The sequence below is a fragment of the Solanum lycopersicum genome, chromosome 3, assembly GCF_036512215.1.
Source record: "Solanum lycopersicum chromosome 3, SLM_r2.1".
Classification (NCBI taxonomy): Eukaryota; Viridiplantae; Streptophyta; class Magnoliopsida; order Solanales; family Solanaceae; genus Solanum; species Solanum lycopersicum.
This window is the reverse complement of record NC_090802.1, coordinates 60,994,052-61,066,140: the sequence shown is the minus strand read 5'-3', so window position 1 is coordinate 61,066,140 and position 72,089 is coordinate 60,994,052. Positions and strand designations below refer to the sequence as shown.

General features: G+C 28.8%; 5 protein-coding genes across 5 annotated transcripts; 3 read left to right on the top strand and 2 right to left on the bottom strand.

The window, feature by feature from the left end:
* Positions 1-4,929: 4,929 nt before the first annotated feature.
* On the bottom strand, positions 4,930-7,020 carry LOC101247419 (uncharacterized). The gene is made up of 6 exons (XM_004236062.4): positions 6,644-7,020; positions 6,328-6,573; positions 6,160-6,241; positions 5,672-5,886; positions 5,428-5,589; positions 4,930-5,198 (listed from the first exon to the last, which is right to left on the bottom strand). Exons 1-5 carry the CDS (start codon positions 6,877-6,879, stop codon positions 5,469-5,471), a joined length of 900 nt encoding a protein of 299 aa, XP_004236110.1. The 5' UTR covers positions 6,880-7,020; the 3' UTR covers positions 4,930-5,198; positions 5,428-5,468.
* A 4,242-nt stretch (positions 7,021-11,262) lies between these two features.
* On the top strand, positions 11,263-13,542 carry LOC101247712 (polygalacturonase 1 beta-like protein 3). Its single transcript, XM_004236063.5, has 2 exons — positions 11,263-11,416; positions 11,596-13,542. Exons 1-2 carry the CDS (start codon positions 11,342-11,344, stop codon positions 13,429-13,431), a joined length of 1,911 nt encoding a protein of 636 aa, XP_004236111.2. The 5' UTR covers positions 11,263-11,341; the 3' UTR covers positions 13,432-13,542.
* A 7,106-nt stretch (positions 13,543-20,648) lies between these two features.
* On the bottom strand, positions 20,649-24,313 carry LOC138337037 (uncharacterized). The gene is made up of 2 exons (XM_069295286.1): positions 24,181-24,313; positions 20,649-21,460 (listed from the first exon to the last, which is right to left on the bottom strand). The coding sequence occupies exon 2, from the start codon at positions 21,456-21,458 to the stop codon at positions 20,649-20,651; it is 810 nt and encodes a 269-aa protein (XP_069151387.1). The 5' UTR covers positions 21,459-21,460; positions 24,181-24,313.
* A 7,644-nt stretch (positions 24,314-31,957) lies between these two features.
* On the top strand, positions 31,958-35,916 carry LOC101248004 (transcription factor bHLH162-like). Its single transcript, XM_004236064.5, has 3 exons — positions 31,958-32,253; positions 32,693-33,034; positions 35,682-35,916. The coding sequence occupies exons 1-3, from the start codon at positions 32,110-32,112 to the stop codon at positions 35,748-35,750; spliced, it is 555 nt and encodes a 184-aa protein (XP_004236112.2). The 5' UTR covers positions 31,958-32,109; the 3' UTR covers positions 35,751-35,916.
* Positions 35,917-68,714: 32,798 nt separating this feature from the next.
* On the top strand, positions 68,715-69,805 carry LOC101248286 (transcription factor bHLH162-like). Its single transcript, XM_010320613.4, has 3 exons — positions 68,715-68,922; positions 69,056-69,400; positions 69,559-69,805. Exons 1-3 carry the CDS (start codon positions 68,794-68,796, stop codon positions 69,625-69,627), a joined length of 543 nt encoding a protein of 180 aa, XP_010318915.1. The 5' UTR covers positions 68,715-68,793; the 3' UTR covers positions 69,628-69,805.
* Positions 69,806-72,089: the final 2,284 nt, after the last annotated feature.

Sequence of the window (72,089 nt, the reverse complement as noted above, 5' to 3'; positions counted from 1 at the left end):
TCAGTGGCTGCAATTTGAAAATAAAACAGCAAATTATAATGATATTGAAATATAAAAACTAAATAAAACAACTAATAACTTACTGATACACGGTTTCAGTTTTCAGAAATTCATAGTACATGAAAAACATGTGATACATGTCTACTACATGTATCAGTGAATTAACTAAAACATTATAACATGTGATACATATCTAATACATGTATCAGAAACATCGCCTAAACAATATACACATTGATTCTATATGTATCATCAAGTACAGTGGATGAAACATTTATTAAACTTAGTGAATGATACATTATAACAATTTTCAAAACATCTATCAGTTCATCTGCTTGCCTCCAAGAACAAGAAGATTACCAAATTCATCTGCTTTTTGATTGTTCGTTTAATCTTTCCTCTGATTGGAATTTGTTTCTTCGGTAACTGAACTTGGGGGTTTAGGGTTTTTATTTTTGGGAGTTGTTAAGCATGTGGGTTTACGTTGAAGTTGCAATGGCGGAGTAAGTAATCTTTAAGAGAAGGAAGATGATTATGGGAAAAAAAAACTGAAACTTGATGGAGTAAGAACAAAACGGGAGAAGTTAAGAGAAGTTGTTCTGATTTTTGAAATTTCAAAATTTTTGAATTTTGAAATTCAAAATTTCAAAATTGGGTCTTTTATTTAAAATTAATTAAAATTAATAATTCAAAATCAAAAAACTGATTTAAAAGGTTGATTGTTTAAATGGAGAAAATTCAAAATCCAAAAACTGATTTAAAAGAACAAAACGGGAGAAGTTAAGAGAAGTTGTTCTGATTTTTGAAATTTCAAAATTTTTGAATTTTGAAATTCAAAATTTCAAAATTGGGTCTTTTATTTAAAATTAATTAAAATTAATAATTCAAAATCAAAAAACTGATTTAAAAGGTTGAGTGTTTAAATGGAGAAAATTCAAAATCCAAAAAACTGATTTAAAAGGTTGAGTGTTTTAATGGAGAAAAAATAGGCATTAAAATGGATAATTGTGTATTATAGGAGAGAGAATGTAATGTATCTATAAACTTACACTAAAATTAAAAAAAAGGGAATTATGTAATATTTTTTTAAAAAAAGGAAAAATTAGAAAATATAAAACTTATAGTTATGTATTTATTCCTATTTTATCACTATTTTGAAATGTAATCGAAAAATAATTATTTATTAATACAAAGTTGAAATAGCGATAACAAATAATCCTTACATACACGAACAACAATTTCATGTGTAGAGATTTTTGAACTATAGCACAATATGTTGATTTCAAAAGTTTCGAACCCTATTAGTCACTTTCGGAGTTTTTTCGTGTTTTAAGCACAAACAATTTGTCCAAATATTTTTTCTTTTTAAAAAAGTGGTTTAATATTAATAGTTTTAAATTAAAAATAGTAATTAATGTTTTATGTTGGTTTTAGACTGTTATTTTGTATAATTCTTCCGGAGGGTGTATATGATCGGATTAGTTTAGATTTTTTAAATATCAAATTAAATTATTTGTGTAAAGATTTTAAATTTATAAAACAAATCAAACTAATAAAATTTAGATTTTTTCGGATTTTTCAAATACCAAATCAAACCATCATGTCGAATTTTTAAATTTATAAATCAAACCAAACTAATAAACTTCAGATTTTTCAGATTTTTGAATATTTTCGGTAAAGTTTGCATACAAACATATAATTAACTTGTGTTCCAATATTTCTTTAGTCCAACCAAAATACAATTATCTAAGGTGTTTCTTAAAAAAATTACACAAAATATGAGATGAGTATTGATGACACAAAAATATTCAATAAAAAATAATAATAAAATCATTATATAAAATAAATATGGAAAAATAACTTAAATACACAACTATAAGTTTAGTATTCTCTAATTTTCTATTCTTTTTTTAAATATTACATAATTCCCTCTTTTTTTTTTAATTTTAGTAGAAGTTTAGAGATACATAATATTCTCTCTCCCATAACACACACTTCCCCAATATTATGCCTATTTTTTCTCTACTAAAACACTCAATCTTCTGAATCATTTTTTGAATTTTGAATTATTAATTTTAATTAAAAACGTTTCATAACATTTAATATGAAATTTTGAATTTCAAAATTCAAAAAATTTGAAATTTCTGAAAATTGGACCATTGTTCTCTGATTCTTTTTCTTCTTCTTACTCCATCATCCGTCTATAGTTCTTCTTCTTCTTAATCGATCACCTGTTCTTATTTTCTTCTTGTTCATTGCTATATTACATCAGCCGTTTCTAGGTCTTCTTTTTCTTCTTACTCCATCATACGTTCTTTTTTTTTTTTATATATATATATATATTATTCATTGTTCTATTATGGATTTATGATTCGGACGATGAAAATTGGATTTACATGATCCTATGAATGTTCGGAAGGATTCAAACAAAGATTTTGGCGAATCATCTAAATCAAAGGTTGACAAAATACACCAAAAAAAGAGAAAAGAAGCAGCAACCATTGTTGTTGAAATTAGTAAAAATTTTAGTAAAGGAACCCCATATGTATCATAAATTTTTGAAAATTGTTATCATGTATCAGACAATAAGTTTAATACATAAGTACTCAGTGTGTTATAGTGTGTTAGTCGATGCATTGATACATGAATTAGATGTGTATCATATGATTTCCTATGTATCAAGAGTTTTTGAAAATTGTTATCATGTATTAGTCAATAAGTTTAATAACTGCGCCATCAAGTGTGCTTGCTGATACATATCGACTCAATGTGTTATAGTGTGTAGACGATGCATTGATATATGAATTTGATGTGCATCATATAATTTTCTATGTATCACGAGTTTTTGAAAATTGTTATCATGTATCAGTCAATAAGTTTAGTAACTCATAAAAATGTCTTCAAACTAGATGATATAATCTTGAATTTTCAAAATTTGAAATTGTTATCCAATTACGTGCTGAATTAATGCTTATTAATGAGCTGTTACCGTAATTTAAGCTGATTTATATAACAAATTTAAATGCCCCCCTTGTAATCTTAACAGTTTTAAGTTACTGTGTATCATTTGCCATGTATCACAACATACTAATGTATCACGCCACAGCAATTTTAAGGGATTATTAGTAAATACTAAATTTATCGGGACAGAATGTAATTATTGTATTACACTATGGGATTCCTTAAATTTATACAATAAATATTGTAAAGTCATAATAAAAATAAGCATAATTTAAAAAAAGTTTAATAAGTATTAATTACATTACTAAATATTTAAGGAAAATTAAAACCATATTATGTATTTTAATTGTCTAAACTAATGTAAAACTAAAGAACAAATATTCAATATTATTGTCATTCTTAGGTTTGAATTGATTTTCATTTTGTATTAGTATTAATTTGGATTTTGATTTAAGTTTTATTATAATTATCAATATTTATAAACTAAAATCTTTAGTAGACCATTCCGAATTTTATGTTTTAAACTTGAAATAATATATTAAAAGATAAAAACTATTAAATAGTATTAAAAATATTTTAAAATGATATCAAAGTAAATATTTTTATGTATAAAATAAAATTTAAAATTACATAATGTGCGATTTGATTCTATTTTCAAATTTATTTTTTACAATCCTAATTTCTTTCTAGGTTTTTGTATGATCTCTATATAACATGGTGAATCTTTTTTATGCTTTTAAAAATATATCGATTGATCGAACAACCTCCGAGAGCCCTTAATGAGACTAGTGAGAATACATGGATGCATTCATTGGAAATTTGAAATGAAGAATCTTGACTTAATATACCGCCTGATCAATTCATGTATCTGTAAGCATACACTTATATAGTTTTTTGTGTTGTACATTGGAAATTTGAAAAGAAGAATCTTGACTTGATATAGTTCGAATTTTCTTTGAGATTCAAATAAATTTATTGAAATATTTTGGATTGTCACATAAATTGGGACAATGAAAGTAGTACTTATCATATTTTCAATTGGTGGTGGAGGAGATCTCGGCGAGGGTGGTGGCATATATAAGTGGAGTTAATGATGGTCGAAAACAAAATTGATTTGGGTAAAAAATGAATTATATGATTGAGTGGGTTGAATTGGATTAAAATCGAGTAATTTAAGTAATTCTTGGGAAAAAAAGGAATAAAACCTAGTTTTTATTTTTATCCATTTTTTTAATTATTAAAATCCAAAGTTATCCCTTCTTTTTAACGAAAACACTTTATTTTTTCTATGGTCTATATTTATATCAAAACATTTTTTAATCTTGTGATCTTAAACATGTTAGGTGGAAGTTAAATTTAAAAATTGACAAAAACGAAAGAAACATTTTTTAATGTTTCAAAATGAACTAAACAAAGACAAAATATAATTTATTTTTTTGTTAAAACATACTTATAACAATTCTATTATCACTTAAAAAAAAAAAAGCCCCCTCAAATTATCCACTTTAAATTGTATATAATAACAAACTATTAATTCAAATTATATGTTATAAATATAGTTTGATTTAATTGTACCCCATAGCAATCGTTGCTATTTCGCCTCTCTCCCGATGAATCTCGCTTGCCACTCTCGTTCTTTCCCTTACCTCTCTCACTTTTTATAATACAAACGCAAATGTATAAAATGTGTTTGTGTTTGTGTTTGTATAAAGCGAGAGAAAATTGTATATATATATTTTTTCGTTCCCTTCTCTTCCCTCTGCTAGATCTCGCTCACTCACTCGCCTCTCTCACTTTATACAAAAAGCAAATCTATAAAATAGGTTTGTGTTTGTATAAATCAGGAGAAATTGTATGTATACATATATTTTCATTCCCCTCTTGTCACTCTCCGAGATCTCGCTCACTCAATTTATACAAACACAAATGTATATATTGTGTTTGTATAAAGTGAGATAAAAATGCATATACAAATACAAATGCTATTTTTGTGCTATAGACTCATGATTATACAAATACGATCTTCCTCCGCCCATTTTTTTTTGTCTTTCTCTCTTTCTCGCTATACACAAACACAAATTCTACAATCATGCCTCTAAAATTCAAAAACCATCTCAAGTACAATAAGACATTCAAATTGATACACTATTATGATCTAATGAATCTTATAACATTGGTTGAAGAAAAACTATACAGCTGCCTGGGCCCATCTTCAACAACAATGATAAGATATGATCCTGCAGAAATTCAAATATTAAGCATTTGTGATTGAAAATGATGATGATTTATCAATGTTTCAGTGGAAAATTCTACTATAGCGGCAACTCTACAAGGAACTTTTCAACTAAAGCTTCAGTTAGAGTTCACAGAATGGAAATGTCACAAAGACAATATCAAGATCAATGATATACATAAAACATGATGCCGAATCCATCAGTATATAGCTGACAAGTTGGCGTATCTCACCTGCATTCTTGTTGGTTAAATCGAAGCTTAGGATTATCATGTCATGTACAGCTAGGGGGGTTTAAGCACTTATAAACTGTGGATGCAGGTTGCTTATAGGTAGGTATGCTGCTAGCGTCAACAAATCTAACTTCACCTGGCCCAAAAGAAAGATCCCTGTGCCTGCAACATAGACAAGACCTACATGGTCAACAGTAAAGTGACCTAAATTGCAAGCAAAACTATAGTTGTTAAGGTCAATTGCCTTCGAAGATCAAGCCCTGTTAAACCAGCTTGCAGAACTGTCAAGTTATCAGAATCTGGTGAGACTATGATGACTGTGTCCTCAGAGTATTGAGTCTCAAGAATCGACATAACTTGTGTTACACGGACAAAGACATCCGAAACACTCTCATTGGGGGTTCCATCATCAGTAGGGGGTGGCTTTATGTTCGGAGAAAGGCTATCTGATTCATACACCTGCAGCATTATATCAGGAACTCAAGTGTTTCAATGATTTTCGAACAATTTAGCACACAAGAGCATCGTTAATTCAAGTGGAAATACTAGACCATAGGTCCCAAATATTTGAAAAATTCCACATATGATTGTCATTAGGATTGGAAGTTTATTTCAGCTGCAGATTTTATAAATCCTTTCCCACCACATAGGACTCAGAACACATTGTTTAACTTGTTAATTTAACACACGAATTCGACAGTTATGTGACTGAGTACGAAACCAGCATCTTACTTGAGATAAAGTATCCAAACTTTTTCCTTCATATGCCCCCAATCCACGAGCATCGAGAAAGCTATATTCAGGAACTATATGGCTGCAATCAGACTAGTTAACAAATGCAAAAAAAAAGCAATGAATATGAAGAAAACACACCAAGTTTTAGTGTCCCAATTATAATACCTTCGGTTAACACCATTAACAGCAGCGATAATCTCAGCAGCCTGATAAGCCCTCTGAGTGATTGAAGGCCAAATCCAACAATTTTCATCACAAGCCCTCATTTCCTTCAAATCAAACGCCGCCCTAACTGTCTGTTTCTTCCCCTTTTCAGACAAGCCATTATCTACCGATGTTTTGGCTACTGGGTTAGTATTAATCAGCCCCAGACTCTCATATTCCGATTCCCCTGCTCTCACTAAAAAGTACCTGCCAATCACCTCAACAAATTCACACCACAACTTTCGATCAGATAAAAGGGAAATCATTCAATAATTACCTGTTAGAGAGGCGAAAAGGGGGCATTTGAAAAAGCCCACGAGCATGGGACACTGGCAATGGAAAGGGGCTAAATGGATCACTAGCCAACAATGGAGTCATAATGATGGAAATTGAGGTGATAAGGTGACGGCGGGTGGTGGGTTTGAAGTGGAATTGGGAATGAGAGGGGATTAATGGTTGCTCAGAGGAATTCCATGGCGGAACAAGTGTGTTGGAGGCAAAAGCTTTTGACATTGTAGTTTAACTGATTTCTGATTTCATAACAAAATTTGAGAAACAAAGAGTATATGTAAATGACTTTATGATCGCTAACACCCACACAAGCAACAATTTCCTCCATATTTTTCTTTTATCCATAAGGGTTATGTGGAGTCACAAGTGACTCGTGGTTTGAGTACGTATTTTATTCAAATATTATTAAAAATATCTATATTTTAAAAATAATTAGTAAAATTATCAATATTTTATCAAATAAAATGTATCTAATATAATTAATTTTCTTTTCTTTTATTTCTAAAATCAGGCCCCACATTTTAGATTCTTACTATCAATTTCTTCCTTCTCTTTCTTGAGTTTTTCACCATTGTTCTCTTCTTTTCTTGTGAAAATCACCTCTTTTATTTTCATTCAATTTATTCAAGAAATCTCTCAATTCTTTCAAAATATTGTCCACCCAATGATAAAGGTACATACATTGTCGTATCTTTTGAGATTTTCCTCTATTATGTAAAGAAACTATCAGTGAAATATAAATAACTTTTTTTGATAGCCTGAAGATTCCAAAAAACTTGTTGAAGACCAAGAATAATTTCGTATGTTGAAAACCAAGAACAATTTCGTATTAGTTTGTTTCATATTTATAATTTTTTCTTAGTACTTTGAATCCTTTCTCAACTAATATTCAAATTAGTATGTATGGTGTTAATATTTGTATCTCAAAATCTCATGTTTTATAGTTTATGAATATTGTATTTGTTCTGAATTGAATCCATCCCAAATATATATAAACTACAAATGTATTTTATTTATATGAAGAACAACTTCCTATTAGTTTCTTTTTGTTTTTTTTTATATAAATCAGAATTTCGTATCCTTTCTCAATTAATATTTGTATTCATTCAAAATCATGTTGCATAGTTTATAAATTTGGTATTTGTTCCAAAATTGTATTCATTCTAAAGGTATGTCAACTAGTTATATATTTTATTTAAGATTCATTACAACAAATATGTATTTATTCCTTTTCAACTTTATATTTCATTCTCACTTTTTTATCATACTGTTTTTTTTGTATTTAATATATTACTAGACAAATTTTTTTAAATAAAACTAGAACAAATAGAAATACAAATAAAATACATATTGAAATAAATACGAAATACATGATTTTTGAAGAAAAAAATAAATAGACAGGGAAAAATTATGTGAATACAAATATGTTTCTTAAATAACTATAGATTCATTTGACATACCTATTCAAATGAATACAAACTAATAAAAAAATACAAACATAAAACTATAGTGAATATAAATAGAATACGGAACGAATACAAATTTTAAAAAGGTTAAAATTATGGAGAAAAAAAATAAAGTTTGAGTTTTCTTTGAAAATATAATTGATGAGAAAATTAAGTGATCCTTACCTTCTTTTTTTTTGAAATATACTCTTCCTTGATTTTCTCCCTTTTGTTATTAAATAATTTTATTCTTTAAATTAAAACATAAATAAGATACATAACAAACTAAAATTTTGACAATTTTACTAAATATTAAAAATATTGCTAATGACATTTAAAATATTGACATTTTGAAGAATTCCCCGTTAAATAACTATTTACTTAATAATTCTCCCAAAAAGGGACGTACAACTTGCAAAAATTTAAGAGAAACAAAGGTGATCTTTTGAAGTATGTGGGCTTTTAGCTAACTAAGCTAATATCTCTAATGGGCCAAAATATTAAAAGACTTCCAGACGTCCATTATTTTAGGCCCAAAAGAATCTTCCATGCTTTTCCCTTTTCAAATTCAAACATGTCATGACTAATCAGTGTCATAGGGAAAAAAAAAATGCAGAAAGAAATACTTTAAACAGACCAAAAAACAATTATAAGCAGTAAGATATTACGTCAGTGAATGTCTCTATGCTTGGGCGTATTTAAATTTTGTGATTTGTCTCATTCCCGATCAATATGAGCTTGAAACTTTCTTCGTAACTCTCCAAACTTTTTTCATATTTTTTTTATGTAAATGAAAAGAGCAAGTTGTCATTAACCTATTATTAAAGTATTCAGATGTCATCAAGCGTGGATCAATGAATTAAAGAACACCATACGGCCATCAGCTTCTAAGTAAGGGGCGAATCTAGAGTTTTTCGAAATTAATAATTTTTTATGCAGAATCATATTTATATTAAGGAATCTATTAAATACTATTTTTCAATGACAATATTCAAATTAATTTAGGTATAACTCAAAAAATAATTTGAAAAATGCAGAATAAAAGAAGTGAATTGAGGGGATATACAAATAAAAGATTATTTTTTTTTGTAGAAATAGAATCTACTAAAGCTTTATTGCCCTCCTTGATAATTGAAAAAAAGTAAAAAAAAAAAAATTAAATCTCCATAAATTCATAAAAATAGAAACATCATATTTAGTAGTCGTATAGTTTAAACACAAAGCTGGTAGCATATTTAGGATAAACAAAATTAAATATTTTTGTATTAATAATTAGTGGATGATTGCTCTTAAAGAACGATCCCTGATTAAAGAATACTGGCGCCCACTGTTCTTATAGGGAAATTAAACGACGATACAGCAAAGATTCCCAGTTCCATTGTGGTGTCACTGACACCCATTATATTATAACAAAAATATAAAATGAAAGATTCCACAATTGGTCAAAAACGAAGCATGTCTGAGATTGTTCCTTGTACTCTTGTTGAATCATATTGATATTATATTATCTCTATGTTTTTAATATGTTAAATTAAGTCCTACGTCTAACTCACATCTTAAAGGCTTAAAATGAGAAGGATTGTTTAAGTCTTATAAAGAGTCTATTCATCTCATTAATCTGAGTTTCAACATCGGGTGAGGGGTGAGATGAGCAATATTCTGATACCATGTTAAGTTAGGCGTTAAGCCTAACTCACACGCAAAAGCTAACTCAAAGAAAAAAAAATTGTACAAACTTTATAAAAAGTCCACTCATTGATCATCATTATAAACATTAGTCATTCTTTAACAATATTTAACTGATTTAGTTTTTAGATCATTAATTAATTCTATCTCTATGTAGTCAAGACTCTTATAAACTTGACTGTATTCTATTTAATCTCTCGATTACTTTATTTGGGCATAGCTAATTTTAGGGGTATGAAGTATCAAATGAGCGGGTTAAATATATATTTAGGAAAAGCCTAGATGTGTATGCATCCAATAGGAATCTGGTCAGTGGTGAGTTAGTAGTAGTACTGCACTGCTATGCCTGCAATTTGTCTTGTTTTCCGTGCACGAAACTAATGCTTTGATAACGTGGTCCACCAATATTATCTTCAACTTGTCAATTTGCTAAGTTTAGCTAAATTTTTCAATGAAAAATATCGAAAGCATGCTGTGGACAACCTTCAATTAACCTCTTTCAGGTCCACAGTTGTTTAAGTACTAGATAGATAGAGCAGATGTTGGAGTATAGTAATATGTTTTTATCGTATCACCAGACTGTATTTCTTCTTTTCAAAGATGCTACCTATTCTTTAGTTTGCATTTGGATGTTTTCGAACAAAGTAGTAAACATAGATTCGCGATTTAGCTTCCTTTTAAGGTACTTAATATTATCTGTATAGAAAAAATAATGGGCTCAGATGAATTCAGGCGAATTGTGAGATTCAATTGATCTAGTTCTTATTTATATTTATACTAAAAACATTCAAAATATATACACATAGATATAATGAATAAAATTACACTTATTATGAATTCTCGATTTGTTTATACATTCCTATCATGATATGAAAATTGTTAAACGTTACTTTAAGAAGAACTTTAAAGATTTGCTTAGGAAGAGTACTCAAGGTCCTTCTAAGTTCCTTTAAAGATTTGTTAGGATTATGAACAAAAAGGAAGCTGCTTTAATTTTTTTAAAAGTTCCTTATCTCATAATTTGTCAATATCTATGGTTTAGTTTTAACCATATTATGAGAGTTGATCCTTGTACAAAAAGTAAAGCAACTTCCCTTTTGTTCATAATTTGGCTACATGTGGTTCTAGCAGGGAGCCGTGACGTAATTATTAAAACTTATTGTCATGTGATCATGAAGTTATAGATTTGAGCCGTAAAAATAGCTTTCGGAGAAAATACATCACAATATAACCATGTGATCTGACCTTCATAATTTTTATTAATTTACTGAAATCCTCTATTTAGATCTGAGTCAGAAGTGGAGAGTATTATTTTCTTTTGTTAAAAGAATACGGACAATGAGAATCTCTGTCTCTTTGTTAGTAACTATGTTATTCAAATTAATATTATACGCCGAAAGTAAGAAAATAAAAGTAAAAAATGAACATTGGTTAAAAAAAGTACTGTCAGTAAAATAGGGAAGTACAGAAAAACACCTCATATCTTCTATTTATGTCGTTATCCTCCATAAGTTTATGACTCAAAACATAGAAGAAGGCCAATAGCCAAACAGATGAAAATGGACATGAGAAATGTCAAGCTCAACATTTCTATCCTCTTCATCTTCTTCTTGTCTTCTTCCTCCATTGTAAGTGTAACTAACAAGCTTAAGTTTTTTAAATTTATCATTCTCAATCGAAACGTAACGTATCGTGTTATTGATAAAGTTTGTATTTTAGCAAACTTGTGTATTTTTTTAACGATAAATTTGTGTCGCTAGCTGAATAGAGAATTGTCAACTTTTCTAATTTGTCATTATTTTTGTAGGATTATTCATTGGCGCAAACAAATGCACAGATTAGAAAGAATTCATTAATACCTAAAGAAAATCCATTTTCAGTAAAAGCTTCACTGGTTCGATATTGGAATAAGCAAATTTCCAATAAACTCCCTAAACCGGATTTCCTTTTTTCAAAAGCCTCGCCGCTATCCGCCGTGGACGCCGCCTTCTTCACAAATCTCGCCACCCAAAAGTCACTCTCCGGCCACATTTCCACCTTCTGCTCCTCTGCCAAATTGTTCTGTTTCTCCGAATCCAACCCATACCTTGACAAAACCCCTAGTACCGATGCAAAATTTGCCGTCTACAACAACAAAAAATTCGCTACCTATGGATCTGGACGGCTCGGCGGAGGAGACGATTTCAAAAATTATTCCGACGGTATAAACTTCGCTACCGGAGAATTTACCAAATACAGCCGGAGCTCCACTGGCCATCACGAGGATTTCACGAGTTACGCCGCGGATGGGAATGTAGCTACTGGAAATTTCACATCCTACGCCGCGGGAGCTACCGGCGGCGGAGGAACTTTCCAGAGCTACATGCCACGTGTTAATGTACCGGATCTTCGATTCGCTTCTTACGATTCCGATGGTAATAATCATAAGTTTTCGTTCAATAGCTATGTACGTGATACGAATTCCGGAAGGGAATTTTTTATCAGTTATGCGAAAAACGGAAATGGGGTTCCAGCTGAATTTACTAATTATGGTGATACATCAAATGTTATTGGATCATCGTTTAGTGGCTATGGCGAATCGGGCAATGCTGCTAACGATTCATTTAAGGCTTACTCGTCGAATTCTAACAACCCGAATAATAATTTCAAGAATTATGGTTCGGGTGGCAATAGTGGGATTGATAGTTTCGAAAGTTATAGGGATGCAGCAAATGCAGGTACTGACACATTTACGTCTTATGCAAGGGGTTCGAATACAGGCAAGGTGAATTTTTTAAATTACGGAAAATCGTTTAACGAAGGACACGATATTTTCAAAGGATATGGGAGTCAAGGAGCTAAATTTCCTTCTGTTGGGTTTAAGGTTTATGGTGTAAACAATTCATTCAAAGAGTACTCTCCAAAGGGTGTCAATTTTGCGGGTTACACAAAAAAAACCGGTTCATTGAAGACTAGTGGCAAAACTGTGAATAAATGGGTTGAAGAGGGTAAGTTTTTTCGGGAATCCATGTTGAAAGAAGGGACCGTGATGAAAATGCCTGACATTCGTGACAAAATGCCCGGAAGGTCATTTTTGCCCCGGACAATTTCGTCTAAATTACCGTTTTCTACCAAGGAGTTGAACGAGCTCCAGTCCATTTTCCGCGCACGGGAGAACTCCACCATGGAGCATGTAATCGGGAACACGCTCGCAGAGTGCGAGCGTGCTCCTAGCCCAGGAGAGAACAAGCAATGCGTGGCGTCTATTGAAGACATGATTGACTTTGCAGTCTCAATTTTAGGCCACAATGTGGTTGTGAGGACTACCGATAACGTAGCCGGGTCAATGGGAGAAATCATGATCGGAAAGGTCAAGGGAATCAACGGCGGAAGAGTGACGAAATCAGTGTCATGCCATCAAAGCCTGTACCCTTACCTACTGTATTACTGCCACTCTGTTCCAAAAGTGAGGGTCTACCAAGCAGACATTCTTAACGTAGACACAAAGGTTAAGATAAATCATGGTGTTGCCATTTGTCATGTTGACACGTCATCATGGAGTCCAGGTCACGGGGCATTCGTGGCATTAGGGTCGGGTCCGGGTCTTATTGAAGTATGCCATTGGATATTTGAAAATGATATGACTTGGGCCATGGCTGACTAGGCAATTGATTGAAATGACGTGGCTATTTACTAATCCAGTATTTATTTTATTGTAATTTTTAGTAGTTTATATGTTGCCACAACTTCAATATATAATTTTGTTGTGCCACAATTTGTTGACAAGGTTTCGTATTGAAGGCATTTAATGATGGATTTTGTCGTATCATATAATTCGTGGATATTACTCTCATTTACTTTTTTATAAAAAAACCTTTGACCCGACATGTAATTCTAGAACATATTCTATTTAGTTTATCACGAGTTTATGATATTAATAATTATACCTATAAGAATTAATCAACATAAATTTAAGATTTGAAATTTATGAATTTTCACTAATCTTAAATAAAGAAAAAAAGAAAACTTTATATATATGTGCTCAAGGTCAACTACACTACAACAAATATAGCTACAAAATTATTAGCTACGATATGAAGTTCGTCATTAATTGTTCATTTTTAGTGACACAATTTTCTTTTCGTACTTAAATATATGAGAAACATAGTTTTAGTGATGAAACGTAAAAATAGGTAGCAGTTTTGTCCATTAAAAGTTTTCCACCAAAAAATTAATTGGTCCCATACATTACTAGTGTTAGTCACGAATTTAAAGTTATTGATGACACATTATCTCGTCACTAATAATGTATCTAATTTATGACAAATTATATTCTGTCTTAAAATTTATTAATTTTTTTCACGAAAAAAATTCGTTTAAAAAAATATGTTGTTACAATATATAAGCTTAAGTGATTTCCTTTATTAAAGTTAAACCCGTTCCCAGTATCCTAGTCCCTAGATCCGCCTATGAAATTAACTCGAAAAAAGAAATGCATTCGGGATGGAGAGTGCAGACCTTAATTAATTAAAAATAGCAATATCATAGTTTGTAAGCAGAGGCATATCCATGATTTTGAGATGATGTGTGCACTATCACGTAAAAAAGGATCTAAGATATAATTTGATAGGTTTAAGTTTTAATATTTAGGTTCTTATCACTAAAAATAATTAAAATTTTAAAATTGTATGTCCAAAGATATTTTTACCAATCCAAACCATTTAGAGGGCATTGCCCAATTTTATAAAAGAAAAATAAAATAAAATAAATAAAAAATTCAAATTTCTAAAATCACTTTGAAAGGTGAACCAAATCATAATCATTCAGTATAATACTTTATCACATATCTATATCTAAATATTTTTTTTAAAATTATAATACTACTATATATAATTTCAGGAGGAGAGCATAGGTTCACGTGAACCTGATGATCCCATCTTGGATGCTCCACTATTTGTAAGTTATATTTCTTGCAACAAACTAAAAAGAAAACACAAGCAACCCATAAAAGAAAACATGAGTCGTACTAGTGTATTTTCATGATTTTGGAGTATAGTATGTTTGATATTCTTTTTAGGTAAAACATGATGGCTTTGATGATCGAATATATACGCACGCTTTTGGGCAAATGCTGTTTGTAGCAGTAAAAAGGGAAAGCATGCAAACATTGAGTAGACTCAAAGGAATCATAATGTGACGTGAACAAATAAACATGCATGGATTGCTTTTGTCGTCAAACAAGTACACTAATAATATGCATGATGAAACATAACTTCGTTCACTCAATTGTCATTGATGCTATAACTAGTGAGAAATCATGGATCATGATCTCATGTATGAATACCAATGGAAGAATTTTCTTATTATATAGTGATAGTTTTGCCTCTAACTATGAAATATAGTGATAGTTTATGTACACCTACTTATGATTTATCAAATGTAAAAATAGTTTGTTTCAGAATGTACCGGAATACCGTGTGGAAGACATGCATTGCGTTCCCAAAGACTGGTATCCTGAGGTCTAAGATAAACTTAAAATAAAAATAATAGTCTAGTCTAAGATAAGCTTAAAATAAAAATAGTGAAATAACAATCTAGTTTGATTCAAATCTAGGTCTCACAAGTAGATCCTCTTTCTACCAATAACACAATATATTTTTCATCGGTGCATTGTTAATCATATCCTTATTTTTTCTTAGTTTCTTAAAATAAATATACATATATATACATGATTCTTTCAAAGTTACCATGTGTACATACATCACTACCATATATACTATATTTACCTCTACTTTAAAACAATTACATATAGTATTACTTTTAATATTTATATCATATATTTTAAAAGATTTAATTAGATACATAAATCATTAAATATGATATTGGATAATTATATTAAATTTAAACTCCTTAATTAATGGTCCACACTCCTCATTATCAACTCGAATTTTTTATATTCACATCTCACATCAGTGTTCCCCATCCAAACGTCCACCAATCTTTTTTCTTCTTTCATCCTCGCAATACATATTGGGCCCATAGATATTTGCATGTTCAAATCAACACTATACACATATACATTTGTTTCTATTATATTATTATTTTCATGTATCTTGATTTTGTATCTACGCTAAAGTTCACAATGTTTTGACATTCAATTTTAAAAATCTTTACAAATTAGGTTTTATATTTTTTAATTTTGTTGTTTCTCAAATACTTTATTGGCTGGTTATTCTCGTTGTAGGGACTGACTTTCATTTGTTAATAGTCAAGCCGAGAATAGATCTGAGTGTATGAACTGCTCAATCATAAGGGAAATATTACGCTAAGATTTACTTAACGTCATATAACAAATACTTCATTAGCTATGCAACAATGTTGGATACACATCAGGTGTACATGTATCTAGTTAAGAGTTGATGCATCTGAGTTAAGATTATATGTATTTGTGAGAAAAAAATTTCAGTTCCTAACAAAAAAAGAATGTTGAATCTTAACTTTTTTTGGATCGATGATAAGATATATACTCATTTCATATATGGATATACATGATTTATATATATACTTATATGTATCCAAGAGACATGTTTTTGAATATAATGAATGAAATTGATATTTGGTATATCAAATTAATACTAGATACATATAAAAGATACATGAAGTGAAATTATATCATATAAATAGATACATATAACAAATGCACGAAATTAATATTAAATACTTTAATAATGCATACGAAATGTACTTGTATGATACTCATGCATCTAAGTGTTACTTTGTAGGATACATCATTTATTAATAATAGATACGTCAAATTAATAAATTTATTATTTAAGTGTAATAAAATGAAATTAATCAAATTACATGACCAAAATATGGTTGTTTTTGTTTTTTTATTAATAATAATATTAATGAATTTATTATTACAAAAAGTATCAAACTAAAAATAAATGAAATTAATTAAACATACTTACAATCCTTGATTTTTGCCTATATTAAGAATTTGATTAATTTAATTTTCACAATTAGTTGCCCATTTATTTTAAAATCATCAATTACTCATCTAATTAAGGAAATTAGTTACAACCAATTAATTTTAAAAATAAAATAGGTATCACGATTTTAAAATTCGACATATACATGTATCTAGTGGATTCAAAATCATGTATTCTAAGCTAGAAACATGGTAGAGAAAGTAATATTTACAGGGAAATTACATAATTATACTATAATAAAAAAATATTTACCTTTTATAGCAATGTCATTTGTTCATTTTTAATTCATTTATAATACAAATTCAATACATATTATAAAGAACAATTTATTATTCACATATAATACAAATTTTAATGATGAATAATATATTTATCACACATTTTAATACACCTATAATACAATGTGACAATTTTTTACCAAACAAAACATGATATATTTTAAAAAAACAATTATAATTCATATATATTGCAGATTTAACAAAAATATTGCTATAAATGGTAATAAACAACAAGTATCGCTAAAATCGGTAATTATTTTTGTAAATATATTAATTTATGTAATTTTTCCATGTTTAAAACTATCTAAAATCTTAGTAATTAGGACCTAAACTAGTGGGATTTATGTAGTTTAGCCAATTCTGAATTGGGAAATTTTTCAAAAAATGTCAATATTTTAGCATTTAAAAGGGCTTATTAGCAACACTTTCAATATTTAGTAAAAATGTCATATTTTAGTTTGTTATGTATCTTATTATGTTTTTATTATTTATTTTTATTTAAAGAATATAATTATTTAATAACAAAAGGGATAAAATTATAGGAGAGAATATTTCAAAAAAAGGTAAGCATCCTTAATTTTCTCATCAGTTACATTTTCAAATAAAATTTAATTTTTTTTCTCTCCAAAATTTTTACCTTTTTAAAATTATATTCCTTCCAAAATATATTCTATTTATATTTATTATAGTTTTTTTATAATTTATATTCGTTCCAATAAATATGCCAAATTTATCTATATAGTCATTTAAGAAATGTATTTACATTTTTATATATTTTTTTTCTTATATAGTTATTTTATTCTTTGAAATTCTTGTATGTATTCATTTCAATATGTATTTTATTTGTATTTCTATTTATTCTAGTTTTTATTTTGAATTTTGTACAATAATATATAAAATACAAAAAATTAGTATGATGAAAAAGTGAATGAAATATAAAATTGAAAAGAAATAATTGAATATTTGGTGTACTCATAAGTAGTTGACATACCTTTAGAATAAATACAAATTAAAAAAAATGTCAAATTCAGAAACAATGCAACATAATTTTTGAAATGGATACAACTATTAATCGTAAAAATATATATTAACTAAAACAGTATTAAAATTCAATATATACTTTCAAATTTATGAATACAAAAAACAATAAAACTATGAAATACAAAAATAAATACTAACTGTGGTACATTGACATAGCTATCACAAAAAAAAAAAAACAGAATACAAATTAAATTAAATAAATGAAATACGATTCCAAATCTATGGATACAAAATACAATAAAACAATAAAATACAAAAATACATACTGACTAAAACAACAACAAAATTCAATGTACACTTCCAAATTTATGAATACAAAAAAACATCAAAACTATGAAATATACACAATCAAACTCATATAATGTGTTACATTGACATAACTAACACAAAAAAAAAAAAATAGAACACAAAATACAATAAGTATATAAAATACAAAAATACTCTTCTCCAACAAATTGGTCTTCTTCAACTTCATGGTTATTAATTTGTGTGGGATTTTGCACATCGACATATTCAGGCATTTTTCCCCGTCGTATATCCTCCTTAGACTTAGAAGCGAAACCTATATTGTTGTTTAATTCTTGAGTGAAAAAAAAAATTAAATAATAAAAAATCGGAAGAGCTTTGATTATTTTGTCCAATACCTCTAGTTTCTCTCTTGAAAACGTCCATTGAAGAGAGAATTATGTTGTCTCAAATCCTAAAAAATGTTTTAAGAACAACAACAAAATTAAAAAATACTAAAATCAGTAAGTAAATAAATAAGGAATCTAAAAAAAATAAAATACCCAAATCAATGTTAATCTTCATATCAAATTTTGCAACGAAATTAAATGAGAATAATAGAAAATATTAATATATTGAATAGAAAATCTGTGGAATTGATTTGGAAGAATGTTAGATAGAGAAATTGAAAAGAAGAATACGAAAAGAGTGGAATTGATTTGGAAGAATGTTAGATAGAGAAATTGAAAAGAAGAATACGAAAAGAGAGAAAAATCTGGGGATTTGATTAGGAAGAAAATAAGAGAGAGAAATTAATAAGCTTAAGAAAAGAGAGAGAAAAATTAAAATGACATTAATATTTTTCCAATTACATAAATATAGGAAAATGTGTAATATATGAGAGAGAAAAAAAGGTGTAAATAATGAGAGAGAAAATATTAATAATATCAGAACAATTATTTATCCAAGGTTGTGACCGCAGCTTTGTAGATCGCCGTGGTCACGTCTACTTTGAGTCCTTCTTCTTTAACCCTCTGAATCTCTCGAGTGATTCGTTCGATCTTTCTTCGTAGTTCCTCCTCAGTGAGCTCCGTCTGGACGTTCTTGCCTTTGTCCATAGCGGTGATTCAACTTCCCTGGGATGATAGAGCGGTATTTAGGATTTGTGGTGGGAGATGGATTTTGCGTGAGAAACTAGAGACTCGGGAATTTTGGTCGGACATTTTAATAGTGGCTTCTGTATACTCTTTAGAGTTTTGGGCTTGGAGTGGGTTTACAATATCTTCATTCAAAGCAACGTAACACATAAGCATTTAAGTGCACATAGGTAACGCGTCCTAATCATGCATGGGGACCCTTTGTGCCAAGGGTAGGCCTAACGCATTCGAATGATGTACGTGTGAATTTAAACCAGTCAAGTGATTCCCCCCAAAAATAATACTTAACAATGAGTGAAACGTTTTAAAAGGAAAAAACAAACCCACGCAGGGGCTATTTAGAAAGTGCGATAACATTGGGCCCACGCAGGGGCTAAAGCAATGCGAATACAACAAGGAAAAACCCGCGTAGGGGCGATATCCACTATGCTGCTCCGGACGATCCCGCTCCGTCGTCGTTTTTCTGGTTTTTGTGCTGTTGGAACATGTACCTCAGCATCAACAGAAAGCCTTCGCCCAGACGCCCTTTGTCTTCCAGGCTCTCGTATCGCATCCTCTCAATTTTCTGCTGGATCCAATTGTCGAACTCTTCATACCCTTGCTTCAGTCTCTCGATCTCTCGAGTTGCCCTCTCGAGTGCGTCTTGATTCTCTACGAATTTGGCGTAGACCTCATTAGCTTCTTCTTTTAATTCTCGTAATTCGGCCTCTGCTTTGGCCTCTTTGTCTGTCACACTACGAAAGCTACGCGGAATTTGAAAGGAGATGTTTTGTATATCCCTCTTCAACCATGCTTTGTAGCCTTCGTCACATCCAGCGTTGAATCGGTCAGTGGCGATACTGTCTTTGCCCATGCGCTTGGCATTCTTCCATTCTCTGAGCATCTCTGTAGCGTCGTCCACCCTGTCGTCCCCGATGTCATATACATAAGCACCATAATACGCTTCTCTAGGCACAGTCTGCTTTCTTCCGAACTGTCGCAAGACTCGAAACGGCGCGTAAGGGCGGATCCCTCGGATACCGGGTAAAGGAAGCACGACACATCTTCGACTTTCTACGACAACTTCTTTGGATATGAAGCGGTCGAGCATCCATTGGAGGTCCTCTTCTCTCAACTCGGAGAAAATTTGGGCCCATCTCCCTCTCGTCTTCCGATTGTTCATGTTTGCCCAGAATAACAAGTCGTTCAAGTCCTTGAGGGTGTTCTTGTTGTCGAGAGTGTGCAGTTCTCGAGTTCCGGCACGCTTCGCCAAGTGGCTGAGAATCCACCATTGGAGGAGCAGATTACAGCCTCGAAGTACCGATGTCCCTCTTTGCACTTACCCAAAGCGCGATATATGTCTGACAATATGACCGGGGCTACGGAGTAGTACTTCATCGTTCCTTGATTCTCGTACCCTTTGAATAGCGTCTGGACGAGTGTTATGACTCTGGTGTTGATACTCAGGCTCGGGCCGTGCGGGAAGACCATTGTTCCCAACAAGGCTATGGCAAACGCCAATGGGCGGAGCTCGTTCCACTCCCTGTAGGAAATTCTAAATTCTCGATTATACGCGGCATAGAAACTCGCGTGTCCAAATCTAACGTACAGATCTCTGAACATTATGTGGGAATCTTGACACCAATAAGTGAAATCTTTTCTTAGTCCTAACCAATCAGAGATGTCCTCAACGGAAGGTTTGTTGGGGATAAACACGTCCTCTTGTTTTCGGGCTCTTCTTTCTAGGCCCGTTCCCACGGTGTCTATGCAATCCCTTATCTCTTCTAATGTAGGGGTGATTTCGGCCGTTCCAAAACGGAAGACCATTCTTTGGCTGTCCCAATACCCCGTGAGTACCTCTATCAACTCTGGCCAACCATTCATGTTGATTAGCTCGATCAAGGCCCCTACATACTTGTTGAGAGTCTGCCTATGATCTCCGTCTAAGTCGTTGTGCCACATTGTTAGTTGGGGTGGCGCTGAGATGACCATGTTGAATTTGGGGAAGCGGTCCATACCTGCAAAACAGAAACCCATTAAACTTTCCCCTACCCCCAAGTTGGTTTTCACACATACATTTTCGAATGTCAAATAACATGATGCGTCGTGAGGTCGAAGACCTTAGACGCGATTTTGGTGGTTTTCTACTAAAATGGACTTAATACGCCTTGGGTATTAAGTCATCCTAGGCTAATGCCTAATTTTGGTTTTAGTTTCGCTCTAACTTAGGCTTTTCTAGAATTGTTTTCAAATAGACGGTTACCCGAGTCGGACAAACATCGGGGTGGAGCTATCGAATAACGTCGGATGACCGCATTCCAACTATTTATTCGATACTCCCAAATGATTTCTTGAGGTATTTCTGAGAGAAGTCGCAGTAAGCCGCGTAACTTCCGTTTCCTAATGCAGTCTATTTGCCGTTTGGCGGAAGTTATGCCATGAAATGCAATTATTCGAAAACTAAAGTATTTAAGCAAGTGAACAATTATCACAATTAGTCAAACAAGTTAGTCTTAAGGTTACAATCCTCCAAATAGTCCCCAGCGGAGTCGCCATTTCTGTTTTAACGAAAAAGTGATTTTCGAAAAAAGAGTTTGTTTTATTTTAAAAGTATTTTTGACTTTTAGGAGTCGCCACTTAATTTTTAAGAAAAATCAAGAAAACTCATTTTCAAAACAACTTAAACAGGAAAAATCGTTTTGAAAATATTTTAGCGGGTTCGGGATTTATATTAGTGTCTTAGGAAGGTGTAAGGCACCTAAGACACTCCGCTTAATACGGTTTTCCGGTGATTAACTTATTTGACTATTTTATTAACTTTTGCAGTTGAACCTTCATTAAAATTTACTTAGCCAAACTTAGCAAATTTTGAAATATTTATTGTTTATCTTGTATGTTTACGAATCTATTCCAAAGTCAAATTTCTCTAGAATTTCATCCAAACAAGTTACAAGTTTTTCCACACTTATCATTTTAAAATTCCGTTAAGGTTAAACCTTTTAAACTTTTTACTCTAAGCAATTTTCAAGCTTAAACATCCATCTTTGATATTTCAGTTTTTAGTTTTAATCTTGATAAAATAAAAGGCGTTCGGCGGGGTTTGGAGTTTCTAATCCTAGACCATACGACATTCAAAACAAAAACAACATAAACAAATAATAAAGAGGGAGAGAGAGAGAGAGAGATTCGGGTCCAAGTTTCGGATGCTGTTCGCCTTGGCCGAAACTCGAACCCACCTGCTTTTTGGGCTTTTACCCATTTCTTTCTTTCGTACCTGTCCTAGTCTAAACATACAAGAATAAATACAAGGAAAGTAAAAATGACAAAGGCTTATGCCCATTACAAATGAAAATATAAAGAAAATAAACATAAAGGAAAAAGTCTTCTAATTTCGCCTTCCTCAAACTCCTTCAATCCTCAAGGATTTTCGAATCTGCACTTCTGTTTGGATAGATTGACTCGATGGAAAGGGTTTTGGGAGCCTTTACGGCTTTTTCAAAATGCAAGGATGAAGTGGAGTCCCAAAATGGACTCGAGAGGAAATTTTCCATGCAACAAAGTAGAAATGAATTAGCATACCAAACAGCAAAATAAATCAAGTGCATTTCAAATGAAAACATAATAAATCAGAAGAAACATACAACTTCGAAGAAAGCCAAACGGAGACCCAACTAAGGATAACCAAACTTAACAAGCTAGCTTAAGCAACAACAACTTAACAAATTTTATCAACAAGCGATTTTTTTGGCAAAGCCCGCGGTGAGCAAACATAGATTCGTTTAATTTCAAAGATACCAAAGCCATCAATGAATTAACAACTAGTGACATGGGTGATAACAAACAAAAGCTACCATACAAGAATCCAAAATGCTATAGTGCATGTATCCACAATGCTGCAACTCGCCATGCTGGATAAATATGTTTATTCAACAATTCAAGTAATAACACAAAAATAATTTGAATGCTTAAAGTTATGGACCTCAACATTTCAAACACCCCAGGCTACTAACCACACCGAACCTTCAAACTGACGTAAAAAAACAAACAAAAAAAAACTTTGACATAGAGGCATACAGATACCTATATAACAGCCAACAATTCATGGGAAGCCAGAATGGAGACGGCAAAACATATGCTATACTTTGTTTGAGAAGAAGTATAGCCAAGAGAAAAGTAACATGGAGTAAGGCAGCCATATACTCGGACTTCGCATTAATAAACAGTAATTTCGAAACCAAAAATCGATTCCACAACCCTTATATATGAGTGGGATAAATCAACGCTAAACTCCAACACAACACACTCAAGACGAGTACATGAAGACTACCCAACAACGATGCGAGAATCCCATTCAGATTTGCATATTCCAACTAAACACAACGACACTCAAAGCAAATGAATGCACATGATCGGTCTCCAGACAGAATTTAGCAGCGTCGAAACACACGAGAAGAAGAATGAGAGGATACGACACAAGACTTCTTATGTGTTACAGAAACAGAATAATACATCCGATCAACTTAGATAAACAAAAAATGGAGTTCTATATGTAAGCAAAAGAACAAACAGCTCCAACATATGCACAAATATCGATTCGATAGTACCAAAATCTCCAACAACACAACAAGTAACGTCGATTCAGTGGTGTCAATCCCACCGGCCACACATAACAGAGTTTTCACCCTCAAATCGTCACATTTGAAACCAAAAGAGAAGAAAATTTCGAAAAGGAATTTACCTTTTGGAGTGCAGCGGCACTGGTGACAAGCAGAGCAGGGGCTTTCCACGACGAGACAAGCGCCGCCGACTATCCACCCTCGAAGACGCGATGAATACCAGCGATAAAGAACCGGACTGCTAGTCGGATGTTCTTGAATATAAAAATCGTCTATATCTGATACCTATATCCTTATCTTCGACAAAATTCCCAAAGAAAACTCCCGACCTCAAGATCTAATCCTACTGTTTTCCAGCAGCCAACAGAAGAAGACCAGAATACTTCGCTAACAAATTTGTACTTAGTGATAAACTCTCCAAGTTTTCTAATAATTTTGAACTCCGAAAATTCCAACCCTCAACAACCTAACCCCTTTTCTTGAGGACGAAAAGGGTTTATACAGGGGGATATTAGGGGTTTTCGGAAGAGGGAGGGCGGGAACGTGACATTTGATTTCAAAATTTGAAATCTCCTTCATTAATGGTGCACCATCTCTTCTGAAAAAGTTCGTCCTTTGCGGAAACGGAAAAAGGGGAAGGGATGGCTAGCGCGTCTGCCATAGCCGAATACAGGTCTGCCACCGCCGAAAGCAGGTCTGCTGCGAGGCGTACTGGCGAGGAGAGAGGAGAGGAGAGAGATGCGTGAAGGAGACGCGGCTGCTGGGTTGTCGCGTCTGGTTCTTTCGTTTGTTCTGGGGATTTTGTGGGTTTCCGTTGGGATACACGCGTGAGGGAGAGAGGGATAGAGACGCGAGGGAAGAGGGAGAGAGCGTGGGGCGTCTGGGGGAGATTTTCTGTTTTCTTTGTTTGTTTTTTTTTTCTGGGTTTGCGTCTGTTTCTGGGAATTGTTCTGGGTGTTGGGTGAAGAGGAAGAAAGGGGAAAAGGGTCTGGGTCGGGTCGGAGCGGACGGGTCAAGGTCGGCTGGAATTGGGTTGGGTTGAGGGATTAAGAATTGGGCCTGGGGGATTAAGAATTGGGCCTGGGGTAAATTGTGGGTGGGTTGTAAAGGAATTGGGCCTTTAATATGAAAATAGAGTAGAAGGGAGTGGGCCTGGGGCTGCTGAGGATTGTGTGAATGGCCCAAACTAAAACAAATTAAGTTAAGGATGGGTTGGTTTAATGAATATCCAAGTTGGCCCAACCCCAAAATAAAAATGAGTTCGTATCAATTAATTAACGAGCTTCTTTATATATAATAATTATAAAAATCATAAAAGTGATTCAAACGTATAATTATAATTTAAACTAAGGCTAGTTTAATAAAACATTCAAATGTATACCTTGATGATTGTGGAATAATCGTAAGATATACTACTTATATACATAATTATGTAAAATATATATATATATATATATATATATATATATATTATCGAAAATTATGTCAAAGCGTATTCGAAGTAACATAAAATTCATACATTATGTATATTTTTTAATTTATATACATATATATACATACATATACATATACATGTATACATGTATATATATTTTTAAAATCTTCTTCTCTCTTTTTTTTTTTTTTTTTTTAAATTTTTGCAAGATTTATAAAACTAATTAACTTAAATAATTTTAAAAATTCTCGAAGCTCGATAATTAATTTACACCAATGTGGGTCAAAATTGGGTGTCAACAATAGTTGCTCTAAACCCAATCATTTTTTGTTGAAGAAACATCTTTGAAATAAAAATAGAACTTTATCCTTTTTTGTCTGACTAGCTAGACCCCTTAATTACAAGTAAAAATGACAGTGAGAATGCATGGGTGCCGAAATTTGGAATGAAATATAACAATCTTCTTGTCAAGAATATCTACTTATAATATCTATATAGGTAGTCAATGCATGTATCTGTTGTCAATAATGCAACTTATATTTTTTGTGTTGTACATTTTAGTTGTTAGATAATACTTTATGATCCGTCAAATTGGATGATGAAATGACCTATATGAGGAGAGATGAAGTTTAAAATTTTAATTTAATGAATTTCAAATTTTAAAATAAGAACGACTTCAAATGTTAACAACTAAAGTCTGAGTGCTAAATTTTAGAATAAGAAGGACTTCAAATATTAATAACTAAAGTCTGAGTGCTATATTTTATAAATTTTTAATTAATACAAATACATTTTCATTTTAAGCAAATAAATTCAATTAAAAGCACACATAGTTAAAATTCTACCTCCGACCAAGCATATGGTTTCCTGGCTAGGAACTAATAGACATGTGGTAGGTCGTTGCACGACATGATTCAATATCTTTAATTCTCTGTTTGTTTTTTATTTTCATACAAAAAGTGAGAAAATTGGGTGTATTATTGTGTGTATTCGAAGCATGTAGTACAATGTACAATTGAGGCTATTATAAAAGACGGCAAGTTAAAGTTGTACAATGTATCATATTGCGTTGTACAATGTATATATTGTATCATTATATAATATCACAAATTTATAATTTGAATAACAAATCTATTAGAAAAGTAGGACATGAGTAGAGCTATTATAAAAATATAGGATAAAAAATGAGATATAATTATTAATTAATAAATAAAGATAAAATGAGAAAAAAATATCAAGGTAACAACGTGATTACATCAAATGAATCTTTTCATTGTTACTGACTTTAAACGATACTATACAGTATAATTTACTAAGTAATAGTCAAAACATTTATTGTGTTTAAACTAACACTACAATTCAAGAGGTAACAACCATCCAAACAAGGTGTTAAAAAGATAGAGAATTTACTTAGAACTTTCATGTTTTAATTAGGTGAATTGTTATTTTAAGGGTATATTATAGTTTTGTGGATAGCTGATTATATACACGACATATAGATGACATATAGTAGATTAGTATGTATCACTAAATATATACACTATGTAATTTTTTTTTATTTTAATTTATGTGATTAATTTTATTTTTAGAGAGTTAAATAATTTAAATTTAATCAAAATTGTCGTAACTAATTTGCTCGATAGTCTATATCGACCGTCTCCATTTCATCCCTTGTACTATTGAAAGTCAAGTACATATGCATCTGGTCACGAGTGATGTATTATGTATCGTGACATAATAAAATACATTCAATGAAAGTGAAAGTGAAGTACATATGCATGTGTTCTGCTGTTATCATTTAAAATTAATTAAAAGTATAAATTTATAAAATAATTTGGATTATGTATTTGTTCAAATGAATATTATGATTGATATTAATATGTAAAGTATTTAAGTCTAATAAATATAGATTGAATAAAAGTTCAAATAAAATTAATTTGGGGTATGATAGAGGTGCTCAGTTTGCTAAGTTCAATGTCATCTCATCCTAGAAAACTCATTTTTAGTACCATGTGATAAATAATATGTTATGTCAAGTCAAACAAATAAGTCAATAAGAACATGTCATGTGTTAAAATGAATAACCCATATACCATGTCGCTTAATTTTTATTGGTCGAAGGAAAACATACTCCGATAAGAGATTAGATTTCTCTACAAGCTACAAGTTCAAGAATTCAAACATTTAAGTTAAAAACCAATCAAGATCGAGATAACCGTATTCAAAAACAAGTTTGAGAAGTCCTTGAATTCAAATAAGTCAAGATTAAGATAAAGTTCAAGTTCATCAAAGATTCAAGAACAATATCCAAAACCCTGGAATCCAAGATCAAGTTCATGATCAAGATTATCAAAATCAAGTCCATATTAAGTTCATCAAATTCATAAATTAAGATCAAGCTCCAAAATCCTTTAATCCAAGATCAAACTCAAGAAAAAATTGAAATTCAAGCTCAAAAGCCCTTAAATATATATTGGAAAAGATGAATCGAAGGAATAATAGAGTTTATAACAGTAATATTCATCCACTCTTAATTGACCAACTATAAGGCCACTAACTCCAAAATTTCTATAGAAATTGAAGGAATCCTTGGCATTACCTCCAAATATTTCAGAGATATTACGAGGAGCTAGACCACTATGTTGGGACAACAAAAACTTTAAGTGTCCTCCACTTTAAGTTTTCGACTCCAAATGGATCAAGATCCTCTACAAATACTTGAGAAGAAGGAAGTAGTGAAGATTAGCTATCAAGCGCATGGATGCATGTGATCGATGCAAAGACTTCATATAACATATTGCTTGGTAGGTCTTGAGTACATGATAGTAAAATTGTCTCCTCTTCTTACTATTAATGTTTAAAGTATCTTGAAGGCGGAATCGAAAGGAAGATAGTTATGGATAATAATTCTCTCTCTGAAGTTTAGACACACATTTGCCGATGCAAAATTCTATTGAAGAGTTACGTTGTTAAGGGTGCAAAAGCTCACGACGTCAAATCAATAATGCTGATTAGATCACCAGTAAAATTCAATCATCTAACGTTCAAGGAAATTCACTAAGAGGATTAAATCTTTTTATTAGATGGATTAATGCAATAAACTTGTCTACCAGAAAAGTCAATTGCTAAAAATATAGCGCAAGATGTAGCACTCACTACGAATGCGCAAGAGAAAGCTTTGATCCAAATTCTTAAAAGGTGGAATTAAACTATATAGGATGTCATTGTACGTAATTTGCCCACTTTTTTACGGTAATTAACAGAAATTTCACTAGTTTATGAGCTAATTACTAAGATATTAGTTCGCAATAATACCAAATTTTGGTACATTTATCTTGTAATTCAAGGGCCAAAATTAGATGTAATTTATTCTAAACACACTGTATCCAAATGAATTTACATGTATTTGTGGTATATAGAAAAAACTCCTTTTCATATCGCTCGCCATTCTCATATCTCTCTCATGTATATGTATCCAAATCACACTATATACATGTATATAGTGTATATCTAGTGTGATTCCCATCTATAATATTTATATTTAAAAATCTTGCTTGCCTTCCTCGCCTCCCTTCCATCTCACTCACGAATATCATATCTCGTTCACGTATACGATATCTCAGATGCATGTAAATCACCATATAGATTTATACAATGTGTAACTAATGTGACAAACCTATATTTTATTAAACTATGGTATGAAATTATTAAATAATCACATAAAATGTAATTATTTTGAACTTATAACTATTAAAAATGTTACAAGAATACTATGGATTGTATTCTTGAGCACCCACAGAAATATTAACTACTCTTCTTTTTATAAATAAGGAGAGTCTTGAAATTACTTTAGCAGATGGAATCCAATAGCACATTGTTCACCTAAACTAAAATTTAGTTTAAGATAATAAGATTCAAAAAAACTTCGTATATCTTTCGAGTATATCATGCTATATTTTTAAATTTACGTAAAAGTATTTAATTTACTTTTAATATTTTTATTACATAATTTTTGAGATGTAAAGTTATTTATTTATTTTTAATAAAAAAACTTTATTTTTCTCCAAAAAACCCCAATTATTGCATTTCTTATGGGAATTTTTTCCCCCCTATTTTCTTCTTACTATACATGTAGTCTATAAGTCCCAACTCCTAACTATTGAACTCTCCACAATTTCCTTTTTTACTGTCAAATCTAATCACCACTAAATTTTCTTCCATACTACGTATTTTTGTTTGAAAAATAAACATACTGAACAAAAAATAAGCATCCAAGTCCACTCCAAAATATTTCCTTCAACCTTCAATTATGATAAAAAAAGAAAAGAATTTAAGTTGTATTTTACCTTCGTAACATTTTTATCCCTTTTAACTTTAATTTTTTTTGAATTAAAAAATAAAAAATCACTGTAACGGTCAAAAGTAGTATGTGTGGTCTTTTAATATCTCTTTCAAAACAAATATTTAAACTTCAACTCATCGTTTAATAAAAAAATTGTGTTATAAAATAGTGTTTTTCTCACCCATTGATCGAACCAAAGCACTAACAGAATGTATGATTGGAAATAGATTCTAATCGAAACAGCAGGAAACTTCCTTCATTCTGTCTTTTTATTTTCTTTTTTCACTGATTAAATAAAAATATATAAGAAAATAGACATCGATTATTTTCAAGTTTCAATGAAAAAAATAATGTTTTTCCTATAACTAGATGAAGAAACAAAAGATAATAGTTTAAATTAATAGAGTGGAACTAAAAATTTAAATATATAAAAAAGAAACTTTACAAATACTATAAGTCTAAAACATCAGAGTAGATATTTTAAATGGTGAGTCCTTTATACATGACTAAGTCAATTCAACAATTTAATTAACTATAATCTTTATTTTACTTCAACACTATTTGAATTGCGCGTGGTTCATATGTAATCTCACTATCATAGGTTATTTAACAAGGACTTCCAAGAAATTAATACGTAAAGCATTAATGTTTGTTCATCAGGTCCAATATATTTATATATTAATCATTAATTATGGTATGGTGATGGATTATTGTACGTTTTTCTCACATATTTGGGTCACAAGTTTTTTATCTTTTAATTCAAAACATTAATTCTTTTTTCCAAATTTCAAATTATTAGATTATAAATGATAATTCACAACAAGTTATTTAGTTGCGTAAGATTTCAAGGATTCATATGATATACTGTTGAAAATATATTTAAGTAAATAATAAATATTATTTTTAACAATTTAAATTTTTAAAAAATATTATTGCATACCTTAAAAATCAATGTCATGTTAATCAAAAATCAAATTCAATCTCTCAGTTGTCTGAGCATAAAATTAAGAGAAAATGATGAAATATATATATACCTTATGAACGGTTTAAAATGGGTTAATTTTATCTCAGGCTAATTGTTTTATCCCCAATTACGAAAATAGATCAAAAACAATTTTTTCCCCAATGGTTGTTCAAAGTTTCTTTCCGTTGTTTTTTGGGGAAAAACAAAATCAAGTTATTCAAACTTTAGAAAAAAAATATTTCAACTTCTTTGACGGTCTTGTTAACTACAATATCACGATTTAGATTATGCTTAGAACATACATTTATATGAGATTAAGAACTGTCAATATAGGATAGGTCCGTTGGACATATCTACTAGCGGACTTGACTTAATTTGGAATATAATAGGATTAGGTTAAGATTTTGGAGTCCATTTACGAAAAGGTTTTATAAGTCAGATCTGAATAAGCATATTGATTTGTGAGACTTGAAAAATATAGATATGTCCGACCGTGGGTCAATAAAAATAAAAAATATAATATATTATTAAAATTTAAAATTAAAGAGAGTCTAAATTCAAAATAATTATGTTAATAACCTATTTAGATATTTATATTTTTACTTGAAAAAAAACTTAGTAAATATTATAAAGATAATTTTATTTTGTAGATTTGATAAACAAGTAGTTAACATCATGTAATATTATTTTATCGATATTTATGATAATATTTTTAATTAATTATAATTTATAGTTGAATTTGATAATTATAAAAGAACTATAATTTTTTTAAAAAGTGGACTGACTCGACAAGTCTGTAGTCAAAGTGCTTATGGATTGGACCAACCATTTCCTGGCCCACGCCAAAAATGAGCTAGTCCAACCTGACCCATAAAATATAAAAATTTGTATAAAATAACCCGAATAGAATGGACTAACCTACATTAACAGCTCTATCTAAGACTAAATAATGAAAATTCAAGATAGAAATAAATTAGAGTAATTAGTACTCCTAATATTAGTGTTAGTGAGCGATTATTGATTATACGATTTTATTCCTACGTGTGGACGGTGTGTATTTTGAAAGTCAACATATACGTCTTAGGAGTAGTACTATACAATTTTAATTCATGCAATTCATAGATTGAATGAATACTCTTTTTTTTTTTTCATTTATTTTGTTGACTCTGCAAGTTCCTCACTATTTCCTTTGATATATCTCCCCTTTATATAAATGATGATGAAGATCTACCCTTGAAACATTACAATATCGAATCGAATCGATCGATCTCTATCGTACCGTATCCCCTTAATTAAATACAATAACGGAAATGGAAAGCAGCAATATTAATATTGTTACAGCTTCAGAAAAGATAGAGAGGAAAACACAAGAAAAGATTAGAAGAATCCAAATGAAGTATCTTATTTCTAAACTTTTTTCTCTCATTCCTCCCCACCATCACCAATCTACTAAGGTATAAAATCCTATTTCTCTCTCACACTCACATGAATGCATAAACCACTAGAAATAAAGATTTTTCTCATCGTAAATCAATAGTAAATTTGTTTTATAATGCACAATGAAAAAATAGATTATCTCTAGGTATTTTTCTTCTTCGTCGTTTTTCTTGTTGAAGTAATTTATCGATATTGTTTGGTAAAACTTGTTGTTTTAAGTCTGTGACCATTTCATCTAAAAACTTAAGATGAGATTTTTTTTTCATGAACCAAGTATGTGGAATTTTTTTTATTTGGGTAGCAGTGAGATTCATCGAGCAGGACCTTTGCCTTCTCTGATACCATGCATGTTGAAGTGTGTGACTATCTTATCTAAAAGATTAAGTTGTTTCGAAAGAGCATATATATTTTCAAGTTGTTAGTTTTCCTGATTTGCTAGTTAAACAATAATTTCAGGAGGTTTTGACAAAGCAAGACAAAATTGATGCTGCAATTACTTACATTAAGCAATTAAAAGAAAGAATAGAAGTATTAGAGAGAAGGAAGGAAGAAGTGGTTGCACAAGAGACATGTGATGATTCAAAGAAATCCATGCCTACAACAACTTGTAGTATTAAATCACCAATGGTTGAAGTTAAAGAGTTGGATTCAACTCTAGAGGTAATTTTAGTGAGTGGTTTGCAAAAGAACTTCATATTGCAAGAGGTTATAAAAATCATAGAGCAAGAAGGAGCACAAGTTGTTTCTGCTAATTATTCAACAATTGACGATACAATTTATTATATGATCCACGCTCAGGTGATTCATATTTCAATTTGTCCTAATTTATATGACATTTCTCTTTTGTTTAGTAAATTTCAAGAGTAGTGACAGATATAATATTTAGTTGTAACAAATTGACTTTTAACTTTTCAAAAGTCTTTCATTCATTCTTAAAACTATGTGGCAGTCAAATCACTTCACATAAATTGATATAGAGAGTATGTAGTAATCTCTCTTTAGAATTATTGTTTTTTTTTAAAAAGGTTTCCTCAAAGGGCTTCATTGGATAAGTTAAAGGAGAATGAAGGGGTGAAACCTGACCTAAGAATGGGGCACATCCTTAATCTCTATCTTAAAGAATGTCATCTTATATAATGTTGAGATAAGTGTCACAAAAACATCTAAACTATCTTTTTTTTTTTAGTTTCATACCTTAACTATTGAAATTTTGAGTTTCATATCTAAAATCACTTTTAAGTTTGAGAAACACATCTCTCTGTTTTATACCACTCTTATCATGATATGTGTAATACACTCTCTCTCTTTTATTTTAAATTTTTTTTACATCACACTCCATATGGACAAAATATTCAATTTCGACAAAAATAAATAAATTATTAGTATTAGTTAAATAAAAAATTAAAAAAATATTGTAAAAAAACAATATTTTCTTTGTAAAATAAAATGAAAAATATTTTTCTTACCCTACACCATTTTTAAAAGTTTTTTATGTTGTTTGAATTTCTTTAATAAAAGTATTTCATTTTTTACTTGATCTCCTCCCCTTCCTCAAATAATAATTTAGATATCATTTTATTTTCTTAAAAATATAATTCTACCCATCTCACTTAACCCTCCATTTTCAATTTTTCCCCAATGTTTAGATATACATATCGAAAATAGTTTTACTTGCCTCCACAAGACTTTTTATATTTTTTAGTTGTTTATGTTATATTCTGTACACTAGTAGAATTTTTTTTCGAAAAATATATGTACGAGCATATCTAACACAAAATAAGAAAACGTAAAAAATAAAAATTAGAAGCAAAAAATTAAATAGGATGGGGTAGATTTTTTAAAATAGAAGAATATCAATTTCTATCGGTGCGGTGCGGGGGGATATGAAATATTTAATAATATTTTATAAATGATTAATTTTAAAAAAAGAATGGGATTATCGGGGGGGGTTACGTGAGGAGGTGGTGGAGTGAGATAAGAAAAATAATTTAATTTTTTATTTGGATAGTAAACTTTAATTTTAATTAATATTAATTTTTTATTATTTAATTTTTATCAAGATAGAATATTTAATCTATATGGAATGTCATGTGTCAAAGTTTTTTCATATAAAATAGAGTGCATTACACACACAACTGAGGTATGTTTTTTCAAACTAAAAAGTGATAATTTAGGTATGAAACTCACACTTTCAATAGTTTAGGTTTAGGTGTATTTTTGACACTTTATCTGTATAATATTTAGTACTTTTTTAACTCCAACAACCTACCTAACATGTTTTAAAATCTTCATGTTCAAAGGACATATTGTTCTATATATATTATATAAATCATCCGTTTAAAATCACAAAATAATAAGTTTCGTACATACCGTGCTAGTCAAATTTACATAAAATAAAATAGATGGAATGTAAATTTAAGTAATAAAAAAGATGATGGAAAATAATGTACGTATAACTAGTTAATTCTGATCTGTGGTGACAAATGGGCGGGTTGGTCAAACGTAGGCGGGTTGAAATGGATAAACATAAAATGTGTAATCATTCAACCCGCCCATATTTGATATGGAAAAAAATGAGTTGGGTAATAAATGGATTGGGTAAAATACTAGTTTACCCATATTTCATGAATAAATAGTTCTTTATTTAAGAATTCAATACAGAGAAAATAATTTAGTCTTTTTTTAGATGAAATCTGTTGAAAATGCTTCATTTAGTTTAATTTTATTATAAAAGTAAAAAAAAAATTAAATTCGGGGTTGGGGGTTGGGGGGTCGAGGTGGGGGTAAGGGACGATGGCTGGGGTGGGTCTAGGGATAGGGTGAGAAATAAATATTTGAAGTTGAATATATTTTTTTAAAAACAAACTTAATTTTTTTTTGGGTGCGGGTGGGGGTAAGGGGGTGATGGGGGACGATGGTAGTGATGAAAAAATAAAATTCGAAGTTGAAAACATTTTTTGTAAATAAACTAAAATCTTATTTTTTGGGGTGGGCGGTGAGGGGGCTTGTGTTGGGGTGGGTTGGGGGGGAGGTCGAGGGTAGGGGTAAAAAAAATGAAATTTTGAAGTTCAATATATTTTTTAAAAATAAATTTTAATTTTTTTTTTGGAAGCATGGGGTGGTGGTCGAGAGTTGAAATATTAATAGGGATCCATATATGAAAATTTTGAAAAATCGCTTCTAAAACTTTATAATAGAAGATTTTTTGAAAATTTGAAGAAAACTTGCAATATCCATATTTGATCCGTAGTTTACCATAATATACTCATATTTTTATGGATAAAATATGAGTATAATTCTTAATATTACCCATATTTTAAATTAATCTTTTAATTCATATTTAATGAGCTATTTAGATGGATCAATGAAAAATGGGCTTAAATTGCCATCACTTATGTTGACAACTAAATTTAACAATGCTTTTCTTGTTATCTAATGTTTGCAGGTGAAAATTGCTAGATTAGGGATTGATGCATCAAGGGTCCATTTGAGATTACAAAAGATGGTTTGCTAAATTTACTTAATTAATTACAAGCAAAGATCAATAAGGAGATCACACTAATACTTATTCAAATTGTTTATGCCAAAGAACACAGAACAAACACATACAAATTAAAAATTTTCATTTGAGCCATGTTGTGTTACTAGAGCCTATAATATAATTAATTATGTGAATTGGATATATGGCCTTTAATGTAACAAATTAAATGATATATACAAATAATTTTTTGACTAAAAATGTTCAGATGAACTCCTTATTTCTAAAATTAATCCAAAATAAATTTGGACCATAAATGACAGAACTGATAATTGTGATCATAGGCGAACCTAAAATTTGAAGGTTTCAAGTGCAATCAATATTATGTTAGTTCATATATGAGTTCTAAGTTAAATTTAAAATAAAATTCATTTGACTTATACCAACGACATATGGACACTAATGTGTTCCTCAAGAGTGTACTGTTAATTATATCCTAAATTATTTTATTTTTTTTAAAAAAATAAGTAAATTATATTTAGTTTCTATATCTACTTGCTCATATAACGTCTTTTTGAGAGAAATGATCAAGGGTATAACCGTATAAGTGACTCTCGAATATTACCTTTTGTATTGTGTCTAGAAAAAATAAGAAAAAGACATCACTGCCAAAAAAAATAATTAAAGAATTGATGTTGTAATTGGATTCCAATAATAGTGTCTGCCCAAAGATACTTTATGAAAGTCAGTGCACAACAGTAAAAGTATAAAGAGTGTAAAGTTGATTAGTGATGTTTGTGAAATTAGGTCTTAAACTTAACTCATCCCCAAAAGCTAGTCGAAAGAGAGGAGGATTGCGCCTTATAACGAGTTCACCCATCTTATTAACTACTGATGTGAGATTTTTGTCATTCTTTAACACCCCACCTCACGACCAGTACTTAGCATCTGGTGCGTGGACAATTTTAATTTTGGGGACTCCAACTTCGAGTGAGACGGACCCTGATCTGATACCACGTGAAATTAGGTTTTAAAAGCTAGCTCAAAGGGAGGAGGATTGTCCAAGCCTTATAACGAGTCCACTCATCTTATTAACCACCGATGTGGGACTCTTGTCATTCTTTAACAAATGTAAAGGTATATGAGAATTTGTTAGATAAAAGAAGTCAATAACTTTGTATAGTATGAGATATAGATTTCTTAGAATTAGATAATAAAAAAGACAGTATCTTTAATTTGTAGAGCATAGTATGAATAAAAATGTGAAGTTTCTTTTGTTAGTATAAAATAAAAATTCTCTGTTGAATTTCATCAAATATCATATATACTCATCTTGACAAGTTGAGTTAGAATAGCAACCATCTGCTCTAAGATCTGACATATTGATTTACGTATACATGTACATACTGAATACAATGGCCTTTGCTCTAATTTAGCAAGTGTGGTTCATCTTCTATTCAAAACTGAAAATTTAAACTAGTAGAGAGAAGAGTCAGAAACAAATTAGTAACAGTATACAAAATATTTTTCTCAAAGAAGAAAATCGAGTTCATTAAATACACAATATTTCCTTAAAGAAATTATTCACCTCTAGTACTCGAGGTTAATGAAATATATCCTCTCAAGATAGAACGATTTAACTCACCCGTGTATTGATACTTAAAATTATGGTGTCAATGAACCACTCAACGGCAACAAATGAAGTATCTTTCTTCTAAGCTCTTTTCTCTTATTCCTTCCAACTATTCTAAGGTATAATAAACCCTATAATTTCTCCTTCTTTCTATCTAGATCTCTTTTACACAGAGAGATATTATTATCATTATTTCCATCATGCATGATAACGCAAAATAGAGAGATCAAATTGAATTCAAAATTTTTGAAGTTCATGAATTCTAATTGTAACAGTGATTTTTGAAGTTTATGAATTCTGATTCTGTTAGGTTATTAGCATTTTAATATTAATATTTAACATATTAAATTGCTTTATTTTAGAGTTATAAGAATGACCATTGGTAGGCATTTGTGTTTTAAACTATCAATTTAATCATGCTATTCATCTTTGACTTGGTAGCCATGTAATGTCATTACTTTTGGCTTTATTGGCTGAATTCATTGTGAGATAAAAACATTCCAATAAACATTGGAATGGATAACTTCTACATCATCCATTAGCATTGGTTATCCATCACTTTATTTCATTCTTAATTCCTCCATTACTCTTTGTAGCCTATGTAACTCGTAACCTATGTAACCTCTGTAACTCCTAAGACCATTATCTTCACTATTTACTATCTCCATTATCTTCCTATTCATTGCTAGGAAAACTTCTTGTAGTATAAATAGTGGTGGTCTTCATTTGGTTTGGTACACACACAAAACACAAGAGAAAACAAAGAGTGAAAGATTTAGTCTAAAAGAGAGTTCTTATTAGTTGAAGGGAGGTGTTCTTTTTTGTGGAGCTTTGGACTCAACTCTTGTCCAAAGTTGTTGAGTTATACTTTGTGAAGGTTGTTGTATCCTGGAGGGGACAAGTCAAAGAAGACTTCTGCTGGACCGGTGAAAACATTTGCTGCAGTGGGCTTGAATCTTCTTAAAGAGAGCGACATATCTGCGCCTCAACCTGAAGAGATTAATTTATTCATTTTATTTTTAATTTAATCTTACAATTTTATTATCTTGTAAGTTTTTTCACAAACAAATTGTAACAGAATGAAAGGGGGGGGGGGTGAGGTGTTAAAGTCTACACCCCAACCTTGTTGATTCCATATTTAAGATGTTGATAAGTATGCAGATAGTGACATGTTCAAAATTAAATAAAGGTATATTGCCCTTTAACATGCATGTCTAACATGATGACATGAGGGTTCTTGAATATAGTTCTTTTTTAAAGGGGAAAATACCTAAGTACCCCCTCAACCTATGCCCGAAATTCCAGAGACACACTTATACTATACTAAGGTACTATTACCCCCTGAACTTATTTTATATGTAATTTTCTATCCCTTTTTAGCCTACGTGGCACTAGTTCGAAAAAAAAAGTCAGTCATCGTTGGGCCCACAAGATAGTGCCACGTAAGCTAAAAAGGAGTAAAAAATTATTAATAAAATAAGTTTAGGGGAGTAATAGGACCTTAGTATAGTATAAGTGTGTCTATGAGATTTCGGGCATAGGTTGAGGGGGTACTTGGGCATTATCCTTTTTAAAGTTATTGAGTTGCTCGAGCCCCTGCCTTCTTATACGTTATTCTGAATATTAAAAGTCTAGGTCATTTTTTGTATAAGATGCTCTAAAATGGAGATTTTAAAAAAACAGGGATAATTAATCATGAAGAGAAATTAATATTTGCTTTTAGCAACTTCATTTTCCTTCTCACTTTCAACAATATGTCGAATTTTAAGTTCCTTTTTTGTTATTTTTACATTTGAAATGACCTTAAAAAAAAAAAAACCCTACCTAATCGATGTTAATCATGCTAGTTGCAAAAGAAGTCTCTAATTATCCTTTAAATAAATACTTGAATTTCTACTGTAAATCAAATGCCAATTTGCTTGTTTAAACATGTCTTACATGATCTCGTAGTTAACTTGCATATAAACCATCATTAGGTCATCTTTCGTTGTTATAGCTGGTAACTTATCTTATTTTCATAATTACAAATCTTACGCAACATGGAGGCTTACCTAAGTATCTCACTCTTTTCAGGAGGTGCGGACAAAACAAGACCATGTTCATCAAGCCATTAGTTACATTGGGGAACTAAAAGAAAGAAAAGAGGTATTAAAGTGATCATTCAAGGAAATCCATGTCTACAACTAGTTGTAGTATAATAACACCTGTGGTTGAAGTTAGAGAGTTGGATTCAACTCTAGAGGTCATCATTTTAACATGTGGTTTGCAAAAGAATTTAACATTGCAAGAGGTTATTAAAATCATAGAGGAAAAAGGAACTCAAGTTGTTTCCACTAATTATTATTATTCAGATGCTCATTCAATTTATGCGACACTTTTTTCAAGTCGGTCCAAAAAAAATAACATTACTAAAAACTTACTACTCCCCATTTGACTATAAACTCGCTTCCCATCCCCCTTAACGTGGTAATTTATATTCACATGACTTCTTTTAGATCATAAGTTGAAAGTGTTACGAAAATTTAAGCTCATTGATCAGACGAAGACGCGAGAAGGAAGTATACCCGTTATGTACATAGCTAGTTACTTTTGAAAACTGAATTAATTAACAATGCTTTTCTTGTTATGTAATGTTTGCAGGTGAAAATTACTGAGATTAGGGGTTGATGCTTCAAGTATCCATTTGAGATTAAAAGATCTGATTTGCTAAATCACACACGTGAAAATTGAGACTCAATTTTCAATTTAGGACTCAAAAATTCTTCAAATGCCGCAGTTCGACGCCTTTATCATTGTTTGTCGTCAAATCTCCTACACGACACACAATGCGCAAGCACTACGTTCAAGAAAAAATACATATTGCTACAAAATTAAATATGAATTTATTCGTAGATAAACACTACTTTAGCTATAAAAAAATTTTCGTAAAGATGTTAGGTGGTTAATAATTAGCTACAAACTTTACGTGGTCCATGACTATGAACTAATATATATATTGCTACAAAATGTTTGTGTTGTAGTTATATTCTGATATAAAGTTCCTGCCACAAAAAAATATATTTATAGCAAGTTATTTTATTCTTTTGCCGTGATAAAAGAAATTTGTAGCTATCTTCATAGATTCATCCATAAAAGTATTATATTGTAGCAAAATATTCTGTTTGTTTTCATAGCTATTTCTAAAGCTTGGCCTCGTAAAAATAGTACTCATATTTAACTACAAATAATTAAATTATGAAAGATGTATGTACTACATTCTTTTCATAACATTTTAACTTCAATATCTTGTCTGACATGTTTTAAAACCTCACGTTCAAGGAAAATGTCAATATATTATACAAATAAATAAATTATGAAAGATGTAGAGAGTATGTATTACATTCTTTTAGTAACATTTTAACTTGAATATCTTGCCTGTCATGTTTTAAAACCTCACGTTCAAGGAACATGTCAATATGTTATACAAATTTTTAGTTTAAGACTTTAAGCACACAAGATTCTAAATGTTTGATATACTTGCGTAAATATTGTGCTAGTTAAATTTAGTTGGAATAAATTAGATGGGATGTAAATTTTCGTAATATGAAAGATGATAGAAAATTATGCACGTATAGCTATTTGATTTTGACAACTATAATTAAATTAACAATAATGTTCAAGACTTTAAGCATTTAATTTTATATATGTAATTGTTGTTGTCAAGAATCTTGACCACTAACAATTCAAATCTAGGCTGATAATTGATTGATGCATTGTCAATCATCAACACAAACATTTCTTTTTCGTTGTTTAACTAGTATTAACTTCACCAACTTATATGGCACATTTAGTAGTTATATGGTACCATTTCATTTTTGTAAGACATGCCCATGTGTCAGAATAGTAGGAATCGGAATTTCAACTTTATAAATTTTGAATTTTAAAACGATTTTTTTCAGATGTTAATAATTGAATCTTTAATTTAAAGAAAAAATTTAAATATATACAAACATTATTTAATAAAAAAAATTTAAGTTCAGCTGAATCTCTACACATTAGACTTCTACCAAGTATCGTGAGGAGGCACAGCCCATGCAAGGGCGCATGAAAGTTGATCGAATTCACTAACTTTCATTTGAATGATTAATAATGTATTAAGAAAATTATTAAATATTTTAAAATTTTTAAACTTAATCATTGATATCCAAAATAATTATCATAAAATCTAAAACCTACCAAATTAAAATTATGCCCTTTCCTCTGAGTCTATATCTCCCTTGATTTGATCCTTAGTTTAAATAGTGATGATCTTCATTTGGTTTGATACACACAAAACACAAATTATGACCCAAGACATATGCATAATACACAAGTTACGTCTGAAAACAAAAGAAATTAAGCTCAAGACCCAAATTATGCTCCACAACATAAGTTTAGGGCATAAGCACAAGTTATGTCCCGAGGTAAAGTTCTTTAAAAGTCTTGCTCTGATTAGTAGATATAATAAATCGAATTCGGCTCCTTTTCATTTTTTTTTTTATTTTTTTTCAAATTTCTATTTGGACCAGTAACACATGACATAGATTAAACTTCAAATTAAATAGTTAAAATTTAATTTTAAAGTAAATTTCTAATCATGATTTAATTTATAAATATATTATATATTTTATTGTAAAAATTAAAAAAATTATTATAACCCCCATAATACATATTACCTTTTTCACAAATTTAGGGAACAAAAATTCTCTTCCTAATTTTTTTTATGCAGGATGTTATTTTTATTTTCTTTTTAAGTTCATCTTTTTTTTTCTTCCATTTTTTTCTATTTCCTCCAAAATTAACAGTAGCTATTATTCTGCGGCAGTTAAATATTCTAAAAATATATATATATAAGCTTAAAAGTTTTTCTTCTTATTGAGTTATCGAACTTGAGTTATTTTCTTTAACAGTCGAATCGGTAATTCAATAAGAATTTATTTAATTTCAATTCTGTCTTTAGTTGACTAGTTAGCTTTGGCTTCCGTTCATTTCTCAGTTTTGATTTCTCAAAGAGAAACTGTTAAATAAAAAGACTATTTAAAAGAAAATTAAAAAAAATCCTTGGTAAAAACTTAGAAAGGAAATATTTTTTTTCCTATATTTATAGACAAGATAATATGTTGTTAAGATCGTGAAGTTATAATAATTTATAATACGACATATATATTATATTTATTAATTAAATCATAATTAAATATTTATTTTAAAAAATTAAATCTCAATTATGTATTTTAAATTATGTCATGTATCAATAATCCAAGAAACTCGAGAACAATAGAAAAAGGAGAAATACAATAAATCTTATGCCACAAAATAAACGTGCCAAAAACAATTGTCCGATAAAATTAGATCATAATTACAAATACTTTGACTCATAACTTTTTATTAAATAAACAGCTTTCTTGCGATTAGAAATAAAACCACGAAGTTAAATTGACAGGACTACACAATAAAACGGCAGAATTCTTTTCTTAATATGTACTTAAACAATTGGTCCACATTTAGTTTTTTGCATTCATATTTTTTCTTACTCAATAAATATGAAGAGATATTAATGAGCTGTAAAATTTATTAGTATTAAATTGAAATTTATAAAAAAAATAAGAATAAATTAATTAAATTATCCTTTGAGTGCTTTGAAATTTAACGGATTAAATCGGATCGATTCATTTTTTTTGGTTTAGAAAACGATTAACACAACTCACAAGTACATGGAATTTGGATTATGTAGGATCAACTCATATTATTTAAAAAATTAATTTTTTTATAATTTTTTAAATAAAATTATAATTTTAAAATATTATTATAAATACCATAAGATAATAATATATTAGTGTTAGTGTACGATCAGGTAATCATTTGGTTGCTTATCAGGGCTGAGGAGTGAGGAGTATGAAAATGATTTTTTGTGACCCTATATTACTGTACGTAAATGTTGCTAAAATCTATAATAATAATATTAAACATAATAATGAATAATTAGTATGCTGATATAAGTTTTAATGCTTTTTTGTTATGTTCATATTTATTTCACTTAAAAATTATTTAGTTAAAGTGTTAGATTTAAACATATGTATAGTAAATTACGTCAAAATAATCTTTAGCGGTAATTAATTAGCAACTGTTGTTAAATATATATTTTTAATGGTAGTTAACACTTTTTATATATGTTTTCCAAACACTTTGTTTGGATCATTGTTACCAATTATTTCATAATATATTGTATTGTCTTGTACTCAATTGTACAATATTGTATGGTAGATATAATGTTTAGATAGATTGTATTGATTGTTGTTGTTTAGTAACATTTTAATTGTCCGGTTTGATTGTATCGTACAGTATTGTAATTTATAAATTTACTTAAATATCTTTAATTATTCTAGGGTAGGAGGTTTGACTAGATTAGGTTTAAATAATTATGGTAAAGGATAAAATAGTATTTTGAAATATTTTGTAAAGATATAATTGAAAAAAGAAATTAAGTAACAATAGGAACACACCAAATTGATTGTTCTATAAAATAGGGGTTTCTATTAGTACGTAATAACGAAATTTAACAATACAGTACAATACATTTTAAGTAACAATCAAAACAAACGTTGTAGGTACAGTAACGATACAATACAATACAATAGATAACAATGATCCAGATATAGTGTAAAGACTTTAGCAATATTAAATATAATGACATTTAATTAATATCGATTAAGACTTTAACACTCTTTATTCAAGTATCTATTTATTGTTACAAAAATTATTTTTGTTATATTATAGGAACACAGTATCAAATAAAAGTCCAAAAAGACAAATCAAATAACAAGTGCCATGTGTGTATTATTCTATTTCTTCCAGACAATATAGATATTGCATGCATGCAGTCGTACGTTGTGCGTAAATTGTGGAAACTACGAACATTATCGTACCAAACTTCTTCGACTTAATTATGACTAATATAGATTATTAATACAATTTAATTGTCCTTTTAAGTCATAAGCGCCCTCAATTCCAATAGTATATATCATGTGTTTCTCATTCATATTTATATCAGTCCAGTTAAAATTAAAATTTCATTTAATATTTTATAGTTGTATTGCGATCCAATTAAAACAAAATTTTTATACATTTTTCAATTTGCATAAATTTTATTACTCAATCTGAAAATTTTAATTAAGAAAAGAAATTGATCTCTCAATCATTCCAACACAGTCTAAGTTGGTATTTATATGATTGTTACTTGTTAGTATAGCTTTCAAAACAAGTAGGCGTCAATTAATTCATCTAGACAACTGACGTTTTTTCTTCAATTTGTTCGTTTTCTAATTATTCTTTGTATGACTAAGTCGAGAAACAGAGATAGTAGCTAATTTTGTTATTGCCTCATATGATATATATAGTAACGTGGGAATGGGATACATTTCATTTCACAAAAGACAAAACTACATTTTTAGTCTGTTAAGGTTATATTCTTATTTTTGTCTTTGTGTTATCTAATTTAGCACTATTAACCTTCAATTATATCAAGTGACTAATTTTAGTCCCTCAACTAACAGATTTAAAAAAATTTAATAGAGAATTCACTGCTAAAAGAGACAATTCAAGTATTTAAAAATTATTGCTCGAGAAATAGAAAACTTTTAAAAGAGGATGATGAATTTACTTTCATTGAATCGTTTCAGTAACTTAGAAATGGCCAAAAGTTAGCAGCAATACAATTGAACAACAGACATTAATTAAAAAAAACACCATTTATGAACATAAAAACCTAGCTCAAAATTACGAAAAATAAATGAGAGCAACAACATACCTAAAATCACAAATACATTGTTGATATTTCAGTAGATCCAAGTGGATTTTGTCCAAATGTACCTTAGATGACTTCGAGTTCAACGGACAAAGAGAGTAATCTCATGCCAATTATGTGGGTTTTGTTCAAATACAGCTCAAATGAGCTATCGTTTGTCGGTGTGAGAGAGGGAGGGTTGATGCCGATCAAGTTAGTTTTGTTGAAAATGTAGCTCAGATCGATAAGCTTGTTCTTCAAGATAGAGACATGGAAACTTGTTCTTTAAAGAGATAATTAAAATGAAGAACTCGAATTAAAATGTTAGTTGAGGGATTAAAATCACTCACTTGATATAATTGAAAGTTTATATAGTGCTAAGTAAAATAACACAAGGACAAAAATAAGAATACAGACTTAACACATGGACTAAAAATATCATTTTTCCTTATAGAAATATTTCATTTGAGCAACGTTCGTTATTAACTAGATAGAATCTATAATATAATTAAACGGGGATACATCTAAACCTTTTTGAATAGTTTAAGGACATATTGACCCTTTTCCCTAGTTTAAAAAACATAGTTGTGTATTTAATGGGCTCTCTTTTATTTAAAAAATACTTGACACATGACATTTCACATGGATAAAATATTCTACCTTTGACAAAAATTAAGTAATAAACTACTAAAATTAATCAAAGATTAATTATTGAAGTATTACAATCCACAAAACAAATATTCTTTTAACAAAATAATATTTAAATTATTTTTATTACCCACTCCATCACATCATTCATGTACCCCCTCTCCTGACAATCCCCCATCCGTATAATACAAGAAATATTTTATAAAATATTATTTTAAAAAAATTCATACTTCACCCTCCCCCTTAAAAAAAAACACCCACTCATCCCCCCTACCCTCCACCCCCAAAAATTTTGATATTATTTTATTTTTAAAAATATAAAATATCTACTTCATTCTATTTAACCTTTTGCTCCTATATTTTTTTTACGTTTTTTTCATTTTGTGTTACATATGTATGTACATATATTTTTAGAAGATAATTGTATTAGTGTATCGAATATAACATAAATAAATAAATAAATAAAAAATCTTACGGAAACAAGTAAATACATTTTTCATATGCATATATCTAACACAAAATGAGAAGAAAAAAAAAGGAAAGCAGAGGTTAGGTGGGTCATTATAAATAGTAACTTGTCCAAATTGGCACATCTAAACTTTTAAAATATACTATTAACTAGTTCATGGGTTTATATGTGCTGCTCAAAGTTTGTGATTGTTACAACAATATCGATCAAAGTTCGAATATATTTCGAATCCTTTTCACTTTATTTTATAAAAGAAATATTATTTTTCTGGATAATAATTTTTAGATTTTAAGTATACTAATAATATATTTAGTTTTTGTCAAGATCGAATGTTTATCCATATGGAGAACATTATATACGTCATAATGAGATTGACATAAAAGGGTGGTGTGTTTCTCAAAGTGAAAAATTTAGGTATGAAATTTACACTTTCAATAATTTAGGTATAAAACACGGAAAAAAAAGCGTAGTTTAAATGTCAAAATTACGTGTCACTTTAATTTGCCTCGTTATTGGTCATGTAAATCCAAATGAAATAATTAATTATACTTTTCTTTATCCACAATAAATAATTATTGCCTTATTATTGGTCATGTTAAACGACAGACTTTCAAAGTCTCAATTATAGAATAATTATATTTTAGACTAGATCGAATTTCCCTCTTATTTTCTTTGTTGCAAATTCTTAAATCGTTGTCGTTATTTGAAAAGAGTAAAAGTCAAGCAAGTCCTTCAAACTTTAGCAAAAAAATAAATAAATTCAACTTCTTTGACGAAGTGCAAAATTATTATTTCGAATTGCAAAAATTTTCATACCGAAACACGTCCTTCTTTGTAAATTTTCTCTTTCTTAATATTATTTGTTTCTTTTACACAGATCTCTGCTAGGCATGTGATGGGGGATACTTTTCATAAAAAAATAAGTCCCAAAGAAAAGAGTTCAAACAAGGGAGGTTAGACCTAACTTATTAGTTCTAATAATGAAATACAAATTTCTAATATGTAATTAACAACTATGAAGAAAACTAAAAGCTAGAAAAAAACTAGATTTATAATACTTTTTGTGATAATATTACAAATCAAGATGTTTAAGTAGTGCAAAAATATAAAAGCTAATATATATAAACTAAAAGAGATAATCATGTGTTCATCGAAAGTTATTTGAAGGATTTTCCTCTCGTCTTCTTCTTTTAAGATGTTCAAAAGTAATTAATAGTTCATCACTTTTTGAATTTCTTGAATCTCGCTTAAGTATAACTTGACACAGCCATATAATTTTGCTTTGTCAATCTTTATTAGTCAAGCTTATTTTCGTAGCACTTAAATTCGATGACATACCTATATAAGCACAAATTTGAGTGCTTATGGCCTTATCTTAGTTAGATTCAATACAAAATACAAAAATTAAGCAAAGAGACTTTAAAATTTCACAATTAATTATAAATAAAGAAGTGTGTACATATACTTTGAAATGTGTTTTAAATCTTGTAACTTTAATCAGGTCATGTAGAAATATTGCAATGAGTTACTAAATAAAAATTAATATTTACAAAATATATTCTTAACAAATAAATTGAAACAAAATGCATACAATTATTAATTAAGAACCAATTTACTTATAAAAGGAAGAATAACTAATTTCAGTAACTCATATTAACACTCCCTATCAAGATAAAAACATAAATAATAAATGTCATGTATGCTTATCTTGATGACAAGCAAAGGTAAGCAGAACAACCTTCCATGTAAAAATTACCTTGTATATAAGTTAAATATTATTTTATATAAGATGTGTAAAAGTAATTCAATATAATTAATTTATTCGAAATTTTATTAATTGAACTCAAGATTATTTAGATTGGACCAATCTCAACATTATTATTATTTTTTTAAATCCAACTCTTTCAAGCCTTACATTAATTTAAAGAAATATTCAACGTTTAGTCACACCATTATTGACGGAAGAGTTATTAAACTCTTCTCACACACACACATATATATATATATATAAATTTATTGATGTATCAATATACTTTTTAAATAAATTACTTATATTTGCATCATGTTGTATTACAAAAGAATAACACTCTTTTTTTGATTAAGAGAAAAGAGCAAATATGCTAACTTACAAAGGAATTGGCTTTGTCATATACTAAAAATACAAAGTGAAAAATTTATATAGCTACTATAACGTATGCTCTTTGCTCTAATTTAGCGAGTATATTAATTCAGTGGCCGAGTTAAAAAGTTTATTAAGCGTATTCATCTAAAAATAATGGTGTGTCGCGATCAAAATAAAACAAAAAAAGAAGCTATTTAGGGGTTCAAATGTGGAAACTCCTCCATTGAAATGGACACCTATTACTATTACACTAAAAGCGTAGCTTTTATTAAGGGGATCCAACATTTTAAATAGCTTTTAAATGTAGAATTTAACATACATATATAACGTAATTTTCTAAGAAAGAATATTCAACTGAACACCCTAGGATTGTCACGGCTATAGCTCCGCCCTGCATTTTTTACTCGGGCAAATATAATACTATAGTTGTTAACTAGTACTATATTACTGTTGGTTAAGGAATCATCAGTTACGACATACGAAAAGAGGTACTACTAATTAATGATTACTTCTCCTAACTATTTTCGTATTACAACTATTTGTCATGGACCATATTGTTTAATGATGTGAACATTTGCTGGGCTAAAAAACGATTCCATTACAGTATTCAACAAAGGCTACGTGATGCGAATTGGAGTATATAAAATCGAATCGAAAATTGAATTAAATTGTAAATTGAGTCAATTTTAAAAAAAAAATCGACTAATGGTTGGTTTGACTTAGTTTGCTGTTGAAAAAAAAGAACTCGACTATATTTGGATTGGTTTGGTTTTAACCAAAAAGAACCAATCCGAGATCAAACCAACCAGACATTATATATAATTTTAAAATTTTATTTTATACATATAAATATTTACTTTGATATAATTTTTAAATATTTCTTTTACTTTTTCATAGTTTTTATCTTTTAATATATTATTTCAAATTTGAAACTTAGAATTTTGGATGGTTTTATAAAGATTATAGCCCACAAATGTTGGTAATTATATTAAAACTTAAATCAAAATCAAATTAATAATAATGCAAACATAAAATCAATTTAACACATAATATTGAATATTTGTTCTTTGATTTTACATTGGTTTAGACAATTGAAAAACATAATCTAATTTTAATTTCCTTTAATATCTAGTCATGTGACTAATATATACTTATTAAAATTTTTAGCATGACTTGGTATTTTTAGATTATGATCATTTTCATTATAACTTGTTAATTTGCAATATTTGTTTTACGTAATTTCATTATTATTATATATTTTTTCGGATATTTTAGTATCATTAATCATATCATTGTTACTGTTGTATTCTTAAGAAACACCTTAAATAGTTATATTTTGGTAGGAATGAAGAAATATTTGAAGTACAAAAAATAATATATTTGTATGAATACTTAAGCAAAAGAATCCAAAAAAACCCCAAAAAAAAAATCTGAAGTTAAAAAAACTGAGTTTTATTAATTTGGGTTAATTTATAAATTTAAAAAACCCGAACCAATCCGATAATCTACACCTCTAAATTGCCAAACCAAGAAGTAATAGAGAACTATTTACTCATTAACTTTGAACGTCTCTTAAAAAAAATTTACTATAACATTTTTATAATTAATTAATGAATCATGAATGGTTTTAACTTTTAAGTTTTTACATAATTTAGAATTAAATAAACAATATTTAGAGTAAATATCTTATTATTATTATTATTATTATTATCTCTTTTAGTATATTAAAATTGATAAGTAATAAATTATATTTCAAAATAATGATCAAATAAAAGTGAACGAAACAAAAATTTCAAAACTGTGTAGGAAAAGAATAGTAGTATATATTATATACTCACTAAGTTACTTGAATTTATTCATTATTTTATTGAGTTGATCGCTCGTAATGACGTGATGTCACTTAATTAATAAAATTTATACAAAAATTAATATTATTCGCTATAATGTAACATATCATTACTATAGTTTATAGTTGAAAAGTAACGATCACACTTGGATAATAACAAACAGCTCACAACCACTCGTACAACTTTTACATCTAATAATTTGAAGAAATCAATAATACCATCCATTTTTTTTTAATATTACACAATGATAAAATGTACCATTTTTGTTGTAGAATACAATTATACTTTTTAAATTTTATGTTCATGAAAAAATGGACATGCAGAGATTAGTTTACATTTTATTTAAAATTATGATGCTAAAAAATTTTGACCTCGAAACAAGTGACATGATTGTAAAGAGAAAAAAAATATTTCTCTCTTCTTAATTTATATGACACGTTTTTCTTTTATTCCATCAAAATGTTAAGTTTGAAATATTTACTTTTACCCTTAGTAAATAATTTACAGACTTAAATAGTAAAGAAATGTTTTAACCTATAAATTTCAATTTTTTAAACAAAAATTAAATTTTATGTCAAGTGAAATAATAAACTGTAATAGGAAGGTACGGAAGATATTTATAGCTTATTATGTACTCTATAAATTTGTACATAAATTTGAATTTAATTGAAGAGAGAGTTAGAAAGTGATTGATTTACGTAGGGTGGTGGGTGGTTTATATGTTGAAATTTTCAACTTATAGTACATGTAATTTAGTATAAATATATAAATAATGATTACTACGTAGATAATTCCTCCCTCTTTCCAAACTTTAATTATATTGGAGCTAGATCCATAAAATATTCACTTGTTCATCAAATTACTTTACAACAAAAATGGAAAACAACAGTGTTAATAATATTGTTAGCACTAGCTCAGTACAAAAGCTAGACAGGAAAACACAGGAAAAGAATAGAAGAATCCAAATGAAGTATCTTTATGCTAAGCTCTTCTCTCTTATTCCTCTCAATCATTCTAAGGTATATTATAAACACTATATTTTCTCTCTCTAGATCCCTTATACATACACACAACATCTTATTTCTATTTTACACATAAGCATGAAAGCGCGAAATAGGATCAAGATAGCTTCATGTTAAGAGATCGAGGAGAATTAAAGATTTGAAGTTTATGACCTGTTTAGGTATAGACCTCAACTTGTTGATATATAATTAAGATGAAGAGCTGATCCATATCAAGGATAAAAAATAAACAAAGGTATATATTTCCCTTTATCACATGTCTAATACGATGTGAATTTAGTTTGTTTTTTTTTTAGAAGTTATTGAGTTCTAGATAAAATATTTAATTTGTACGAGATGATGAATCTTTTAACATAGATAAGTAGTACCAGGTTTGGACTACTAAAGTTACTCAAACTTCTACCTCTTTCTTCTCTACTCTGATTTTAAAAGGTCTAGGTCTTTTTTTTTCTTTTAAGAAGCCCTAAAATAGAGAAAGAAAAAGAGGGATAAGAAGATTTTAGTAATTCATTCACTGTGTTTGCAATAAATAAAAAATAAACCAATCATAAAAATATATGAAGAAATAAGAATATTATTGATTTAAACAATATGGGTATAATTTTTTTTGTTCTCTTGATTCTTCTTTTTCTGTAATTCAATAACTATAGTACTAGCATATTTCTCGAACTAGGATAATTTGAAATTTATCTCCATGAAATGTGAATTTCTTGAAGTATATATTATCAAGAAGACTTTGACATATGTTGATCTCTTCTTGAATATAAGTTTATGGAATATTCGAGATCTGATCTTTATAAATACCCAAGATCGATTTATGGGTTATTTTGAGATTTCTAGTTAAGAAATTATAATATGATTTAAGATTTAATAGCATATTGAATTCTAATTGAAATTGAAAACATCTTTATAGAGTTCAAACTCAAATTAAACACTTGAGGTTCTTCATAGGCATACGGAGTAAAAAATCCTCTCTCACCTGAGATTACAGAGGAAGGTATTCGTGGTTTACTCAAATATTGATGTAGTGGGTAGTATCATAAATTAGCAAGAATCTGACTCACTTGGGTAGTGTATGAACCTTCAGCCAAAGAAATCACTTAGTAATATTACCACACTATTTATCAAAACACACTTGAACAATATCAATAATATTTTAGGTCAGAAAAGAGTATAACTTGTACTTAAAGTTTTTTTTTAATAAAATAGTTGATGATATATAGTTTAAATCGAAAACTTGCAAACCTGATAAGTCTAATATGAAACTCGAAATTTCAAAATAATTTTGATGTTTTTTTTCTATGATTCAATATATTTTTACCTATCATTAAGTAATCTTACTTGTTACAACAGGTAATGACCTGACTTATCTTATTTTCATAATTATAAATCTTACCCTATAAGGAGGCAACAAGTATATTTCAAAGTGTCTTTAACAATTTCAGGAGGTGCTGACACAACATGACCATGTTGATCAAGCCACTACTTTCATTGAGGAATTAAAAGAAAGAGTAGAGGTATTAAAAAGAAGGAAGGATGAGGTGGTTGCACAAATCATAGGTGATGATTCAAAGAAATCCATATCTACAACAACTTGTACAATAAAAGTTAGAGAACTGGATTCAACTCTAGAGGTCATTTTAACAAGTGGTTTGCAAAAGAATTTCACATTGCAAGAGGTTATTAAAATCATAGAGGAAGAAGGTGCACAAGTTGTTACCGCTAATTATTCAACAATTGACGGTACAATTTATTATACGATCCACGCTCAGGTAGTTCATATAGTATTTCCTTTTATTTCATCAATTCATGTGACATTTTTTTAAATTAGTACAAAAGAATGACTCATTATTTAATTATTGCTAACAATTCGACATTAAACTTCTCTTTTTCCCCTTAACGAGATGATTTATAGTAACATAGATATCTACGACTTATTTTACTATAAATTTTGAAAGTTTTCCATTTACATATGCCTTCTTCACATAAATTGTGATGGAGGCAGGATATAGTATACTCTCTATTTCAATTAACATGTTTTACTTCTAGTGAAGTTGAAAAAGAATGTCATTATTTATATTATCTTTTTAACTATAATATCCTACCTGAAATATTCAAAAACCATAAGGCTCGAGAGACATTTTTATGCATAAAACAAACATTTCGTTTACTATCAAAAAAGTGTGAAAAATTGGGAATTAGTATGAAAATTTGTAGGAAAATAAGTTTTATGTGAATTTTCATACTAATCCCAAAAAATTCTCATCTAATTCACAACTTTTAAGATCGCGAGATTCTAAAATTTCTCATATACTTTTGTAAATACCGTGCTTGTCAATTTTACATAAAATAACTGATGGGATGTAAATTTATATGTATGAAAGATGATAGAAAAATAATGTACGTACGTATAGCTAGTTAATTTTAACAATTAAATTAATAATCCTTGTCTTGTTTTAAAATGTATATATGCAGGTAAAAATTACAAGATTAGGGATTGATGCATCAAGGATCCATTTTAGATTACAAAAGCTGGTTAGCTAAATTTAGTGTCAAAATTCGTATTAAAGCTCTATCAAATATTGGAATATACAGTTAAAGACTACTGTTTATTTTGTTGGTTGACATGCTTATGATGATGTATTATAATAAAATAAATACATGAAGTAGAAACCATAAATTCTCAGTAAGGGTGGTCACACCAATCAAAAAATCAAATCAAATTGAATATCAACGGAAAAGTTGATATTGATAACATTAGATCTGTATAATTTGGTTTTATTTTTTATAAAAAAAAAAAAAGAAAGAAAAAGAAACCCAACCATCAAGATGACTAATTTTGATATTTATGATTTTTCTCATCATGAGCTAGTATGTGAAATTGAGATACAAAGTTCGTTTTTTATATTGACATTTCATGGTTTAATCGATATAAAGTCTTCGTAGATTGTTTGTCTTATATTTGTTTGTTTAATTTTTTTTTACACTCTCTTAAAAAATTATAAATAATAAAATTATTTTCACTAATATGCCCTCGCAATTAAGAATTAAGGTTTCGGCGATTACTGTGATATAATGACAAATATACATGAAAAAAATTAATAATTGAGGAATATTTTTAAAACTTAACAAAATTTACACACGTGATTAATATTATTTATACCATCAAAACGAATTAAGAACAAACTGAAAAATAATGTTAATTTTATCTTAATTTTTATAAAATAATTCTTGTTAGTAAAGTAATAATATGAGATGAATACAATACTATTCAAATAAATGGTTTCCTAAGATTTCTACGAAGCTAACCTTTTAAGTTTTGATAGTTAAAAAGTTCATAAATTAATGTCGTTTTATGATCATTTTGACACGTTATCTTGTGTACGATGGTACTATAACTATACTGTTTATAGCCGCTTTCCCATTATTATTACAAGAAAAAATAAGACACGTGAAAATTGTAACATGTGAATTGTTTCTTTAATTTCAACTTTAGGACACAAAATATTTTCAAAGCCCATAGTTGGTCATTAGTTGCCGTCAAATCTCCTACATAACATACAGTATGCAACATTATTTCATACTTTCCACTTTCTTTACATTTGACTTATTATTATTAGGAAATATTATACTAATACGCATCTTATTTTATCATAATCTCTGAAATTTTCTATCATTTAAAAAAAGATAAAAGAATTTTCTCGGATACATCACTCTCGTCGATACATCCCTATTTTCCTATCGGATATATCCCTTCCCTCTCGGATACATCCCTCCCCTCTCTAATACATCCTTATCCTCTCTGATATATCCTTACCCTCTCTGGTCGAATTTTTGACCAAACTAAACCATTATATAAAGCAATTTATCAAAATAATATATTTTTCTAAAATTTTATAGAACTAGTATAAACGTATTTCACAGTAACGTTTTATGGTATATTTCATTTTTTTAAAAAAAGTAACAACATTAGGTTGATATATGTTACTGTAAGTAACGTTTTACTCCTTAAACGTTATTTTGAGTAACATTTTAATCCTAAAACGTTTTTGTGAGTACAAATATCAATCTAACGCCGTCAGCTTTTAAAAAAAAATAAAATGTACCCTAAAACATTATTGTGAAATACTTTTATACTAGTTTTGTTAAATTTTACAAAAACATATTATTTTTGTGGATTGCTTTATATAATGACTTAGTTTGGTCAAAACATCCTCCTCTGGTCTATGTATTCGAATGTCTTATCCCATTTCGGCTACATCCTTCTATCTGGATGTCTATTGATGTATCCGGAAGTCTAGTGATGTATCCAGAATTTATAATTTTAAGAGATTCTTGTAATTTAAAAAATAGTAGAGAAATAATGTAATTAGCTATTAAGACTATGAAATTTATGTAAAGTAATTTATTATTATTATAACGTGTAAGATCAACTTGAATGGATGTACCATAATTTCAACTTTGAGAATACTGGGTTTTCAGGAAGTTTGCAATAATTATGTCTTTTAGAATTTTGTTGAAATCTCAGCATGTTATAACTTATAATTTGATAGTCAAGTGCTGATCTCAGATGCTTGATCCTATCATGATGCGTGGCCAAAAAAGGAAAAAATTAGCATAGCTTGTAGTTATATTCTTGAAACCAACTAAAAAAAAATATTTATGTAACTTGTATTTTTCAAAAACATCAATAATTTTGAAGGATTCAACACAATATGGAAATAATTTAGGAGAATAATTGGAGCAACATATAAACAAAGTAGTGAAACTGATGAAAAGATGGTAGAGCATAATTACGTCTTTCAGGTAACCCATGTCTGTCCTTTTGCTTCTATTTCATCATTTTGTGTTTCATTCTATATTTAGCTAATAATTATATGATGGTCTTTGACCTAGCAATAAGAAGTTGTATTACGCATATAATCACTCAAAAAAATGTCTCACTATACTTTATAACTATAGTTTGCTAATTACGATATATAGTTACATGTTATAGGGAGAAGAGTGGCAAGCGAGATTGAGAAAGGGAGGAGAGAGGCTAGTGAGAGAGGCCATAGAGTGGGAAAAAGGTGAATTATATATGTTTATCGATTAGATAAATATAAATTATACATATGTATTTGTATATCTGGCGAGCGAGATTGGGAGAGGAAGAAGCGAGGCGAGAGAGAGAGAAATAATTTGTATAATTTTCATCTCATTGATATAATTCGCAGGTACGCTTGTATAATTCACGTGTTTGGTATAATTGAGTAATATAAATCATGAATTATATAAATATGATAAAACTCGAAATAACGAATTGATACAAACATAAACATATGAACTTTAAACAATTATACAAAATATATTATACAAATTACATTAGATAATTTATATTATACAAAATTTGAAAACTATATGCTTATACAAACTTAAAAAAGTTATACACAAAAAAATTGAATATGTATGGTGACAAAACTAAAGGAAATCATCGCCATATACAAATACAAATCAAACGAAGAATTATTAGTTGGGAATTATACAAATGTGATGAATTATACAAATGTGAGTAATTATTTAAATTCGAAGTCAACTTACATAATTAATGATTAATGGTAGTCGCCAGTGGTATTTATAACAAATTGTAGCTACGATGAGTAATTGAGTAACATAAGTTTACTAAATCGCATAATTTTATTAAGTAAATATAATTATTTTACATGATTATATTTTTATAGTTGTAGCTATTTATTGAATTTCTTCTTGTTTTTTCAGTAAAGATCTACAATACTGTGATGCTAATATACCTATTTTAAAATGGGGAGCAACTTTCACATATAGCAAACATAAAATTTATATTTGTATGCTATAGCAAAATTTACATAATTGCGCTTTATAGAAAACTTATATATGTATAATTCGTTATACATATACAATTGAAGTGAATTGTATAAAATGAATTGTATAAAACGAGAAAAAGTGAAATTATATACAATCTGAATTGTATAAAATGAGAAAGCGAGAAAGGCAGAATTTAATTGTGTAAAACGAGAAAGAGATAAATTATATACAATTTGAATTTGTATAAAATGAGAAAGAGAGAAAGATAAAAAAAAGAGAGACTTGTGCAGGGAATATACAATTGAATCGAATTGTATAAAACGAGAAAGAGAAATTATATACAATTTGAATTTGTATACAACGAGAAAGACAAAAGAGACTTGGGCACAAAAATATATGTATTGTATAATTAAAAGTGTGTAGGACGAAGATATATGTATTTGCATGCGTTTATACGATTTTCTCTCGCTTTATACAATTAGAAACACAATTTATACAATTCTATTGTATAAAGCGAGAGAGGCGAGCGACAGGAAACGAGTGAGAGAGGGAGAGTGGCGAGCGAGAATATGAGAGAGAGGAACTGACAAACAATTTGCTATGAAATCCAAATAAATGAAAAAGATAGCTACTATATTTATTTTATATTATTAATTTATTGTCATATAAAATTATTAAAATGGGTCTGACTCAAATTAAACGGACCAATATAAGATCTGAAGCCCATATTCGTTGAACGATGGATCCTTTATTTTGGGCCTTGCACACTTGAAAAGGTCAGTTATATCCCAAAAAAAGCCAAATATTTATTCTTAAATGTCTCATATTTCATATCTCTTTTTATTTTAAAATAATATATATTATTTTTTTTCTCGTACTAGAGTTATTCTAATATTATCGCCCACCTTTTTTTTTCCCTCCATGTTATCATTACTGTATACAGTTTATCAATATATTTTTAAGATATCAAAGAGTAACTTAGTAGTATCTTTATTAAAGGATCAATTTTCTTTTTGATATCTTAAAATTATAATATACTTTAGTGATATCAATGAGTAACTGAACAGTGTTTCCATTAATGTTTAGTTCAGTCATTCGATGAGGTTACTAAACCATCCATGATATCGTTACAAGATTTTTACATATTGTCGTGATATCATTGAGGTGTGTTACACCTCTTCCATATATTAAATTTAAAAACGTTAGAGTATATTTTTCTACTAATTTAGAGTTTAATAAATATGATTATGACTTTAATAGTCTTCTTTTAATTGTTTCTTATTTATTTCTTAAAGAAAGAGTTCAAAGTCTAAAGTCCTATATGATATCAATATACCAACAGAGTATCACAAAAAATAATTTCTACTAATTTAAAGTTTAAATAATAAGATTGTGACTTCTATAAATTTCTTTTATTTATTTCTTAAAAAAAAAAGTTCAATCCTATATGATATCATAGGGCATAAATATGCAGGCAGAGTATCACAGAAGATTAAGCTCAGTCCTATATGATATCAATATATTGACGGAGGATGACAAAGAAATATATTTTCTAGTAATTTAGAGTTTAATAATCAAGATTGTTACATTTAATTTTTTATTAAAAAAAGGGACAAAGCACAAGTACCTCTAGACTATGATCGAAATTGTAGAGACACACCTTAACTAATCTAAGTAACTATTACCCCCTAAACTCATTTTTGTGTAATTGTGTACATCTTTTGGCTAACATGACACACTTCGTGACTCCACTTAAGTAAGGTGCGTGGGAGATGTTTGGAGGTCACGTAGCCAAAAAAAAAGTATACAAAATTACAAAAAAAAAAAATTAAAGGGTAATTGGACCTTTATTTAGTTAAAATGTGTCTCTAAAATTTTAATCATAATCTAAAAACGTACTGATATCTTATCCATTAAAAAAAACTTAATCCTATATAATACTGATAGATATAATATACCGACAGATTGTCACAAAGGATTAGGCTTAGTTGTGATGGTCGCAACATGCTGACATCATACTCGAAATAAGAAAGGAAAAAGTGGGGTAAACACGTAAATAATTTGGGTCATGGATCCATTAAAGATTGAGTTGGATCCAATTTGGATAAATAGTTTCATAATTAGATCTATTTGCGTACTTTTCTTAGGTAAATTGGGTAACTCATGGAAATCTAATTAGTATATATTATAATAAAATGTCTTTTAGCAGTAATCAATATACATATTAATAAAAAATGTAATACAGACATTAGTTAATTACTACTAGATTTAATGTCGTGATATACCTTAGGGACATTTAGAAAGAGTGTTAATTATCGCTAATATAAAAACACATATTAGTGGACATATTTAAATGCAGGCTAGTTTGTAATAGTATAAAACTTACCAAATTTGATGCGTCTAGGTATGTTCAGATACATGTATTTCAAGAAACTTATAATCAAAATTAGGTGTAATTTGTTCTAGGTGCATTATATATCATATACATGTTAATCATACTAGATACACACTAAATACATGTATTTTTACGTATTTAATGTGATTCACATAAATTTGGGATACTAGATATATAGGAGAGTGATGACGAGATTTGTTATGTGTCCCGAATACATGTGAATTCATTTGAAGACAATAAATCTAAAGCAAATCATATCTAATTTTATAAAACGTAAACATATTTGGACAAATAAAATTTTATATATAATATCTTTGATATTGTAAAATAAAGTAAATCTAATTAATTTATTCCTAAATTAATAAAAATAAACTCAATTAAAAAGAAAATTGTGTTTTAGTCAGCAGGAGGCTGCTATCGACTCCAGCTACTATGTAGCTAACTTCAAATGATTCCAAACTTAAATGAAGGAATAAAATATTTGTGATAGCAACAAGAATCCGATTTGTATATGACGTCATTGCAATGAAATAAGCATCTTATGCATTTTCTCAATCGACTTAAACTCACAATTTTAAAGTTAAAACTAGTGAATATTAATTATCTAAATAACTCTCTTTCACGTATATATTTAAATATTACAAAACAAAAATTATTTTCGTATATTATATATTATTATTTAAAAATCTATAATATTAAATAATATATTTTGACTAACTTTAATTTAAATTTTTATTTTATTTTTTTCAATTAAACTTCATATCAAACTAAAGTTGATAATAATCATTCAGTCAAGAATCTTGACTATATAGATGTGTTTTTGAGTGAGTGACCACTCATAATTGAAATATAGGCTAAATATGGCTGCATATATAAGTCAATAGTCAATGGTCAATACAACTTTTTCTTTTTTTTTTGGTTTAATTATTTAGTTTACGAAAATATGTAGCACGTTTTAGGAGTTTGATAATACCAATTGTTTTGGTATGAAGTGATACGTATCAGAAAGGGACAATCATTTTAATTTTATGGATTCAAAGTTTTAGTTTATATTCAAATAAATAGTATTATAATTTTAGATTAGTATTTGAATATGCAATTTTGAATAATGATAATCCAAACAATTTCAAAAAAGAAAGATTTGTAAATTCGGACCATGATTTTAAATCTTTTTAAATATAAAATTTGAACCATAAGTTTATATATTTTTGTTAGAAAATAACTAAAGACTTATTATTTTACATTGTACAAACAAAAACTCCTGTTCAGCGGACATAATGAAGATATTGTACTCTTATTGTTGACTAGTAGATCTTTATAAAATTGTGTGTATTTTAAAATTTGTAACCACAACCATTTATTCATAAAAAGGAATATGAAGATATGGATCTATCAATGTGGTGCCTTAGGATATTTTGATATTTTGTTTATGGATTATTACTTTCTCAATTAGTAAGATTATATAATAATTTAAGAAAATTAATAGTTTTCATAACTCGCTAGATTTCTATGTTTATAAAAAAAAAATTATAAGCTTACAACTTAAAAGATTTAAAGTGTGTTTAGACAAAGCTTCAGTTTCAAATATACTAATCTGATGTTAATGTCATATGGCCAAATAAACCTTTAATTATTAATTTTTTTGAAAAATGACTTCAAATGTTAGTGACTAGCTTGTAAATTTAATATGTAGACATACTTAAATTTAACTTCTTTTAAACATATATTATTTATTTGAGTAAAAATTATTGAATTTGAGCTAACACTTTGTCATTAGACAATATAGTATCACCAGGTTCCCTACATAGGAACTATTTAATTTAGCACGTGGAAGGCTGCATAGCAGTCAACATCTCTATTTGGGTCAGGATGATTATTTGACCCGGTTTACTGATGAATGTGAAGTAAGCATAAATTATAGGTTACTAAATTCGAAGTGTATATTAAGAAAATATCGTAGGTTTGTCTTTGTTAATAATGTGTATATTGCTAAGTATATATATACAGAGGATAATAATATTTCATATTTTTGTATTTGCTTTGAGATAGACAAGAAAAAGAAGGGAAACTTACAAAAATTTCACTAGCTTAGGAGTTGATTATTTAGATAAATGTTAATTTTCGATATAACAAATCTTATCAATTTTTTTTATATATTTAGATATGTCCAGATACATGTTTCTTGAGATACAAGAAGTCAAAATTTGGTGTAATTTGATTTAGATACAATATATCACATGTATATGAGATACATAACAAATCTCACCGCCTCCCTCCCACCTTTTTCACCACTCTCATATGTATCTAGTATCGCATATACATGCTAAATAATATTATATACATATATATATATATATAAATAAATGGACCTAATATGATTCACTCGCCTTTCTTCTTATCACTCAGCATCTATATTAGTGAATTTAATATCAAAAACATATATATTTAAATGTATATTTCTTAACATATATAGAAAATTCTTAATTAATAATAAAATAAGTAATTAATTAAAAATTTAGATAAAACTATCATATAGCTAGCGTTTAACCATAAATTTTCAAATATTCTTGGCAAATATTATTAGGTGAAAACTTGGGTGAAGTTTCACGATATGTTTGGCAATAATATTTGGGAAATATATTTCACTTTTTTAGAAAAATATGATTTATACCCTTAAATATTAAAAATTATCAAAATAACCATAAGTTTGTATTATAAGTCAATTGGATCTTCGTTACAACAAAAACAAATAAACGACACTAGAGCAATGTAGTAATTTGGAGCGAGTGCAACAAGCATCATTCCATACATCATGAAATAGATAAAGCACAAGACTTTCTTTTTATCCTTTGTCGATTGTTTAATATTTTCTTCAATAATCATATCATCATTTATTATTCACCAAATATTTCATCACTACTTTGGTTTTAACATAAAAAAAATATGTAATATAACGCAAGCAACAACTATAGAAAGTGTCTTTGTAAACGATAAAAAAGAGTAAAATTTCAATTTATAAAAGATAAAAAATAATGAAATTTGGGTCAATTTCTAAAAAAATTAATATTTGTGAATTTAAATATTTATCAAAAATATTTACTAAATAAAAATAAAGTGTATAGATAAATAATATTTATCAAATTTTTCTATAAATATTATTTGAAAAATCTATAGTTAAACGAACCCATATGGATGTATGTCAAGATAGTTTTCCAAAAAAAAGTCGCGTGTGTCAATGAGAGATGTACTAGATAAATTGGCTGCTATTGAATCAGTTTGTTTTTGGAGGGAAATTCAGATAATTTTATAGCCAATAGGGTATTGTGGTCTTTTTACACTCCATCATGTTATCTCTGGCAAAAAGTGTCATGCCAAATAGTTTTACCGTATAGATTAGTCCTTTCGTTTTTTTGGGTTAAGGCTCAAAATGTTTTTTAAATTTTCACACGCAGTATTAATAGTCCATTCATATTTGTAATAATGGTGCACTTTTGATTCTTCCCAAATTTGTAACATTAATTTGTCCAAAATTTTATATAAGGAATGTCCCGTCGTCTTTTTATATATTTAATAGAAATAGTAACTCTATCTGAGAGAAGATGGTAAGAAAAACACTTTGTTCTGTTTATTAGAAATATTACTGTAACAAAACTAAGGACATCTTAACATATGATTTTGCAAGAAAATAAAAAATTGTACTATTGCAAGTGAAATTATCGTGATGAGCCTATCGACTTTATCTGCAATATGATTTTCTACTGAACAAAACAAAGTTTTTTTCTCACATTCTTTCATGTGGATTTGTTATTTCTAATAAATATATAAAATGACGATTGAATATCCCATGAATAGATTATGGATAAAATCAATGCTAAAAATTACGTAAAATTTTTTGGAGGAGGACCAAAAGTGCACCAATATTATAAAAATGAAGGACTATTAGTGCTCCATATAAAAATTCAATGATCACTTTGAGTCTTAACCCAAAGAAAAGAGACTATTTTGGTCCTTTCCTCGTATAAATTTGTCACGACCCAAAAATGGACGTGATGACACTCGTCTTATCCCACCAAGACAAGTAAGCCTAAAACTCAACTATTACAATAAAAATGCAGAAAATTTACTATCAACTTACATTATACCCCAAAACCTGGTTGTCACGTGTACAAGCCTCTAAAGTATTACAATCGGATCAAAAGAAAATATAAGTCTCGTATGATATTGTTTCTAGAGTAGAACAAAATCATAAACAAGGGTAAGGAGGGATGCTGAGATGACCAACAACTACCTCACAAAATCTCCAGGAAGCCTCGGAAAAGAAGAGAATATATCATAAAAGTCCGGGCTAGTAACCTACAAAAATTTGTAGAAGCAAGGGGTGAGTACCAAACCACACGGTACTCAGCAAGTAAACCTCTAAACACAAGCTAAGGAGATAAAATACGGGTACTCCTACCACCCCCAACCGAACCTTCGCAACTACAACCTGCATAAACATCAGCCCAACCTAACAACTCACAGTTTACATAGAACGTAACTCAACAAAAACATTTAGACAAATTACATATCCTCCACAACAACACTTTAACAAATTACATATCCTCCACAACAACACTTTAACAAATTATATATCCTCAACATCAACACTTAAACAAATTAGATATCCTCAATAGCAACACTTCCACAAATTTACATATCCTCAATAACACACTTTAACAAATTACATATCCTCAACAATAACACTTCAACAAATTATATATCCTCAATAACAAGCTCAGTATTCAACAATCACAAGTTCCGCAAAAAGGCAATCACTAGATCAGCAAAACACAATATCAAGTTCACTAATGATAAGTATGTGCAATGTAATGGAATGCAATGTCAAGTATAATGATGCATGTCTGACCTAGTGATACACACCCGCTGTCTCTCAGTCCGGGACCCATGGGGGACATATCTGTCCATGCATCTGTCGCGGCGCACGACACGACCCTCGATAATAGTAACCATCGCGGCGCGCGATACGTCCGTCGAAATATAGTAACCATCGCGGCGCGCGATACGTCCCTCGAAATATAGTATCCATCACGGCGCGCGATACGTCCCTCGAAATGGTACATCCTCTTAAGTACCCATTCTTTCTCAATGCACATAACACTTGTCACAACCAATGCCTCAGAATAATGCAGATGACAAGTTCACACATATAATGAGGAGATGACCATTTTCATAACATCACACAGTTCACAACCACACAAACATGAAGTTACATCAACAATGATTCAACAAGCCTTCAACCCTTTCTCAACACAACAGACATAAACAATTAATCACATTGCCTTTTGTTATCCCCATTCTTTTCATCATTAGAATTAATCAATGTGGACAAGTCAACCCATCACTAATCCCGTTATTCCCAACATATACCACAAGGACATACACACATTTCATACACTTAACAAGAGTTTAGAAATCCACTTGCCTCAAATAGTCGAACAATGACTCCAAAACTTGAGCCTTCCTCTTTTGGTTGACTTCCAAACCAATAAAATCTATTCAAATAAATAACCACGATATGATTTCGAAACTAACAACATTCATATTGCTATATCTCTAGCTTACACCCAAAACTCATCCAAATTTATAATAAAATTTCTAAATTTTTATTCCAACCAATTGATCAAATCTCATATTTTCTGAATTTCAAGTTTAGGGTTAAATCTTAATTCTCCGAATAACATAATTATAATGATTTTTATATATCATAATGCACCCACTATTTAACACATATCTCAATATATCAAAACTTGAATCCTAATATGATAATCAAATGAAATTAATTAAAGCCGAAACTAACTGCCCAACACATCAATGGCGGACTACAAAACTATTTGCTGAAACCACTTATTTTCAATGTTCAAATTCATATTTATCGTCCCACTATTAATAATCCTAATCTTGGAGTAATCATTGTCCAATGATTAGGACTAATCATTGTCCAATGATTGAACCATAATACTCATACACATTTATAACCCCAAGTTCACATATTAGTATAAATTATACACGTTTTAACCTAAAAATCTATTCTCAGTTACACAAAAATTTAATAGAAAGGATAAGAATAATTACCTTGATATCTCAAGATAAAAATATCGTTGTTTCTCCTCCTTTTTCCTTTTCTTTTCTCCCTTTCTTTTCTTTTCCTTATCTGCGTATCTTTTTTTTTCCACAAATCGTTCTTTCTTTTTCTTTTTTCTCACAAGCCGTTTGCGGCTTCACAGTTAGGGCACTTTGCCCCTTTTTTAATTATTTTATTTTATTTTATTATATTATTTGATTTTCTTTTTTTTTCCTTTTTCATTATTCTTAGCAATAAAATAATTCTTTATTAAATCTAAAAATTATGTCACTCATTCTTATAAGTCATATAAATTATTTACAAAATCTACTAAAAAGGTTAATATAAAAATAATAGTTGGAATTTCTAAAATGACTAAAAGGGTCGATACAAAATTGTTGTGATGATAACAAGAAACTGATTTTTTAAAAAAATGTTTATTATAGAGAGGGGTCCACTCAATATTGGAGGCCTAAACAAAACTTAAGAGGTAAACTCAATATTTTTCTATCATATATACATTTATTTAAAATCTATTTTTCTATCTATTTTAAATAGAAGCGAAACTATCAAGTATTTTCTTTTATAATCAATTCGCTTTAATTATTCTTTTTCAAGTGATATCATAGCTAATTAATTAGTCTCTCTTGATACATTGTTGATTTTAAAGAAGATCAATTTTAATTTTGAAAAAACCTTTTTTGGTTGAGGTAACGATTACAGGAACTCTTAACATTATTCTAAAAGCAATATGTGTATTTAGAAAAGAATCAAATCTTTTTATTTGATTGATTATTTCTTAATAAGATCATTATCTTCTATATGTATTATTTCTTTAACACTTTTCATTCAAAAAATAAATCTAAATCATCAATATCAGAATAACTATTACGTGTTAAAGAAAGTTCAAGGTTATGACAATATTTTTTAAATTCTCATCATCTAGTGAACTCAATATTTTACCACCAAATAAAAGATCAAAATATTTTCATATGCTTGAGTTGGTTCAAATCTATTTTGAAGTGAAAAAATAATTTGATCAATCAACTCTAAAAGTTCTTTAAGAGACTTTGTGATTTGGCTACCCATATTTTTAGCAAATTGCTTCTTACAAAATTCATGTTTATTTTCATTTCATTTACAATTTCCTAAGTAAAAATCCTAACACTCATAGTACATATACTTTTTTTTTTTAAATAACATATATAAGAAGCAACTTTCACATATAGCAAATATAAAAATTTAATTTATATGTTATAGCCATAATTTGTGTAATTACGCTTAATAGCAAATCTTATGTTTGCTATGAAACTTTTGATTTGTATAATTCGCTACAAACATCAAACTTTTTACAAATTATTCAGTTTTGTATAAATGCATTTATACATTAGAATTTATATAATTATAAGTGTGTAGGACGAAAATATATGTATTTATATATATATATATTTTTCTCTCGCTTTTTACAAATATAAACTCAATTTATACCAAAATAAATAAAATGACTAATTGTATAGCAAATTATATGACAAAAGAATGAAATGCTTACTACGAATTATAATTAAAATAAACTATAACTATAGTATTTAATCTTGAATTAATAGTTTACTACTTTGTGCTATAATTCTTTCTGTAAATAATTATTTCTTTAAAAAGAAAATCTAAAATATATGAGGCTATGACGATGACCTAACCATACATGCCATCACAAGAATGAAGGAAGCATCTTACGTGTAAGTCAATAGTCAATATCAACTTTTTTGTTTTGGTTTATTCATTTTACTTTACTTAAAACAATTAATTTTTAAATTTAAATATATATTTGATATTTTTTAAAATAATATAAATATGTTATGTAAATAAAAATTATTAAATTCAAGTGAACACTTACGTTCTGGATTCTCACACTTAGTAACACTGACACTATGAACATGTGGGAAATTGGCAAGCCTTTTTTGTCTAATTATGTTAGGCTCAATGAGATTTCAAATGGAGTGTATATGTATACAGTGTGTGTATTCATTGCATATAATAAAATTTAGGCTACTAAAACATCAAGTCATACACAAATTTCATTAATCATTAAAAGAAATCATGGACTTCAACTTTTTAAAAGTTTCATTTGACTACCATTATTACGATAGTGAAAGACGTTGCAGAAAATTGGCACAATTAACTGAATATGTATTAATTGATGGAGACAAAACAACTTGGTATAAGATCTACCCAAAATTTGACCTTTTTTCGAGAGTGAAACGTCAAAAACATATTCAAAATTAAGTTTCATATCTAAGCTATTGATGGTGTGATTTTCATATCTAATCATGTTGAACGGAGCATTTTTCTTCTGAATCACATCTAAGTATAATTTCCGGCACGCTTAGCTTCCCCAAAAGGACGTGACATTTTATTTGGTTGGGAAAATAGTTGGTAAATAATAATTATAGCTTTCTCCAAATAGATTATAGTCTATATAGACAGCAAATATTCAAGTTGAATCTTCACATTCCAGCTTGTTATGAGCTATAATGCCTATTTCAGATCTTACATCTAAATATCTAATATATGTTTGATTTAAATGAACTTCGTATAATCATATTTTAGATCTTACCTCAAAATATATCAACGTTTGTGTTTTATAATCGAAAGATTATTCTATTTTTTATCATTTCATATACAAAGTCACTCAAATGACTTACTTAACATGGTATACAATATTTTTGCCGTTATCAAAATCACCCTTCACCTTGGTTTTGCCTGAGGTTAATTCATAAATGTTAGCATTTCCCAATAAATTAGGGTCATATATGCTTAAATGGCCTAACATAATAAATGTGATTTAAGTTGTGCATGGAGGCTATATATTTTTATTAATAATCATAGATTAAATAAATATTCAAGTTCCAAATTCATAGTGTATATGTTGAAAGTCAAGATATATATTTGTATGACTAATCTCATGATGATGTATACAAAATGACATAATATTTATTACGTAGGTATACAACATTTATTCATAGATTGCTCCTGTTGGGCCCTAGATAGCTACAATAATATGGACATTTTGTTCACATCGCTCTTTCCTTTAATATATCTCCTATATATAAATTGAGAACGTATGCTTCAAACTTTACAAGATGAATCGATGATCATCGATTTATATCATATATCATATCGTATCGTAAAAATACAACAAATCAAATGGAAAACACTAGTCCAGAAAAGCTAGACAGGAAAACACAAGAAAAGAACAGAAGAATTCAAATGAAGTATCTTTCTTCTAAGCTCTTTTCTCTTATTCCTCCACACCACCACCAATACTCAGCTAAGGTATGAACCATGTTTCAGTAATTAACTTTGATTCAAACTCAGTATTTATTTATTTTTTAAAAAAATTATTAAATATGTACAAATATTTTGACGTACTTTTCCTTGACTTGTAAGTGTAACAATATAATTTCAGGATATGGTGACGCAACAAGACCAAATTGATCAAGCCATTACTTACATTGAAAAATTGAAAGAAAGAGTAGATGTATTAATGAGAAGGAAGGATAAGATTATAGCACAAGGTACAAGTGATGATTCAAAGAAATTCATGCCTTCAACATCTTGTAGCAATATTAAATTACCTATGATTGAAGTTAGAGAGTTGGGTTCAACTATAGAGGTTATTTTAGTTAGTTGCTTGCAAAAAAAGTTCACCATGCAAGAGGTGATAATCATCTTAGAGGAAGAAGGAGTTCAAGTTGTTACCGCTAATTTTTCAACAATCGGCGATAAGGTTTACTATACTATTCATGCTCAGGTAATTCATGTTTTAATTTACGTGTCTTACAATTTTTTTTTAGGTCTATTTATATATAAAAAAAATAGAATTTTTTTAATATGGTTTTAACAAATACCGTGCTAGTTAATTTTGACAACTAAATTAACAATGTTTTTGTTGTAATATAATGTTTGCAGGTGAAAATTACGAGATTAGGGGTTGATGCATCAAGGGTCTATTTGAGATTGCAAAATCTGATTTGCTAATTTTTTAATTACTTACCAGCGGAATCAAAAAGGTTTTAGAAAAATAACTTTAGACTATTGTATTTATACACATTTCTATTATTTTGTTGGTTATTCAAGTTTGCATTCTTATTGTATTAGAAATTTTTTATAAGAATCAACAAAGGGTCATGATAAAGTGACAATTAAATATTTCGTCTATCATTAATTAGAAATCTCAATTTCATCTTTTACTCTTGAGCATATTTTCATCATTAGATCTAGGAGAATTAATATGAATCACTCCTTTACTATATTTTCATCATTAGATCTAGGAGAATTAATATGAATCACTCCTTTACTATTTTAGCAAGTATTATTTAATTTTTTTATTTGATATTTTCATTCATCACTTCATTGACAATATTTAAAGATTTAATATATTGCTATTAAACCTTAGTCAAATAAATTCAACGTCAAGACCTAATAATCAAGTTTTAAACTAAGTACTTATAAGGGTGAATAAATAATAATGTTAGGATTCAAAATATAATAGCTGATCAAGCACCCGTAAACATGAATGTGCATCAGCCATTTATTTTGATAAGAGATATAGGCCATATATCCCACTCTTTTATAAGTGATCTTAGTAATAAATACTGAGTTCTTGCTATGAAAAAAAACAAAAACTAAACATTTATGATGTACATAGTATATAGAAATCACTACTGCTCAAAAACTAAATTGTTTTGGACTAATTTTTTTTTTAATATTAAGATTGTTTTAAAGAGAGAATTTATTTTGAACATTTATTATAAAAAATTTTAATCAGTATTTTACTTAATCAAGTTAAAATATACATATTCAATTTTCCAATTAATATTATTATAAATAGATATATAAATAAATTAAATATTGATATACATGATGATTTAAAAATAATTAAAAAATATCAAATATAAAAAAAAATAAAAAAAGAATATTATCTAAAAATAAAATTCTTAAATGAAACGTAGCTGAACCTACTAGATATGCTAATCAATTAATAATGTTTTATTGGTATATATTTAAAATATGATAAGGATATTTTAATAATCTAGAAAAAGTATATGTCTGCTTTTTTTTTTAAAAAAAAAAGTCTTTTAGCTTATTTCCCAGGACAGAAAAATTGTTGTTACTTCTATTTAAATAAAAGAAGTTTTATTGAATTACTAAATGTCTTAATTTTTCAAAAAGAAAAAAAAAATTCAAAATAAATATTTTAGATCAGCAAAAGAAAAAGAAAGTGTGTGACTAGACAATGCTTTATTTATTTTTTAAATGTTAATATTGCTCATTTAAAAAATTATTGATATCCCTTTTATATAAATCCTTTTTGTTGTTTAGTCATTTTCTTTTATTCAAAGATAATTGGCCCAAAATTACAGAGACCAAAAGCCGCAAGCAAACAGAGTATTGTTTTTCTCTGATTTTGAACGTGGTGGGGGAACCACCGATGTTTTATGATGACTATAAAAAGAAGGCATAAAATATAAATATATTTTTTAATTTATTTCTATAATTTTAAAAATATTTAAAATAATTTTGTGAAATAATTTAAATTAACTTATATATGGGAGTGAAGGTAGTATATAATGAGGGGTTTCATCCGTATATTTACTTTTCAAATTTGATTATTAAAATCAGGCTAAAATATTTAAATAATTTCCATAAAATATATTTGAATTGATTTATGTATATCACGTAAGATAGATATTTAATTAGTTGTTCAATTTTATAGCAATTTAAAAGTGTACATAGATGTCAATTGAAATAAAAGATTTAACCTTTTTTTATATGATGTTAAGCAGTTTATGAGCTTACGTTTAAGACATTCTAATTTTAGTTAAATTTCTCATGTTATATATCATTCACTTTTTAAATATCAAAGCTTTGAACGTGTAAATTTTCACATCATCAACTAGGAACGAATATTCTTTTATTTATATAGTGTTAGTTTGATTCACATTTTTTATAATAAAATTTATTTTAAATAGATGATATATTGATATAATAATTAGAGATAAATCCAGAATTTGAAGAGAGGGAGAACACCACTAAGAGTGGCACAAGAGTAAGGCTAGGAGTGATTTAAAAGTAAGGTTCACGAAGAGTAAGATTTTAATTATTTACTGAAGAACACTTCTAAGTTGTAAATTTTTTGATCGTCTTATATTTTGATTAAAATTGTATTACAATTTTCATTTGTTTTTAATTTCAATTAAGACAAAAAATGGGGTCAGACGAGAATGGGGTTAGATGAGGTGGCAAAAAAAGGATGGTTAAGAAAGGGGATAGGGCTGATGAGGTGATAAAAACGAGTTTTAATAAATAAATAATTTTTAAAAAAGATTATTTTTTTAAATTACAAAAAAATTACCTTCACAGAATTCAAATCTACACGGTCACGACCCAAACAGAAGACTTTGACTGGTGCATCCAAACGTCTTTTAGTTATAAAAATA

Excerpts from the sequence above, each read along its gene's own strand:
- LOC101247712 (XM_004236063.5), top strand. The coding sequence starts at position 11,342 with ATGAAAATGGACATGAGAAATGTCAAGCTCAACATTTCTATCCTCTTC. Across the intron at positions 11,417-11,595 it reads TCTTGTCTTCTTCCTCCATT|GATTATTCATTGGCGCAAAC; the intron begins GTAAGTGTAACT and ends TTATTTTTGTAG.
- LOC101248286 (XM_010320613.4), top strand. The coding sequence starts at position 68,794 with ATGGAAAACACTAGTCCAGAAAAGCTAGACAGGAAAACACAAGAAAAG. Across the intron at positions 68,923-69,055 it reads ACCACCAATACTCAGCTAAG|GATATGGTGACGCAACAAGA; the intron begins GTATGAACCATG and ends ATATAATTTCAG. Across the intron at positions 69,401-69,558 it reads ACTATACTATTCATGCTCAG|GTGAAAATTACGAGATTAGG; the intron begins GTAATTCATGTT and ends TAATGTTTGCAG.
- LOC101248004 (XM_004236064.5), top strand. The coding sequence starts at position 32,110 with ATGGAAAGCAGCAATATTAATATTGTTACAGCTTCAGAAAAGATAGAG. Across the intron at positions 32,254-32,692 it reads ACCATCACCAATCTACTAAG|GAGGTTTTGACAAAGCAAGA; the intron begins GTATAAAATCCT and ends CAATAATTTCAG. Across the intron at positions 33,035-35,681 it reads ATTATATGATCCACGCTCAG|GTGAAAATTGCTAGATTAGG; the intron begins GTGATTCATATT and ends TAATGTTTGCAG.
- LOC101247419 (XM_004236062.4), bottom strand. The coding sequence starts at position 6,879 with ATGTCAAAAGCTTTTGCCTCCAACACACTTGTTCCGCCATGGAATTCC. Across the intron at positions 6,242-6,327 it reads GTTAATGGTGTTAACCGAAG|CCATATAGTTCCTGAATATA; the intron begins GTATTATAATTG and ends GTCTGATTGCAG. Across the intron at positions 5,887-6,159 it reads GTTTGGATACTTTATCTCAA|GTGTATGAATCAGATAGCCT; the intron begins GTAAGATGCTGG and ends ATAATGCTGCAG.
- LOC138337037 (XM_069295286.1), bottom strand. The coding sequence starts at position 21,458 with ATGGACCGCTTCCCCAAATTCAACATGGTCATCTCAGCGCCACCCCAA.